The sequence below is a fragment of the Mesoplodon bidens genome, assembly GCF_964165515.1.
Source record: "Mesoplodon bidens genome assembly, chromosome: 9".
NCBI lineage: Eukaryota > Metazoa > Chordata > Mammalia > Artiodactyla > Ziphiidae > Mesoplodon > Mesoplodon bidens.
Window position 1 is genome coordinate 10,063,725 of NC_138166.1, and position 72,089 is coordinate 10,135,813.

A 72,089-nucleotide genomic window follows, 5' to 3' on the forward strand; every position below is an offset into this window, starting at 1 on the left:
AGAGGTGGACACTTCCTTTCCTCTAGATTTGCACCTCCGAGGGAGGCTTTCTCTGCTCAGCCCCCCATCTTCCTGGTGGGCATCCAGTAGGGGTCTGTGGAGATGAGCCTGTGAGTGAGTGTGAACTCCCCTTGTGTCTGTGGCTCTACGTTAGTCACAGTCGGCCTTTAACAACTTATTTAAAATTTTAGCTGAATGTTTTTACCTGCTTGTATGGCACCTATCTTACCCCCACCTCCTATTTTGCCACAGGTGAGTCAGGGCTCCCATCCCATCTCTCCTTGGAGGAGCCTGACTTTCCTGTTGCCAGGCTACTTGGTTTCCCTGTGATCTTAGCTCTCTGATGGGTTACAGAAAAATTATTTTTTTAGCTTATCCTGCTTTTTTTGTTGTTAGGGTCTTTCCATATGTTATGCTCTTTCCATAATTTTACAGTCTAGATAGTATAGTGGAACTCAACTAGTTATTTTTAAAATCCAAACTCACGTATGTTCTCTCATCTCATTTTCCTTTTAACTCACCCTTTCTGCCCTTGGTTTGAACCTTCCATCTGAAAGCACTTTCATCATTGACTTAGGCTGCGTTTTCTAGGAAACCAAATCTAACACATCTGCCTATCTTAAGTGCAAGCTATGAAACTCCCCCAATTTTCTCAACAAAATTTTCTAATCTCTCAAGTCTCACAGGATTTCTCATTTCAACCTTGTATTATGAATATTTGTGCCTATGGTTTTTCAGGCACCAATTGGATGAAAATACCCAGATTCATTTATTAATTCCTTCATTCATTAGTCTAGCATTTATTGAGGACCTATCATGCCAGAGTTCTGGGGGAATGAAGTGTGACCAAAAGAGACATTGTACCATCCTTGTGAAAATTGGAATCCAGCAGGGAAGACAGGCAGTGAAGATGTATTGATTTGGCCAAAAATTTCCTTTGGGTTTTAAGTAAAAATAAAAGACACATTTTTCATTTTCACCAAGAACTTTATTGAACAACGTATTCATGGTTTTGTTCCACTACTGCCATTTTTCAGGCAACTTCATAATTCCATCTTCCCAAAACTTTTTTCTTTAAATTAATTAATTAATTAAATTTTAGCTGCATTGGGTCTTCATTGCTGCACATGGGCTTTCTAGTTGCAGTGAGCAGGGGCTACTCTTCATTGCAGTGCACGGGCTTCTCATTGCAGTGGCTTCTCTTTGTTGTGGAGCACGGGCTCTAGGTACACAGGCTTCAGTAGTCGTGGCATGCAGGCTCAGTAGTTGTGGCACACGGGCTTAGCTGCTCTACAGCATGTGGGATCTTCCTGGACCAGGGCTCGAACCTGTGTCCCCTGCACTGGCCCATGGATTCCTAACCACTGCACCACCAGGGAAGTCCCTTCCCAAAACTTTTTATCTTTTTGAGCAAAGAACTGTTCCAGGTGCCTTTTACAGTCTTCCAGGGAATTGAAAGTTTTTCAATTAAGAGAAATTTGTAAAGACCAAAACAAATGGAAATCCGAATTCATTGTCTGGTGAATATGGAGGATGAATCAGAACTTCCCAGCAAAGCTATAAGAGTTTTTGCCTGGTCATCAAAGAAACACGTGGTCTTGCGTTCCCCTGATGGAAGATGATGCGTTTTCTGTTGACTAATTCCGGACGCTTTTTTTCAAGTGCTGCTTTCAGTTTGTCACATTGGGAGCAGTACTTTGCTCAATTGTTTGGTTTTCCGGAAGGACCTCTTAATAGAGGACTCCCTTCCAATCCCGCCATATACACAACACCACCTTCTTCGGAAGACTGGCCTTTGGTGTGGTTGGTGGTGGTTCATTTAACTCGCCCCACATTCTCTCCCGTTCCACATTATTGTACAGTATCCACTTTTCATGGCCCATCACAATTTTTTTTAAAAAAATGGAACGTTTTCATCACTTTTAAGTAGAGAATCGCATGCAGAAATACCGTCAAGAAGGTTTTTTTCGCTTAACTTATGTGGAACCCAAACATCAAAGCAATTAACATAACCAAGCTGGTGCAAATGATTTTCAGTGCTTCATTTGGATACTTTGAGTCCGTCGGCTATCTCCCGCGTGGTACAACGTTGATTGTTCTCAATTAATGTCTCAATTTGATGGCTCTCAACTTCAAGTGGTCTACCAGACCGTGGATCATCATCCAGCGAGAAATCTCCAGCAAGAAACTTTGCAAACCACTTCTGACACATTCGATCAGTCATAGCACCTTCTCCGTACACTGCACAACTCTTTTTTTTTTTGCATTTCAGTTGTGTTTTTACCTTTCTTAAAATAATAAATCATAATATGCTGAAAATGTTGCTTTTTTCTTCCATCTTCAATATTAAAATGGCTACACAAAAATTCACCAATTTTGATAAGTTTTTTTTTTAAATGCACACTGTCACATGACAGCTGTCACAATACAATCTAAGAAAATTGTTTTGAATGAAGTTAAAGACAACTAAGCGCTACTAGAGCCATCTTATGGAAAAAACCGAATGAACTTTTTGGCCAACACAATACTTAGGTTACTGCATGCTACAAATGCCATCTCATTAAATAACAATATTAATATAAATACTTACAAAATGAATAAATGAGTAGTTGAATAAATGTGTTAGTAATAACCCCTTCTCCACAATTTTTTCCCTCTTCTTTATATTACATTTAGCCTAAAATATAATGTTTCTTAAGGTCCCTGTCACATTATTGAGAATTTCACTATATATAGTCCCAGGGAATATTTTTCACAAAACTTTTTCTTTGATAAATGGTCAAAAAGTACCTCTTTTTAAGTGTTGGGTTTTCATTACAGGACCACAGTTTTCAGTGCTTCATACTCTCTGAGAGCTACTAACATACATTAGAAGTCTTTTTTAATGTTCCACTGAATAGGACAAATATTTTGAAATTCATGTTTACTAAAATTCATTTCAATGACATAATTTGAAAAAGTATGCCACAAAGGAGAAAGAAATAAGGATATGTAATGAAACTGTATTCAAAAGTAATTTATGTCATGAAATATAAGAAAATCCAATATCAGTGTGAAATTAAATCAATATTAAATTGAAAAAGCAATTCAGTTACTTTTCCATTGCAATAGCCAGATCCGTTATTTTTACATTACTTTTTCTTAAACTTTCAATATTGTATTTCTGAGGAAAATTTATTGGATAGGCTAATTTAACACTTCTGAAAAGACATTATATTCACTTTTACTAGTGAATATTCATGATTACATTCGTATTCACAAGGCAAATAATGAAGCATAGGCTCTAGAGTTAAACAGACTTGAGTTAGCATCTTGGCTCCAACACTTGTGAACTGTGACCTTAGGCATATTACTTTTCTAAGCCTTCTTTTCTCTCATCTGTAAAGTGGGGGGAAATAAAACCTACCTTACAAGGTTGACATCTCTGTATCTCCAGGATGAGTTGATCCCCACTCATTGAATTTCCCCAACAGCCTGACTGTCCTTCATTACAATGCAGGCACCACAATGTAAGGCAGAGATATTGCTGGCTTTGTTCAATACGGTGGTATCTCCAGCTCCTAGAATAATGACTAGCATGTATAAGGTGCTCAGCTAGTATTTATCAGTTAAATGCATGTGATGTGTTTAACACAGTTCCAAGCACGTGGAAAATACCCAATAAATATCATTATGACTGTAATTATTTTGTTGATTAATTAGCCTGACCAAAACCACATTTATCTTTCCCTGCTGCTCCCACAGTTGTTCCATCTCAGTAAATTGGCATTACATTTTTTTGGTTGCTTAGGCCAACAATTTTGAAGTCATATTTATTTTTCTTTTTTCTTAATACCTCACAAATCCATCATAAACCTTGGCTCTATCCTCAAAATATTGTTGGGAGTCACTCCTCCATGGGTCTCTCAAATTTCTGCATGTCTTATGAGCAAGACACTGACTGCCCTTTTTCAGGACTATCTCCTCCAGGATGTTTAGCCGGTAAACAGCTTTGGAAGACATAGTGTCTGTCTCTGGAGCAAAGGGGCAGCCAAGCTTTCTGTCCAGTATAATAAAGATAATACCTCTCTCAGGAGTAAAGTGCAGGCATGTTTACTACCCATTATAAAAGATCCAGGTTCCCCAAGCTCAGCGTTCCCTCTCATGTAACAAAACCCACTGCATGGTTCTGTGGAAATTGGGGCTTGGGCCACTCACACAAAAATGCTGTGATTAGGACATAGAATCAAAAGTGCACATCATGGAAGGCTTCCTAGAGAAAATGACATGGTATAAATGCTGAAATATAAGTAGGAGTTAGCCAGGTGGATTAGAAGAACGTGTAAAGGTCCAGTGCTAGAAAGAGCATGAAAACATTAGAAAAGCCGCAGATGTTTCAGCAGAGCCAGAGTGTTGTGTACAAGGTAGAGAAAAGGAAATGGAGGAGGAAGGCTAAGGGAGCATATAAAAAAAATTTGAAGAGGTAAGAGTGTCCTGGGTATAAAAGGTCATGTATGCCATAACATGGAGTTTAGACATAATCTTGAAGATTATAGGGAACCATTGAAGGATTTTGAGCATGGCTCTTTGCATCTTGGAAAGATCACAGTGGCAGCAATATTGAGAACATTAAACAGGCAAGATGGGAAACACAGAGACCTTTTAAATCTCTGATTTAATCACCTGGCTTAGAGTTTTTGCGAAATTCAAATAGGGAATGGCAGAAGCAGGGTCAGATAAAGATTCAAATCTTGCAGAAGTTGTGATGTTTTCAAGTTTCCCCCTGTGTACTTCAAAGAAAAGCTATATTAAACCATAAAAATATTGGCAAGGAAATTCAATTATGTTCTGATATTGTCTTATGTTGAATATAATCTTTTTTTGATATATCAAATATTCTTTTTCTCATTTTTTTCCTTTTAAAAAAATTCAGGGTGTTTTAGAGAAATTATTGGTCAAATATCAAGGGAGACTTCCTCCTACTTGTCAGGATATAAATTAATTACCTAGTTTGAAAGACTCAGAACACTGTGACAGAAATCAAAGAGTTCTTTAAAAAAGGCTTTTTTCATTTCTCTTTAACATTTTCATTAAATAATAACCATGTATTATCTACACACTGGTTTCTCAGTTCTCTACTGGTGAGATTTCTCTCTTGGAACTGTCTCATAGTTTTATTAATGAATGTCTCTCCTGTCACAGAAATAGCTGATAAAATGATGCCCATTTACAGTTAACCTCTGGACCTGATCTGGTCACTGATTCCCTGGGTTGGGGCAGGTGTATTCAAATTAAGTGCCTCTCTCTATTATATCTGAGATGATTGACAGTGAGAATGTCTGAGTACAACTTTTCCTTTCTGAATTTGGAGCACTGAAAGGTGGGCTTCCTCTATTGTTTACTAAAAATATTACAAAGTAACAAGTATGTAAAAATTCCCATGGCTGAGAAAGATAAGACTTTGAAGAGCACCTAATATTTTAATATCTTACCCTTGCAGTAACATATCAGTTGTTTCTTGGGAACAGGACAGGGCAGATCTTTGTCTTCTGGTGTCCATTCATCAAGTTCATCTTTTTCTCAGATGAGGGTAGAATTCTTAAATGACAAATAGCCAAGAGTCTTGGCTGGCAAGGTGGGAGTTTCTGAGGGCTCCCTGGGACCCCATACTCTGCTAGTGCTGTGATCCTGTGATGAAGTTAGATAATCCAACATCAGGAAGAGGATATGAAGAGAAATACAGATTAGAGAGCTATTCAGATGGTAGAATTGACAGGTTTGTTTGGTTAAAGAGAGGGAAAAGGCAACAGTGCCTATCAGGATGCAGGTAGTGGCCATCACTGAGGTGAGAAATACTGGGGGAAGGGGTTTGGGGAGGAGAGAGAACATGAGTTCTGTTCTGGGCAGGCAGAGTTTGAGGAGCCTGAAAGACATCCAAATGGTCATGCACAGTTGGCTAAATGGTTCTGGAGTTTAGAAAACCACTTGAGCGAAACACTCAGATTTGAGACTCATTAACATCTAAATGGCAGTTAAATTCACGTATTAAGTGAAGTCATTCAAGGAGCATGGATAAAGTAAGATGAAAGAAGGGGAACATGTATACCTAAAAAATATCTACATTCAGAAGTGAGCAAACAGAACAGATTAACAGATTGAGAAGGCAGGCAGAGAGAACACAGGAAAATTAGGAGTGAGGAAAGTGGTGTCATGAAACTAAGAAAGGTTCACAAAAGAGAACAATCAGCAGTGTCAAATGCTTCGGAGGTCAAATGAAATACACACTGGAATCATATCATATATGCTGCTCTGTAGACTACTTTTTTCCTTACAAGATACTGCAAAGATTTTTTTTTCATTTCAATAACTGAAGATGTGCACTGTAAATTTAAATAGCTACATGTAGCTGCTACCTAGAATTCAATTATATGGGTGCACCATAATTTAGCCAATCACCAACTGAACCTTAGAATTATTCCCAACTTTTGCTTTTATAAAAATTTTTATGAATATTTTAGATCTTGACATGCATTCACATATATCCCTAGGTTAAAATCCTAGAATTGGAATTATTATGTTGTCACCCATACCAGCCCCTGAGAGCTGATCCTTGCCTTGATTTATCTGTGTTTGTTACAAAAGCACCTGGTATTTGACAGAGATGTTTTGCAGCTGTGCTTTAAGAGATAGGCATGGTCAACCACCTGAACTGGCTCTGACTTGACCACAGGAAAGTGCTTGCGCAAAGGAGACCTAGGTGTGGCTAAAGGTTACCTATGCTTCATTACTATGCTAACATTTCTGCTCAACGGGGGGATCTGTACTCTGCTAGGCCTTAAGAAGTGTGTGCAAAGAAGCATGTAGGACTGCAAATGCCCCAGCTGCTCCTGGAAATGTCTACCCCTTTCCTAGAGCCCTTATGACATCTTCCTCCCTTAAAATTCCCTTACTCCCTTCCATCCCAGGAGAAGGTGTTTTTAGAGCACAAGCTCTCCCTTCTCCATTCCTTAATCAATGAATAAAGTTACTGCTGTGCTATACCGAACCTGGTTTCATTTGATTGGCATCTGTGACTCCAGGCAAAGAATCCATTGAGGGGTCACCGACCCCTTGGGTATCAGTAACAGTCAAAATATCTACAGATTATTTACCGAATTGCCTTCCAGTAATTTGCTCCAATTAGCTAAATTTAGGATTTCTGAATTAAACCAGGGAGACTGGAAAGGGGTGGGTGGTCACAAGCTAGTAATGCCACCTGGTTCTGGGCAAAAGAACATGAACATCCTCTCTAGAGAAAAGCGCCTATGGACAAAGTCTCCAAGGGTGAAGATTCACCAATCCTAGGGCCTGCTGCTGCAGGATAAATGGCTGCACTGGCCACATAGGAGGTGGCAGGCATGCCCTCCCCACTCTTGAAGAGTGTGCGGGAAGCCAAGGCACATGCTCCGAGCCTGAGGCTGCACCATCTGGAGGCAATTTAGGAAAATCCCTCATCTGAGCAGCTGGATTGTCAAGGAATGGTGTGTTTCTGGCTCTGGCAGGGTATTTGCAGGCAGCTGCAGCTGTAGGATAGAGAAGAAAGCCAGAAGACTGATAGAAAAACAAGTTGCCCTGGGGCTGGGTAAATGGGAAAGAGAAAAAAATAGAGCAGTTTTTAGGGAAAGAAGCCTTCCTAGAAGGTCAGCAAAGAAGGAAGAAAGCCTTGAAGAAGACAATGAGGTAGAAGGCGCTGGGGATGGGAAATTGATTCCCTCTAGGGATCAGGGCCTTTGACCTTGCCATCCAGATTCACAGCCTCCCAGTCAAAGAAGGTGAGGGTGACCGACCAACCCACACCTCTACCCAACCACCCACCCAGCTCTAGGGCCGCCCTGCAAATCCGGGCCAGTCCAGAGCCAGAGGATCACCTTGCTGGTTCGGACTGTTAGGACTACAGGAGGATGAGGGTGGGGCTTGGTCATCTCTGCCCTCCCACCCCGACCCCTGGGGCTGCTGATGCTGAGGGAAAGGAGCAGGTAGTACTCCACTTACCGCACTTCGTTTGCGTACTTTTTGCTAAACCATGAGAGTTCATCACATTGCCCCGCTGACGGCTTTTATAATGGAGGGTCAAGTCTAACCAGAATGCAGTCCGAAATGGGCAAGAGTGGGTCGGACATTAAGCGAGCAGTCTCTGCCCTTGGCCACTCTGCCCTGGCAGAAACCCTGGTTACCAGGGAAAGAGGGCCACAGAGGATGGCTGGAAGGACGATTCAGATACCAATGGCTTCAGCTAGCTCTGCAGCTACTCGCCTCTGCCTCTAGATGTCTCCCTTGGAGTCAGAATAATAACTCCTGGATTCCCTGAGAACGTAGGACTCCAACAATAGGACATGAAATCTATTGTACCTTGCTCCTCAGGGGGGATGAGAAACCCTGACTGACTGAACTTAGAGACGCATCCCACCCCGAAACTGAAGGGCTGCAAGGTGGGAGTGAGGGGCAAATAACTGCTCGCTCTCTCTTCCCGTGTCAGATATGTAGGAGACCAGAGGTTAGCAGCTGGAATTATGCTACAGCAACTGAATCATCAGAGACTGAGAATTCTGAGACTCCAGAACTCTTTGTTGCCTGGACAATAAACTAGTTTGGGTCGGGAGCTACCTCCAATCCCCAAAGGAGGTGCTGCAACTTCTGATTGACCCCAAGACCTCCAAGGTGCTGGACAGCTGAGTTTCCCAGAAAACTCTCTCTAAATAGCTGATACCTGCATCATCACTTCCTGGAAAACATATCTGTGTTTGCCCCACTGAGATTATTCTCATGCTTGCTCAATAAAAAAAGGAGAGGGGATGAAGGGGGTGTCTCTTCACTGCAACTTCGTTGTATGGCCCACAGAGATGTAGATCTCTATGGGGTGGAGGAAGAATTGAGACACTCAGGTCCTTGCTTGGTATCCTTGGCTTGTGAGTGTCCCCCCAGTAAAGCCTGTTTCTTACCATGTGATACTGCAAAATTCACCATTATCTACTTTACCACACTGTGGAAAAGCAAAAACAAACAAAAGATCATAAAAACAGCCGGAGAGAAAAGTCTAACAAGAAATCACAAATAGACTGACAGCAGACTTCCTACTCAACAATGAATACCAGGAGAGGAAGAATATTTCTGAGAGCTGAGAGGAAATATCTATCTCAAATTGTGTGCCAAGAAAACCTTCTTTCACGAATGAGAGAAAAATAAATTTCTCTTGATAAGTAGACACTTAGAGAGTTTGTCACCAATGGATCTATACTTAAATTACACATAAAAGCTGTACTTCAAAAAGAAGGAAAATTATATCAGAAGGAAGGTCTGAAAATGCAAGGAGCAATGGTGAGGAAAGAAAGTGGTAAACATAGCTGAATCTAAAACATTGTCTGCAAAAAAATAATGAGAATAGTAATAGTAATAATGTCTAATTTAAGGGTATTAGAAAAAGGCAACTAAAACATGGGGTAAGACTGGCATGCAAGGTGGCAGGGAGTTGACAGGAATCTAAGTGTTCCAAAGACCTTTTTCAGAGGGGAGTAAAGTTAACATATTAACTTTAGACTTCAACATATGTTGTTCTTTAAATATATTGCTTTGTATAAATCACGTCTTAACTAAACTTCTTTCCAAAAGGAAAAATAAAATGTACATCTGAAAACTTAGGGAGTGTATAAAGTGAAAATGTCTCCTTAATTCTGTCATTTATGCTCTCCACATGGAATTTTTTTATTACACATGCACACACACATGCACACAAGCATAATCAATTTTTTATTTTATTTTTTATTGAGGTATAGTTAACTTACAATATTATATTAGTTTCAGGTGCACAGCATAGTGATTCAAAATTTTTATAGATTATACTCCATTCATAGTTATTATAAAATATTGGCCATATCCCCTGTGCTATAAAATATAACCTTGTAGCTTATATATTGTATACATAATAGTTTACACCTCTTAATCCCCTACCCCATCTTGTCTCTTCCTCCTTCACTCTACCCACAGTAATCACTAGTTTGTTCTCTATATCTGTAAGTCTCTTTCTTTTTTGTTATATTCACTAGTTTCATTTTTTTTAGATTCCCACATATAAGTGATAACGTACAGTATTTGTCTTTATCTGACTTATTTCCCTAAGCATAATATCCTCCAGGTCTATCCATATTTTTGCAAATGGCAAAACTTCATTCATTTTTATGGCTGAGTAATATTCCACTGTGTGTGTGTGTGTGTGTGTGTGTATACACATGTTCTTATCCATTCTTCTGTTGATGGACACGGTTTGCTTCCATTTCTTGGCTGTTGTAAATAATAATGCTATGAACAATGTGGTGCATGTATCTTTTCAAATCAGTGTTTTCATTTTCTCCCCAGGAGAGGGTATATATCAAATCAGTGTATAAAGAACAGATGAGCATCATGATCAGTGACCAGTCACATCACTACTTTCAAAGGCTGTCTGTAATTTGTCACTGTGCATTTGTTACTAAGTTCAAATACAGACAGCAAAGTATGTAGTTGTGCTGCCTTCTTGTCTCTCAGTGATAACCCAACCCACATGACATGACATTTTACAAAAATGAATACTCAAAAGAGGGAATTGGTCACCAAAGATGAAAGTGCAGCAAAGAAATGAAAAGTGATAGCGTTGGAAGAGAAATTTGAATCACTATGAATGGAGTTATATAAGAAATAGCTGTGGGTATGTTGACAATGCCACCATTCAAGAAACTCTTGACATACAACAGAGGAACTTTGTGAAGGTGAATGCATTGACATAAATAAGGAAAGTGGTTGTAATGAAAAAAAAAAAAATGAAGATGTCCCAGAGAAAGTGACATTGGCAAAGATCTTCACCTTAAAGGAATGCTCAGGAATATTTCACAACATCGATAGCACAAAGGATGAACGGCAATAACATTTTTACACACTAGTAATAAACAGTATAAAATGTAATTTAAAAAATTATTTGCCAAAACAACAATAAGTTCCTAGCAATAAATCTTAAAAAATAAGCAAGGCTTTTAAGGAACTGTGAGCTTATCACTCTAAAAACATATAGTATGTGTATGAAAACTTTTATTTGGTCCCACCTGCAGTCTCTTGGGACCAACACCAGGAAAATCCTCAGGACCGCTTGCAGGAAGACCTAGGGGTTGGGGAAGCAGGATGCGAAAAAGCCTGATATGAAGCTGGATGTATGTCCAATCAGGGAAGCCCTCAGCCAGGTGTTGCTCCTCTTTCACAATGCCTTCCAGCCAGACAACGATGGAATGATATCTGAAGAGTCTACTGGTGGCTTCTTCATATGGGACATACTACGACATCTTGGGAAGCCCTTCCTAAATCCTAAACACTCTCAATATATGATTACTGAGGTTCATCCCTCACCTGTTTTTTTCTCAAAGACATAACTATTGAATGGTGCCAGTCATGGAGTATAATCACAGTTATGGAAGACTTTGTTCAAGGCACTTTGTACATATTTATACTGCTATTTGCTGTCAACCCAGCAGCAAAGAACACAGATCTACTAAGTGTTCAAAGCCTTCCCACTCCCGCATCTAGTTCCTGCTCCAACATTCCAGCCCAAGCCAAGAAGACACAGACGGGTCAAGGGTCTCAGGTAGAAACAAATGTAATTGAATGGTTTGTTTTGAGTTATATGGAGCCACACTCAGGCTCTCACCTCTACCCCGTGTCCTACCTCTATTTTTGTCCTACTGGGTCATCCCAGAATTTTCTGAGAGGAGATTCTTCCTCGTCAAGAAAAGAGGAGAATAAAATGGTTGGGTAAAGAAGAAATATGGAGAAGTGAAAAATGTAAAATATAAGACATAAAAAATATAAATCAAACCATAGGTATCAGGAGTGAGATAGCAATGATTCTAAAGAAAGCAGCCAAGAAATAAGAGAGAGAGTTATTGGAAAATTAATGATGGCAAATAAGAATCCACACCCTCATATATACAAAATATTTACCTTACTTTATTTTTAAAAATCTAATTTAGTATGAGTTTGGTCCCAAGTTCCATGACCAGGTTGACAGAAAGCTCAATCTCAATCATATTGGAACCCCCTAACCCCACCCCAGTCTTATGAAGTACTGCAGGGAACTTACCAAATATTATGAGTGGCACTTCCCATCTTCAGCCCAGCCTGGTTACTATTAATATTCATATTATCCTTGCTAGACCTTTGAAAAGCTCTTCTCCTTCTTGGGCATGTGAATATTTTTGACCTCTGATCAAAATCAGAATGCTAGGTGGTGACTGTCTTATCTTGGGCTGCTATAACAAAATACCATAGACCGGGTAGGTGAAGAACAAAAATTTATTTCTCAGAATTCTAGAAGCTGCAAAGTCCAAGATCAAGCTTGGAAGATTTGGACCCTCCTCTTGGCTTACAGATAGCTGCCTTCTTGCTGTGTCCTCACATGCAAGAGAGAGAGAGGGAGAGAGAGAGAGAGAGAGAGCGGGCTCTGGTCTCTCTTCTTCTAAGGACACCAGTCTCATCATGGGACCTCACTCTCATGACCTCATCTAAACCTGATCAGCTCCCAAAGGCTCTACCTCCAAATACCATCCCACTGGGGGTTAGGGCTTCAACATATGGGTTTGGGAGGGGGGCACAAACTTTCAGTCCACAGCGGTGACCATGCAGTCAACCTCCCACCCAAGTTCTGCCACCTTTCCCATTCAGCCTTAGGTCCCCAGTCCCTGTGGAGCCTGCTGACCTCCAAATACTTCCAAGTCTTTAGAAAATCCACTCTTTCTCTTTCTGTCTCTCACTCCTCAAAATCATTCACTTCTCTCCATTTCTTCCTAATGTCATCTCCTCTAGGATTTCAGCCTTTTGGGAAACAAATGTCAGAAAAGGAGGTTGCCTATCCAGAGGCAAAGGAACATAGAGGATCTGGGGGATTGGGGAAAATGCTGAGAGAAAAACACAAATGAATATCTCAACAAATTATCCTTTCACATTAAAAGTCAAAGAGACCTTGTGTAATCTCAGCCAGGCTCAGCACCTTGATTAGGCAACAAACAGACCACATAGGAATGGGTGCCTGCACTTCCCAGACTTAAGAGAGAAGAAGTAATGAGTGGAGACCTCTAATCAAAATCCCCAATTCACAGTGTTCACAATGCAACAACCTCAGCAGGTGACTGGCCAATCTTAGATAAATAGCCAGGTTCTGTAGTTGGTACCCAGTGCATTACATATTAGCTATTGTCTACAATACATGTCTAAAATCTAGAAAGCTTGGAAAACAAAGTTTTTTTGGTAATCATTTGGAAACAATATCTGGCCTGATATTACTTAAAACTCTTCATAGTCTTCATTTGCCTTATTTCATGTGAGTAGTTACATGTTTTGCTGGTAAGATAATAATGTGCTGGATAATAGGGTGTTGTCTTAGACTTGCAGGGGATATTAAGTAGTATATGACCCATGCACCATATTTTCTTTATCAAATCAGAAACATTCTGAATGCCAAAAGATTAAGCCACAAGGGTTTTAGAAAAATGATTGTGGAACTTGTATACTTTGATCGTACTGGCTCATGCACAGAACTGTTCCACAACAGACTCCTAAACTCACTTATTTCCAACCACAGGGACATATAACATTGAGCAGATGTGCAGGGTAATCACACTTGAGGTTGATTAACCTGAAGGCCTGGTCTGTCCTGAGGGCAGACAGGGAGCAATGAATCGTGAGGAGAGGTAGCATGTGGCCAGGGCTCCCTGGCTCTCTGTGTGGTGTGTAAGTCTGCTGGGCAAGGAAGCAATAAATCCAGGAGAGTAATAACTCCCTCTCTGTGGCTGGGCTTTATTTGCACACTGGGAACTAAATTGGAAGCTGAAGCTTTGTTCTATGTCCTTGAGATGGAAGTGAAGCGTAGGAAGAGACGGGAGTGGGCAATTGCTGTTAACCCAGCCTGAAGCTTGTTAGCAGAAAGGGAGCTTTGGGGGAACAAAAATCTACGTCTTGCGACTTATCAAGGGGTTTTACCAGGTAGAGACCACAAGCTTATTAGACCTCGGTTTTGTATGACAAAGAAGATGTAGTTGGGGAAAAGAAAGCAGTAAGGAAAATGAAATAGGAAGGCACTTCAATAGGAAATGGTTTATTCCTTTACACGAGGAGACCAGGGGTAATACACAAAGAGGTAAAGATGCAGGCAAGAATCCAAGAAAATCAAGAAGAAAAGTACTTTCAACATTCATGGGCCTCCTTGCAGCTACTTCACAGTATGAAAAGACATCCAGGAGTTATTTTCACAGTTTGAGGAAGCATTCATAATGTGAAGTCTTTTTTGTATAATAAAGCATCAATATGAGCTGGTTCAAATGCATTGGTAAACAGAAGAGGTGTAAATAAGTAAATAAACAAGTATAATTTAAAGTTATCTGCCACAGCATATAAGAATCTGGATTCACATTATTTTTGCTGACTGGCCTGAGATGAATGGTGCCATGTAAATGGCAATAATGACTAATAAAGGTGTGCTATCACTATTCCTAGTTAGCCTTATAGAGAAGTAACACTCACCAATGCATCAATCAAATTTCCTGGGTGCAGACACCCACAGTATGGTCTGCCATCATAACAGACTCTTCTTCCTGAAAAGTCAAGGCTCAAGGGGAGGAGTGTGGAAGTTTAAAAAAAAAAACATAAGTGCAAGAAAGTCAGCTGATTAAATATGCTTTGTGACATTACAAACAGTTCTGGTATCCTGAAGTGTCGCATTTCGGTTCTTTCCTGTGTCAGAGCACAGATGTAAATTAGAGATGTTAGACAAGTGATAATACAATGGCCTCAGTGATCTTTCTTAGGTAATTGTTTCTTGCCTAAAGATTTCATTATGTATAGAAAAGGCATATTTCTCTCATTAATAAAAAACCTACAGAGATAAGTCTCATTACCCCTGCAGATTTTTGTCTACCTTCCTCTTTAATATACTTCAGGATAATTCATTAGTTTGTTCATTGTTTTTCACAGGAACACTAACGAGACTAGCAGACTCGAGATCATTTGTCTAGGAGACTGATGTCTTGGTAAGTTTTCATTATGCTCCGATCACTCCCACCCTTTGGTGGAAAATGCAGTGAGTTATGGGAGAGCTGCAGAGATGTTGTATACAAGGCCTTCAAATGCATATATTCAATTCATTGTTCTGGGGGCTCCAGGGCAGTGGCCACAGAGGGGAGAAATATGCGTAGCATCTGTTCTCAAATGATTGATGGAGACCTTTGGGGAGGGATGCCTGGGTACAACCAAGTAGGCAGAATAGGGGAGGCAAAATAGTAGGCAGTTTTACACCCAAGAAAATAACTATTTTTGAAATGTTAGAGTGGCCTGTTAGTCTTGACTTTTTTTTTTTTTTTTTTTTTTTTTAGATTTGGAGGAAACTGGGGTGAGTAATTACAGGCAGTGACTGTCCTTGTCAAGATATTTCTGTAATTAGAGAAACACACAATATGTCTCATTTACAGGCACCTGAAATAGAGCCATGGGGACAGCCATCAGTTGGAAAAGGTTCATAAATTCGAAACAGTCAGACAACGGTGCTGAAGCTAAAAGCTGGCAATGTCCGGGACAGGTGAGGACATTCTGTCATCCTAAAGCATGGACCCTGCTTGAAAGCAAATCTGGACAGAGCAATCTGGAAAGAGAATGGGTCTTGGAATCTGCAGTCAAATTGAAGGGAGGGCACAGAGGAAAAGACCACTAAACTTCTGTGCATTAAATGGTCATTTTTAAATCCCATTTGCTTTCAGTTAATGGAATAAAAAGTAGTTTGGAGGAGAGGAGAAAGATTCTTTCTTTAGACTCATAACACAGTTGGAATCCATTTTTGCTCAAGTGTAAATCTAATGAAATGGTTGAAGCGAGGCAGCTCGCTGTCTAAGCAGCCAGTGCTTTTATAGGCATCAAGCTGAAATCTTAACTGCCACACAATTTGGAAAAATGAGAAAACTTCTCCCATGAAAGATTGTAGGAAACAGATATGTATGAATTAAGGTGCTAGTTGGAGGGACATAATCTTCATTGTTTAATTTCATAAATAGAGAAGCAGTTGAATGCAGCTGCCCCCTGACATCTGGTCCAGAGTTATGGGTGCCCAAATGGGCATCCTGAATTCTAATGAAGACATGTGGTCAGAATAACTGATTGCACAATCTTGTTACATGTGGTTTTTGTTTTGCTTTTTTAATTTAGAAATATCCCTCTTATTCTTACCACACCAATGAAAGGAGCTTAAGAAAAAAACATATATTTATATTTTTATGTAATCACATGCTTAAGCAGATTTTCAGAATATATGAGAAGTCTAAGGAAGTTTGTTTCCTCTAAAACCAGGTAACATAGTCTTCCTTCCTCCTTCTCTGCTTCCTTTATTCCACTCTCCTTTCCTTTGCATTTTATATTTAGGATATGAAATCTCTGTAAGTGAAATGTGAGAACTATGTGAAAAGTAGGCTAAAATGGAAAGCTTTATTTATTTTGTTTAAGAAAGCTTTATTCATCAGCCACAAATAGATGTGATTTTTAAATACTAGCACCATATCTTAGTCCAGATGTAAGAATAATTTTTTTAATTAATTAATTAATTTTTATTTTTTTGTTGCTGCACGCAGGCTTTATCTAGTTGCTGCGAGCGGGGGCTACTCTTCATTGCAGTGTGCGGGCTTCTCATTGTGGTGGCTTCCCCTATTGCAGAGTATGGACTCTAGGCACGCCGGCTTCAGTAGTTGCAGCATGTGGGCTCAGTAGTTGTGGTTCGCAGGCTCTAGAGCACAGGCTCAGTAGTTGTGGCACATGGGTTTAGTTTCTCCGTGGCATGTGGGATCTTCCCGGACCAGGGCTCAAACCCGTGTCCCCTGCATTGGCAGGCGGATTCCTAACCACTGCGCCACCAGGGAAGTCCCCGGATGTAAGAATAATTTTAAAAGTCGTGTCTAAAAAGGAAGACCAAAGTATTAAGATGTCAACTGACTACATTGGAGTGAAAGTATCTGCCCACATGTGTAAAATTTCCCCTTCTTATTTAATGTTCAGTGTAATGGAGTCCAGTTTTCATTCCAGCTTGAGCCAATGATATCGTAACCAGCACTCAGTGCTTGAGCGTGGAGAAGGTTACTTGATCACTTCTCGTGTACTGGGTTTGAAGAGGGACAGACTAGAGGCCAAGAGATCCATCAGCATCTCACTCAGTTCAGTTCTTGAAAGTCTGGCTCCCACTCCCATAGGCGATGAAAATGCACTTGAGAGCAACATTTCAGGATACAGGTGGCACATGTATTTCTGGTTTACTGTCTAGCTCCTCTCACCTATCATGCCAAAGGACTATCTTATATCAACCAGGGTGCTCATGGACAAGTACTAATCACTGAACCCCACTCTGCATGCCAGGCAATGCTTTAAGGATGGGTGGCCTTAAGAGGCTATGTTTACTGGCCTATATTTAAGCACAGTAATTAAGGAGGTCAGGGCTCAGAATTCTGGCTCTAGACAAGAGAGGTCATATTCAGCATTATACACTGTTACACACATGCTTTTCTAAAAGGTCAGACTCCACAGGGAGCCTTCCTCAGAGACTATTTGCTATACTGATAAACATCTTAGATGAGCTCACCAGAATAATTAGTACAACTTCACCCAGGCAGATAGGAGTAGACTGTAATCTCAGTTTCCTTATCTGTAGAATAAGCATCATAACCACCCTCCAGGCTGCCTGACAGTTTCTTGTGCTAGCTAAATGGAAACATATGAGTTCGCTTCATAAAAACTAAAGCAGTAAACCAGTGATCTCAGCCACGTAGCCCAGAGACATGTTTGGTTTGATAGAAGAATGTATTTCATGTTCTCTAATTTGGGTGTCTTCAGATGAATGATAGTCCCCAGCAGGTTTAACACCTGGTATAACATTAATTTATATAAACTGCCTGACCCTAAAGGCTTTTGACTTTGTAAGTTTGCTTATGCAAATCTAAGATATTATTATTAACAGTGCTTTAAGAGAAACTTCTACTATTACAATGGTGCATGCATCAATGTCTAATAAATTATAAATAAATCTCTTTCTATATCAACTGTAAATGCATCCCATCTGACTGTGAACTCACTGAGGAGAAATGTAATATCTTATTCATTATTATATCTCCAAAACCTAAGATAGTGTCTGGGCATAGTAAACGCTCATTAAGTATTTATTGGGCCTAATTGAGCCAGATGGTAGGGAAACTGGGTCATTGTAATAGGGTAGATGTTAAAGAGGAGCAGGATATGGAAATGCAAAAAAAGAAAAAATGTTCTAGAAGTATAAAAAGTGTGGAAATAAGTGGTCAAGTAGAAATTGGGGCTTCACTCCTTTAAAGAGAAAAGAACAATACTAAAACAACAAATATTGAGCACCAAGGGGACACTGGGACACATGCAGGATAGTTTAGACTCCAGAATATGAGGTTCCGAGAAGAGGAAATGGAGTAGGTATTTTAAAGACAAAAAACAGAACAGGGTCTGTCACATAGTAGGAAAGCCCATCTGAGTGTTGCTGCTTGGTGGGCAATACCTGAGCTTGTTGGCTAGGCAGGGACTAGCCTGGCTGGAGGTGGTCTGCTGCATATGTGGGGGTTAGGATTAGGATTAGGATTTAGGATTATGACGTCAGGTGCCTCTGCCACCCAAGTAAGATGCGTGTCTTTGATCTGTATTCAAAGTGCCCAAGTTGGGGTTTTGTCACACAGCTCTGTGCAGGTGGCCAGGTCATGGTTTATCAGCCTCCAATCTTTCTCCTTCCTTCAGCTTCACATCAGCAATTCACTAAGGTCTTTGCTCTCCCTGAGTGGTGTAATAAGCCACAGCCGGGACTAGAGTAGACCATAGTAGAGTGCCATACCCTGGGCCATTGGTCTAGATGCATTTTGGCTTCCAGACTGCAACTTCTTCCTGCCTCAACTCTTATTACATTGGGTCTGTCTCTCCCTTAGATCCCCTGCTTGTTTTTCAAATTGAATCAAAATTTCAACTCCAAAGATTCATGCTCATCTTCCCATGGAACCCTCCTGCTTCATTCATTCATGCCTATGCATGCCCTTTCTTCCATCAGGCTTTTCCTCATACCCTCATATTCTTAGTGAGTCGAGGCCTATTCTGTTTTTCATTTGCAATGGTTTCCCCACTTTTCTTTACTGATCATTCGTAGTTTTTTTTTTTTTTTTTTTTTGCGGCACGTGGGCCTCTCACTGTTATGGCCTCTCCCATTGTGGAGCACAGGCTCCGGATGCGCAGGCTCAGCAGCCATGGCTCACGGGCCCAGCCGCTCCGCGGCATGTGGGATCTTCCTGGACCGGGGCACGAACCTGTGTCCTCTGCATCAGCAGGCGGACTTTCAACCACCGCGCCACCAGGGAAGCCCCGTAGTTTTAATTTAAATTAAATATTTTACTTTTGCAATGTGGGCTTCTGTGTGGTTTCATGGACGTTCTGGCACAGGAATGCATTAACTCAAAAAGTCATTGCCCCAAGCATGGCCTACTTATCTGGAAACATGGCCTTGTCGTTTTGGAAAGGACACACATCCTATGGTGAGACAGGGAAGGGATTCCTCTTCTGGCCATCTGTAAGAGGGTGCAGATGTAGCAAAATTGCCCCACCTAGGGCTTCCCTGGTGGCGCAGTGGTTGAGAGTCCGCCTGCCGATGCAGGGGACGCGGGTTCGTGCCCCAGTCCGGGAAGATCCCACATGCTGCGGAGCAGCTGGGCCCGTGAGCCATGGCCGCTGAGTCTGCGCGTCCAGAGCCTGTGCTCTGCAACGGGAGAGGCCACAACAGTGAGAGGCCCGTGTACCGCAAAAAAAAAAAAAAAAAAAAAAAAAAAATTGCCCCACCTGAAGCAGAGGCCCGTGAACCAGGGCCTGCTGGTCACGTCCAGCCTGCTGGCTCGTCTTGTAAATGAGGCTGTACTGGAACACAGCCACATCCATTCCTTCACATAATGTCCGTGGCTGCTTTCGTGCTACAATGGCCGAACTGAGTAATTGTAACAGAGACCATATGGGCTGCAAAACCTAAAATGAAAATTCAGTATCCAGTCATTTACAGATTGTTTGCTGACACCTGACCTTGAGTTTTCTGGATAATCTTAGCTTGTCTGGTCCCCTCCATGACCTTGCAGCCTGCTTAAGCCCATACTTGTTTCCCTTGCTGCAACTTGTAATACATTCCACACAAGGAAAGAGTTGAATTTCTGATTGAATGACAAGCACTCATGCAAGAAATATTTTTTTAAACATCTTTATTGGAGTATAATTGCTTTACAATGGTGTGTTATTTTGGTTTCTGCTATATAACAAAGTGAATCAGCTATACGTATACATATATCCCCATATCTCCTCCCTCTTGCGTCTCCCTCCCACCCTCCCTATCCCACCCCTCTAGGTGGTGACAAAGCACCAAGCTGATCTCCCTGTGCTATGCAGCTGCTTCCCACTAGCTATCTATTTTACATTTGGTAGTGTATATATGTCCATGCCACTCTCTCACTTCATCCCAGCTTATACTTCCCCCTCCCTGTGTCAAGTCCATTCTCTACGTCTGCGTCTTTATTCCTGTCCTGGCCTAAGTTCTTCAGAACCTTTTTTTTTTTTTTTTTTAGATTCTATATATATGTGTTAGCATACGGTATTTGTTTTTCTCTTTCTGACTTACTTCACTCTATATGACAGTCTCTAGGTCCATCCACCTCACTACAAATAACTCAATTTCGTTTCTTTTTATGGCTGACATCTAAGAAACATTTTTAAGTGCACCAAATGAGCAGGAAAATCCAGAGATGATTTATATTTTATGTGGTGGAAAGGCTATTCCCATGCCTTTTCTTCTCAATATATTGATTCTTTTAAGTTTTACTCCACAGGGACACCGTGATAAAATCATCTCAAACTCTGTTGAAAAGTTTTCAGGAGACATAGCCTCTTTGAGGAAGGGGACTCTGGTTCACTGCACCAGCCACTGCCCTACTGCAGTGTTTGGCACAGAGGAGATGCTTGACAGATATTAGTCAAATGAGTGATGAATAAATGAGCTTCCTCTTCTGCAAATAACTTTATTTAAAATATGTTGTTTGAAAACATATGTAAACTTGAATTTCACAATGTTCATAGTTAGACAGTTAATTAACTAACACGCAGGCATCTGTTTGTTTGGAGAATGCCAACATATTTTACAGGGAGATCATCTAAAAAGCAAGCACTGGTAAAAGAAGCCCATCAGGCCAATTCTCTGTGTTATGAAGAACACTTCAAATAACAGTATGATGATCAAAATGAACACTGGCAGCCTCCATTTAAAAAACAGATTGTGTTTCAGAATTACATTTGTAAGTCAAGACTTTGACTTACATTTCCTCATAGAAACAATCTTATAAGAAATGGCTAGATCCTAGTCCAAAGAAACCATTGTGGCAAGCAGGCTTTGCTTGAGGGAAAACAAACCTGGTTTCAATCAATCCTGGCCATGTCACTAAACAGCTGACTTGGGCAAGTTATTCTCCGTTGCTGAGCTCCTGGGGTTTGTTTTTGCTTTTGCTTTTGTTTTTAAATCTGTTAAGTGGGAAAAAAATAACACAAGGATTTGGGGGAGAATTAAGTGTCATAATAATATACATGAGTTGACTTTCACAATTCCTGGCACGTATTAAATATTTTTAAAATTTAGTTTCTCTTTTGCTAGGTAGTAGTGAAATTTATATTTGAAACCCTTCCTTCCTTTCGGCACTCCTCTTTCACCTCTAGTACCCTCACCCCCCTAGAGATCAGTGATTTAAATCCTTTTCCAGGTCTATCTCAGTTCCCAAAGTACTCCAAGCTCCAGAATAATTAAAAGTCTCGTTTCTCTAATGCATCTGATCTTGCGCAGGGGTTAGAAAGAAAGCAATCTGAGTGAATTTCCTTACACTCCAGGGTTAATGGCTCACCATTCTTTTACTCTCCCAAGATTGTTAATGTTTTCGAAAGGGACTACTAGATCACCCAAATGAATCTCTAGCAGTCAAATTAAAATGCAGCCAGAGGAGAAGTGCCATTCCGTTTCACCTCTTAAAATGATCTCCCCACTTTTCACCCTAGTGGTGAGGTGGGAGGCTGCTGCCGGGGTCAGTTCTTCTAAGTCTGGGTTTCTGTGGATAAAGAGGTCTGGAAACACCCTGAAATTGTACATGAGTAAACAGAGGTACATTGTTCTGGGGAGAAGGTCTTCAGCTTTCATCAGATCCCAAAAGTGATACCTCGTTCCTCCAGAATGGTTAAGGATCTCTGCTCTAAACTGTACCTGATTTCACAGTTTCTCCCCTGCCTGTACTTCTGAACCCTTAGATACTCTAAACACTCAAGTTCTGATTGTCTTCACCACAGGAATCTGAGAACTCTTAGTGACTGAGCAAGGGGATGGCAGGCAGGATATGAATAGCACTGGCTATTTTCTCCATAGGAATTTTTTAAGACATTATTTTTCCTTATAAAAGTGAATTCTCACTAAAGACAATTTAGAAATTAAGGAAAAATGGAAAGAAAAAACAGGAGAAAAGCACTTGTTCTAAGCATATGTGCAAATTGCTAGCTGTGTGATTAGCTTAGTTTCTTCACTTATTATTCTAGAATTTTTACTTAGTTTATTTTTTCAGAACTCATAAAGCATTTATTTATTGAATGCAGAAGAACATCGCATTAGTAAAACATGATGTGGTAGAGATTTCATATACTATTCAGAATTAGTGTATTTTTTCCAGCTTTATTGACATATTATTGACAAGTAAAAATTGTGTATATTTAAGGTGTACAACATAATGATTTGATATACATATACATTGTGAAATGATTACCACAAACAAGCTGATTAACACATCCCTCACCTCACATAATACCAACATCATATGGTTGTCATTTATGGATAAAATACAGTTCTGGCACATGGTTGGCACCAATAAATATTAGTTATTTTGTTATTCTCATGCCTGGGTTTCATTATAAGATCGAGATAGGGACTTCCTTCCCTGGTGGTCCAGTGGTTAAGACTCCGTGCTTCCACTGCAAGAGTCACAGGTTCTATCCCTGGTCAGGGAACTAAGATCCTACATGCTGCGTGACACAGACAAAATAAATAAATAAATAAAATTTTAAAAATTAAAAAGAAATCTAGTTAATGATAACTACATTTTAGCTATTGTGGAGATTAAAGATACACCTATATAACACTTGACACATAGCTATTATTATTTTGGTTATTAGTATCATTATTATAACTCTTTATAACTATAACTTTAATACCAGCGCAATATCCCATTGATATGAAGGCACCGTCTTTCACTTAACCATTCCTCCATAGCCGGCATGTAGGTCTGGAAACATCCTTGGTCCTTTTGCAGGGAGAGGGGGCAGCAGCTATATATAATTTTGTATTTAGGCTTATTTTCTTAGTATATAGTCCTAGAAGTGAAAAGTAGTGTTCAAAGTACTTTATTTTTAAAGGTGATCTTATTTAAAGTTATTTTAAAATATATTCATATTTTAATGATTTACTATATGTTGCCAAATTAGTTTTCAAAATTGTATGATATCACTTATATGTGAAATCTAAAAAATAATACAAATGAATGTATATGCAAAGTAGACGCAGACTCACAGATATAGAAAACAAACTAGTGGTTACCAAAGGGAAGAGGGAAGGGGGGAGGGGGAAATTAGGGGTATAGATTAAGAGGGTCAAAAACCCCAAAACTGTTGCAACAATTTGCCACTGCCAGCAATGTATAAAAGGTCTATTTCACATCATCTCACCAGCAACAAATACTGCTTTTAAGAATAATTTCTCTTAATCTGATAGGAAAAATGATATCTTGTAGTTATTTTAATTTGTAATTGCCACTTATTGATAACAGAATTTTTTTCCTACCCATTTGTTGACCACCTTCAGTTATTCTTTTGTAAATTGTTTAAATGCTTTGTTCACACATTTAATATGGTCTTAATGTTTTTATTATCAACCTCTACATCAATTTTCTTTTTTTTTAGAGATTTGTCAGTTTAATAGATTAACCCAAAGAAAATAATAATGTAATCACACTTCTGTAGGTGCAGAAAGAGCATTTGCTAATAATTAGTACCCAGTCGTAGTTTTTGTTTTTATTTTTAATTTTTTACCATATTTACATAGTAAGAATTAGGCGTTTGTTTTGTTTGGTTAATATTTTACCCCTACTTCTTATTTATCTTTTAAGTCTAATGGAGTGGATTTTTAAAAATAAATTTATTTATTTTATTTTATTATTTTTGGCTGTGTTAGGTCTTCATTGCTGTGCGCAGGTTTTTCCCTAGTTGTGGCGAGCGGGGGCTACTCTTCGGTGCAGTGTGCATGCTTCTCGTTGCGGTAGCCTCTCTTGTTGCGGTAGCCTCTCTTGTTGCGGAGCACCGGCTCTAGGCATGTGGGCTTCAGTAGTTGTGGCTCATGGGCTTAGTTGCTTCGCGACATGTGGGATCTTCCCTGACCAGGGCTCGAACTTGTGTCCCCTGCATTGGCAGGCGGATTCTTAACCACTGTACCACCAGGGAAGCCCTAGAGTGGATTTTTTAATGGCCAAAGTAATTTTTTAAATGTAGTTAAATAATCCCATTTTTTCCATCCATGTTTTAAATTTAGTATTCCTCCTCCTTCCAGAAATATCCCATTCCCAGTTCTAGTTTTTTATTTTTAATGGTTTGAAATTTGTATGCGTGGCTCTAAATGTACCTTAAACTTATTTTGATATATATCTGAGAAGTAAAAGCCTAAATTGTGGTTTAAATTACTAACTCACCATCTCAGACCATTTATTAAATAATTCTCCCTTTTCTCAATTAGATGTATCATTTATAAAATGGATGCCTAAAAGCAAGGACCAGTGGTAGAGTTTAAAATATGGAGGGTTCTGAGAATAAATTTTATTTCTAGAGATCCCAAATGCAACTACCTGCAGGGATAGGCAGGTAACATGAAACATAAAGTGACTCTGACTATGGGGTCTGGAGCAAAGCACAGACTTCCTGCCCTTCCTAAAGACATTCAAATTCAAAATGCTGGATTTGTCACTTTCCTTTTCAAGTGAAAAATGAGAAGAGAGAACCTTCCTATCTCACTTGCAATGTTTAGGCATATTTTATACTGAAAAGTAAAGAAACCTATATGTTTAGAGATAATGAGTTGAAATTAAGGGTTTTCTTAGACTCTTAGTCTTAGAGATGTTCAGGATTTTACCTTCTACAAGGTCACAAAAATGTTCTACCTGAGAACCTGAGCTGACTGAAGAGTCTTCAGGCCTCTGGGACTTGCCACCCCTATCTGACACCCCCCAATCCACCAAATTGTCTGGAGTCTGTGATCGGGAAGCCAAGAAGACTGGGTATGAAGTTATCCATTTTCCATGTGGCCAGCCCTGAGCCACATTTCTCCTGGGCCTGTGTCACCTGGCAAGCTGTGCTCAGTCACAAAGGGCAAATCTCCATCCTGATTAAATTGGCCTGTGTATCAGACCTGAGATAAAAGAGAGGGGCTTGCCATGGCTTTACAAAGGACAAGTCATTCTACGTTGCATAAAATGTGGAGAGTGCCAGGGGAAACCTCCAGAGGAAAAACAACTTCAAACGGAAAGACCAAAAGCTAGAAGGAAAACCACATGAAAAAATAGCTCTGTTGTCTTGCTGATATTGGAGGATTAGGGGAAGGAACATATTTACCTGATTGGAATGCTTAAGCAAGTTCCTTTATTCATTCATTCATTCATTCATTCAACAATTATTTCTTGAGCTGCAACAACTGTCCTTGCCTGTGGTATGGGAGATAACAGGAGAGAGTGTCTAAATTTTTTTCTTTAAGTGGTAAAAATGTAACTGGAAGATTGACAGTTCACAATATAGTGATTGTTTTATAGGGAGTATCTCAAGGTTTGATGCGAGTTAGAAGAGGAACGTCTAAGTCTGGCTGGGAAATAATGGAAGCTTTTTCAGAGGATGATGCTTCTGTGCTAATACTTGAATAGAAAAGAGATTGTCATCACTGACCTTCCAGGGCTTTATCTATTTGAAACTAGGTGCCAATTATTAGCATGGAAGGACTACTTCCTCTCCCAAACCCCATTTAATCAATATTTTAGTGAATTTCTTTTTGCTTATGTATTATTTTCTTTGGACTGTTTTATTTTAAATCAGAATGAGTATCATATAGGAGTCACTTAAGCTGCATATAACAACCAAACCAAATTAGCAACATATCAAATTTTAAAAATCATATGGGGGAGGGATGGATTGGGAGTTTGGGATTAGCAGATACAAACTATTGTATATATATTCTTTTTCATATTCTTTTCCACTATGGCTTATTATAGGATAATGAATATAGTTCCCTGTACTATACAGTAGGATTTTGTTATTTATCCATTCTATATAATATATATAGAATGGATAAACATATATATATATATACACACACACATCACTTTGCTGTACAGCAGAAATGAATACAACATTGTAAATCAACTTCAACTATACTTCAATAAAATAAATTTTTAAAAATCATAAAAGTGGCTTAAACAAAATAGGAGTATATATCTTTGTACTTCTTTCTCTTGTAAGGAAGTCTGGAGGTAGGAAGGCTAGGGTTGATATGGCAGCTACATGGTTGTCAGAGGTCTTGGTTTCTTCTGTGTTGCTGCTATATCATCGTTGGTGTGCTGTTTCATGGTTCAAGATAGCTGTCAGAGTTCCAGCTCTCACACTTCAGCCAGCAGGAAGAAAGAAGGGAGATGGAAGGAGAGCTCTCTCTCCCTTTTAAGGATATTTGGTTAAATTGCATAGATAATGCAGTTTACATCTCATTGGCCAGAACTTCGTCACAAGCTTAGAACACGTGGCAAGGGAGGCTGGGAAATGTTGTCTTTTATCTAGCTAACAATGTGTCAAACTACAAATTGAGCTTGTTACTAAGTAAGAAGGGGTGAGTTGATATTGGGAGGCAACCAGCAGTATCTGCCACAGATTGTCAATTCATCTGGACTCGAACACATACTACCTGAAGACCACATCACAGTCTCCCATAGCCCCAGAGGGGCAGCCTGGTGGAGCAAGGCCAGTAGAGTAAAGGTTTTGTGAAAAGTGGATTCTGTAGAAAATAACTTTGGGAAAAACTATGTTACAAAGTTAAACAGGTTTCTTTATTGCAGGATTTCTCAGAATCATTTATTTGCGAACGTCCATTAGGCATCTCTAAAGGGTCCCAGGGGAGCTCTATAACAAATTTCCCAAATATATTTAACAAGTAAATAATTTATTTTAAAAAATCATTTCTTCCCAGGAGTTTTTAATGGGTTTAATGTTCCACAGGACATATTTTGAGTAATGCTGATCTAGTGGAAAGATTAGGGTTTTGCAGCCAAACTAAGATATAGTAAATTCCTGCTCTTTTGCTTACTAGTAGTGTATCTCTTGCAGGTTGCTTTTGAATATAAAATAAAGTAACATTAGAATTAATCCAAGTTTAGTGCTGGCAAATAGCATGCATGGATTTTTTTTTATAAATAGACTAATTTTTAGAACGGTTTTATTTTTTTTTATTTATTAATTTTGTGTGTGTGTGTGTGTTACGCAGGCCTCTCACTGTTGTGGCCTCTCCCATTGCGGAGCACAGGCTCTGGACGCACAGGCTCAGCGGCCATGGCTCATGGGCTCAGCCGCTCCATGGCATGTGGGATCCTCCCGGACCGGGGCATGAACCCGCGTCCCCTGCATCGGCAGGCAGACTCCCAAACACTGTGCCACCAGAGAAGCCCTGTTGTCTCTATATTTTTACCTTTTCCAGAACATCATATAATTGGAATATAATTACAGAAAATCATATAATTAGAATCATAAGATCTGTTCATACTCACATCTTTCACTTAGAAATATGCCTTTAAAATTCCTCCACATCTTTCTGTGGCTTGATAGCTCATTTCTTTTTATTGCTGAGTAATATTCCATTGCTTGGATGTGCCACAGTCTGTTTACACATCACCTATTGAAGGACCTCTTAGTTGCTTCTACGTTTCGGCAATTATGAATAAAGCTGCTATAAATATCCCTGTGTGGGTTTTTGTGTGGACATATGTTTTCAACATGATTGGGTAAATACCTAGGAACACAATTACTGGATCATATGCCAAGACTATGTTTAGCTTTGTAAGAAACTGCCAAACTGTCTTCCAAAGTTTTTATTCCATTTTGCATTCCTACCAATGATGAGTGAGTGTTCCTGTTGCTTCACATCTTTGCCAGTTTAGGGTTGTTTAGTATTGTCATTTTCTTTTAAAATTTCACCCATGCTAATAGATGTGTAGTGGTATTTCATTGTTGTTTTAATCTGCAATTCTCTAATGACAAATGATGTTGAGCATCTTTTCATATGCTTATGTGCCATATGTATACATTCTCAGGTGAAGTGTCTGTTTACATCTTTTGCCCAATTTTTTATTGGGTGGTTAGTTTCCTTACTGTCGAGCTTTAAGAGTTCTTATTATACTTTTTTAAAAATTTTTATTTTATGTTGGAGTAGAGTTGATTAACAATGTTGTGTTAGTTTCAGGTGTACAGCAAAGTGATTCAGTTATACATATTCATGTATCTATTCTTTAAGAGTTCTTAGTATACTTTCGACAAAAGTTTTTTGCCAAAAGAGTATAGTCATAGTTGGAATGTATTCTTTTTATACACAGTTAATACTGTAAAGAATTCTCACTAAGTATTGTTGACTAGTATTGTTCAAGCAGATCATACATAGCTATTGACTTTTAACATAATTATTTTATTCTGAAATTTATCTAATTATCCAGACTTTTCTGATTAATTTCTTCTAAGTATTAACTCTTCCATTCACTAGAGTTTTTTTTTCTTCCTGTAGAACAGCTAGAAAATAATATAATCTATGTGTAAGGATAAAGACTGACTGAAATTGTATGAGTAATAGAAGGGTAAAATCAGACCTCCATCTCCAAAATAATCTACTTCTACAATATTCGGTCATTAAAAATAGGAAGATAGAATTAGAGTAATCCAAAAGGTTCAAAAAGGCATTTAAAAAAATTGCTTTGGGCTTCCCTGGTGGCGCAGTGGTTGAGAGTCCGCCTGCCGATGCAGGGGACACGGGTTCGTGCCCCTATCCCGGAAGATCCCACATGCCGCGGAGCGGCTGGGCCCGCGAGCCATGGCCGCGGAGCCTGTGTGTCCGGAGCCTGTGCTCCGCAACGGGAGAGGCCGCGGCAGTGAGAGGCCCGCGTACAGCAAAAAAAAAAAAAAAAAAATTTAAAAAAAAAAAAAAAAAAAAAAAAATTGCTTTGCACAGATAATAATAATTTCACTATAGAGCCTTCATTGTAAAGTCAAAGGAATAGAGAATAAATGGTAAAAGTCCAGGAACAGTTGAGAGTGGCAATTAATATTCATAACAACCATCATATAGCTATAAAATATTACTGGTTGTTATAGCTAGTATATGAAATCCAATTGACTTCCTCAGAATTAGTGTAGTAATGTCATTATAGTCTGAAATCATGTTATAAAACTGTAATCATGCTGGCCTAAATAAAATGAGAATTTGCACCAGAAAAATTCATCCATTTACTTACATTTTGCATTTGACTTAACTCAAATGCCTCCTATCTAAATTGTACATCACATAGTCCTATCAGTACAAGCTTAGTAAGAAATGGAAGCATCAGCCAAGGTGCCATCTACAGGATATCATAGAAAATGCAAAGATTATCTATTGTGGGACTATCTGGTTAACAAGAAACAACCCTATAGGCTACCTTCTGGGATGGGGGACATGTAGGATCAAGGTCTCATAAGGCAAAGCAAAATACAGAATCAAAGGAGTTAGTTAATTACTTTTTTGAGTTGACTGGATGGAGTACACTGTATGGTTCAAGTAATGCATTAGCATTCTCATTTGTACATGACTTTATAGTTTTCTATGCACCAAATCAAATGAAAAAAAATGTTGAAATAAAGGCTCTCAAAACAAGGAATTAAGAGATTTGGCTCCAAATCCAAATGCCACTTACTAGTTGTGTAAACTTGGATTATAATGTTTAAAATTGTGGGCTCTGGAGGCCAGCTCTCGGATTTGAATATTCTACATTTCTTTCTCCCCCAGTTCTTCTCCCTTCCCTCAAGTCTACCTGCCTTCTAGTTTCTTTCTTATCAACATGTCTTTTAACTTCTTTCCTCTCCTTCCTGTTTCTCTCTCTTTCATCTCTGCCTTTCTTTTTTCTCCTTTTTTTCCCTCTTACTCACTGTTCTCCTCTGTCTTTCTCCTTTCATTTCTGAAATATATTCACAAGTTGCCCTTTTCAGCATTCACCAAATGTTAATAAAATAGTTAAGTATACACGTTTCAGGTCTTTCGTTAATGTTTTTGTTTTTCTTCCTTACCGCTAAAAACTCATGTTACACAAGTCAATTATGGAAGTGGCTACAGGCAACAGAATCTCTGAAAAATGGAGAAAATCTGGAATGGGTTATCTGAACTCATTGGACCTGGTGGCTCCTAAAATCCAGCTAATAACACTAGGTAGATTCTGGCATCACACAGCACTCACATAGTGGCAAAAGAGCTAATTAAGTTAGGTAATAACAATTAACACCTACAGCAACATGGAATAAAATGCCCATTGAAGGCAATACTTTGAGTGACCATGTAGCTGCTACCATAGAAAAAAATAGGAAGGTTGTGAAGGCCTTAAGGGCTGTAGGATAAGCTGTTTGCTTCTAATTGCACTGGGTAGCTTAAAGAAAGAGAATAAAAGCCTCAACTTATTTTTTTATTTTTTTCGGTACACGGGCCTCTCACTGTTGTGGCCTCTCCCATTGTGGAGCACAGGCTCCGGACGCACAGGCCCAGCAGCCATGGCCCACGGGCCCAGGCGCTTCGCGGCACATGGGATCCTCCCGGACCGGGGCACGAACCCGTGCCCCCTGCATCGGCAGGTGGACCCTCAACCACTGCGCCACCAGGGAAGCCCTAGCCTCAACTTATTAAATTCCCAGCTCACAGAAAACCATGGAATGTCCATAGTTAAGACATAAAATTCTCTAACCAAAAGTAATTACAGATTATTCAACGTAGTACTGGAAGTCCTAGCTACGGCAATCAATCAGAAGAAAAAGAAATAAAAGGAATACAAGTTTGAAAAGAAGTAGTAAAACTCTGTTTGCTGATGACATGATACTATACATAGAAAACTGTAAAGATGCCATCAGAAAACTACTAGAACTAATCAATGAATTTGGTAAGGTTGCAGGATACAAAATTAATGCACAGAAATCTGTTGTATTCCTATACACAAACAGTGAAAGATCAGAAAGAGAAATTAAGGAAACAATCCCATTTACCCCATTGCAACAAAAAGCATAAAATAGCTGGAATAAACCTACCTAAGGAGGCAAAAGGCCTGTACTCAGAAAACTATAAAACACTGATGAAAGAAATCAAAGATGACATAAACAGATGGAGAGGTATACCATGCTCCTGGATTGAAAGAATCAATATTGTGGAAATGACTATACTACCCAAAGCAATCTACAGGTTCAATGCAATCCCTATCAAATTACCAATGGCATTTTTCACAGAATTAGAACAAAAAGTTTCACAATTTGTATGGAAACACAAAAGACTATGAATAGCCAAAACAATATTGAGAAAGAAAAATGGAGCTGGTGGAATCAGGCTCCCCAGCTTCAGACTATACTACAAAGCTACAGTAATCAAGATAGTATGGTACTGGCACAAAAACAGAAATATAGATCAAAGGATAGAAAGCCCAGAGATAAACCCACACACCTGTGGTCACCTAATCTATTACAAAGGAGGCAAGAATATACAGTGGAGACAAGACAGCCTCTTCAGTAAATGGTGCTGGGAAAACTGGACAGCTACATGTAAAAGAATGAAATTAGAACACTACCTAACACCATACACAAAAATAAACTCAAAATAGATTAAAGGCCTAAATTTAAGCTGGGACACTATAAAACTCTTAGAGGAAAACATAGGAAAAACGCTCTTTGGCATAAATCACAGCAAGATCTTTCATGACCCACCTCCTAGAGTAATGAATATAAAAACAAATATAAGCGAATGGGACCTAACTAACTTAAAAGTTTTTGCATAGCAAAGGAAACCATAAACAAAACGAAAAGACAACCCTCAGAATGGGAGAAACTATTTGCAAACGAAACAACAGACAAAGGATTAATCTCCAAAATATACAAACTGGGGCTTCCCTGGTGGCACAGTGGTTGAGAGTCCGCCTGCCGATGCAGGGGACACGGGTTCGTGCCCCGGTCCGGGAGGATCCCACGTGCCGTGGAGTGGCTGGGCCCGTGAGCTATGGCTGCTGAGCCTGCACGTCCGGAGCCTGTGCTCCGCAAGGGGAGAGGCCACAACAGTGAGAGGCCCGCGTACCGCAAAATATACAAACAGCTCATGCAGCTCAATACCAAAAAAAAAACAAACAACCCAATCAAAAAATGGGCAGAAGACCTAAATAGATATTTCTCCAAAGAAGATATACGGATGGTCAAGAGGCACATGAAAAGATGCTCAACATCAGTAATTATCAGATAAATGCAGATCAAAACTACAATGAGGTATCACCTTACACTGGTCAGAATGGCCATCATCAGAAAATCTACAAACAATAAATGCTGGAGAGGGTGTGGAGAAAAGGGAACCCTCTTGCACTGTTGGTGGGAATGTAAATTGGTACAGCCACTGTGGAGAACAATATGGAGGTTTCTTAAAAAACTAGAAACAGAACTACCATATGACCCAGCAGTCCCACTACTGAACATATACCCAGAGAAAACACATGTACCCCAACGTTCATTGCAGCACTATTTACAATAGCCAGGATATGGAAACAACCTAAATGTCCATAGATAGATGAATGGATAAAGAAGATGTGGTGCATATATATATAATGGAATATGACTCAACCATAAAAAGAAATGAAATTGGGTCATTTGTAGAGATGTGAATGGACCTAGAGTCTGTCATACAGAGTGAAGTAAGTCAGAAAGAGAAAAACAAATATTGTATATTAATGCATATATATGGAATCTAGAAAAATGTTATAGATGAACCTATTTGCAAGGCAGGAATAGAAAGGCAGATGTAGAGAATGGACGTGTGGACACAGTGGGGTAAGAGGAGGGTGGGATGAACTGGGAGATTAAGTTTGACATAAATCTACTACCATGTGTGAAATAAATAGCTAGTAGGAACCTGCTATATAGCACAGGAAGCTCAGCTCGGTGCTATGTGATGGCCTAGTTGGGTAGGATGGAGAGGGGAGAAAGGTCCAAGAGGGAGGGGATGTATGTATACGTTAGGCTGATTCACTTTGCTATGCGGCAGAAACTAACACAACATTGTAAAGCAATTATACTCCAATTAAAAAAAAAAAAAAGATTATCCAAAGCAGAAAATAAATAAATAAATAAATCTTGTGACTTTCCAAAAAAAACAGTAATTACAGGATCACATACCAGAAAAATCAAACTCAAAATTTGATTCTCTGGATTATTTTTTTATAACAGTTGAATTCATGACCAAGCCTATTCTCTTATAAGAACATTAAGGGAAAGAATGAGACCCCAAGAATGGGAATTTATGGGAAGATTTGAGTGACTCAGAGTCCTCCAGAATCCCAGACTGCCCCAAGGCTCCTCAGGGAGAAGCACCACCTGCTCCTCTGCCTGAGGCTCCTCCTGCCTCATGTGAAGATCCTGCGATTATCTCACCTCAGTTTCCTTGCAAGGGGAAGGTGATTCTCCTCCTGCCACTTGTACCATCTCTCATTGTCTCCAGACCTTTTACCTGTTCCCAGTGAGCCCAAAAATAAAGTCAAACCCAAGAGTCAGACTCACACATCAAAAGAATTGCCAGGGTTTGCTAATTTGTGTTGATGAATGAAAGGAAGAAAGGAAGGAAGGATGGACGGAGGGGGGAAGAGAATATGCATAGTAATAGATTCTAAGAGATAGAAAAAAGGAGAGGGGATAAATAGTTCTAGATTGGGCTAAATTGATCAATATGAGTGCACTTAACAGAGCTTCTGGATTAATGTTTGAGAGAATTACATGGGTATTATTTGCTTGGTTGGTTGACTAACACCTAGGCTCAGCAGTGGCTACTGTGAATGCTCACCAAATCCCCCTGTGATGGCCCCTGGACCAGCAGGTAGACAAGATGACCAACCTGAGGCTGTCAGCCAACTTACTTCCTCTATCAATCCAAGGCTTACTCAGTGGGCTCATGGAAAACATAACTAACTCAGCCAGGGTCAGATTATGTTGCTTGCAAAGGAAAAATCTAATATGACATTCATCTTTAATTAAAAAAATTAAACACCAGGTGTATTAGTGAGGGTTGTCTAGAAATCAGAACCATTAGGATATCATACTATTATGGAGGATGGCAAGTCCAAAATCCGCAGGGTGGGCTGAGAAGCCAGAGACTCGGGAAAAGCCAATGATAGCTTTCAATTTCAAAAGCTATCTGCCACAGAATTCCTTCTTGCTCAGGGAGGTCAGTCTTGTTTTATTCAGGATTTCAACTGATTGGGTGAATCCCACCCAATGGAGGCCACTCTGCTTTACTCAAAGTCCACTGTCATAAATAAAAAGTTTAAAAAAATGTTAATCTCATCCAAAACATTCTCACAGAAATATCCAGAATAACGTTTAACCACAAACATGGGTACTGTGGTCCAGCCAAACGGACACAAAATTAACCATCACACCAGAAAAATAAAACTCTTTATCAGAATACTGAGAATCTGTATTTTAAATTAAGAATTATTTCTTAATTCTTAGATGTAACCCAAGAAGTGAATGACTAAGGGCAATGTAATTTGAATCCAGTTTAAAATGTTGAATTTAAATGCACCAGAATTCCCTACTATACACTTTTCTAAATTGCTTGTTCTAATGATTAGTGGTTAGAATTGGAGGGCACCAGTCTATTATGCTTACTCCCAATTCTTTTTTCTCGGTCAGTATGCTTTATTCAGAGATTGCAAGCAGGTAAACTTGGTATTCATGGCACACACCTAAATAGAAGCCTGTGAACGATAATGGGTAAACATTAAGATTCCAAAGTTGTGATCCACAGGGTCATCAGGCTATTGATCTTGCTTGTTTATATTTGTCTTGCCAATTGAAATCCTACGATATGTCACCTCATTGTGTATTATTAGACAATAACTGCAAAATCACAGAATAAATCATCTACTTCAGTGAAAGGCAAACAGATAAAAATGATTGAGATTTAGAGAACGTTTTGTTCCCCTGACAAATGGAGACTTAACAGTGAAAGCATATTCTTTTTATTTAATTCAGTCAAGATTACTTTTTCATGATATTAGGGTGATAGAGTCTCCACAGATAATACTCTCATAAAATTTCTCTGTCAAATATATACACTCAAATGAGATATAAAAAGAATCAGTGAATTATTCTGTTGAAAGCAACTTTTTTATAATAAAAATCTGCAGAAAAAGATAAATTAACTCTACGCATTATTATGTAATTATTTCACCTCCCTTGAACTGAGAATTTCAAGGACTCTGAGAGCTGGACAAAAAGCTATTTAGTTTCACTGAAGGTTTTATAAGTCTCCCCTTTAAATCAAGCATGGATTTCATGGTCAAGGTGGTTATTACTTAGTGACTCACAACAGGAGGTTCTGAGCCACTAACAGAAGTGGTATACTAAACACTAGTTACATACCAGGCTTCCCATGTCAGAACCTACAAATGCTCCCCAATCCTGCCTTTCCACAAGCCTGACTATTCTAGAAAGTGTCATAGAAGTGCATATATAAATTTATCTTTCCTGGTACAACACATAAGAAAACCAGTAACTTGTTTATTATTTCAAATCATCTCAACAGTTAAATGATAGAGCTGGGTAAGGCACAGCCAAACATCTGTATCTACTTTCGGTTTGTAAAACGCCTGTGCAATTTGTGGCTCATGCAGTAGATGGCAGTGTTTTAAAACTTCCTTCATTTGCAAATCAGGACGATTGGATGATTACCTTTAATCAGGCTATTTATATTATATGTAGATGAGGCTCTGCAAAACAGTCATGCTTTGATTCTCACATTTATTATTTCCTGGGGAAATGCTAAAAGGCAATGAAACTTGAATTAACAAACATTTTCTGTATACTTTAGAGGTGCCAGGTGCTGTATACTTGAGGAGTGCATGGAATTCCCTGTACCTCAGGAACAGGAAAAGTCAGGGTTAACTTATGTTAATAACGGTCATCAGCAGAGACTAATCGAGCCCAGATAACATTAAATGTGTTTTTAAAAGAACCTAATACTGAAATAAGAGTTTATATCTTAAATATTGGGCATTCAATAACCCCAGGAGAGGAGATATTATTCTTTCCATTGAAAAATATTTCTGACACTCAGATTTGCATTGGAAATCTTTAGAAAATGCTTTTGGCTGAGTATTGTGCAGCATCAGTAATATGTCTGTTATGTATTTTCATTGACTATTATAGACTTGTATGTCCCTGGCTTAAAACTTCACCTAGAAACAGTTATTTAAGCTTTGCTTTCTTTTTTTTTTAATCACTCTGTTTACCATATAGCTACAATGGAAATAAAATTTTCTCCATTTTCCCCCAAAATAGGTGGAGGTTCCTATACTTGGAGGAAAATAGTTTCTGAAAGGCTAGTAATAAACCAAAATATCTCCTGATAAACGAAGCATTTTGTGGAATCCACTCTTTTCCAACTTCATATTTTATTGTCCTATAATACTTCCTGAATGCAGAATATTCAACACTTCAACAGCCAATTATGGGGAGTGATTCTGGAAACCCTGCTTCATATACACCCAGTATGTGTGTTTCCCATTTTAGATCAATCCCTGTGTCATGCTCTTGTCTCCACTTCCTCCTGCTTTCTGAGAAGTTTTGCTCCATTAATTATCTATTTTATCTTCTGTATCCTCAACCTTTCCTTTTTCACTGGCTTCCTCCCCTAAGCCTAGAAACATGCTCAACCTTGTCCATCCTAAAAAAAATTAAAATTAAAAGTCTTTCCCTGGATCCAGAACCTCATTTTGGTTATTGCCTGTATTAGTCAGCTCAGGATGCCATAACAAAATACCATAGACTGGGTGGCTTAAGCAACAGAAATATATTTTCTCACAATTCTGGAGGCTGGAAGTCGAAGATCAGGGTGCCAGCAGGGTTAGGTTCTGGTGAGAGCCCTCTTTCTGGTGGCTTGCAGTGGCTGCCTTCTCTCTGTGTCCTCACATGGCAGAGAGAGGTACCTCTTCTTATAAGGCCACTAATCCCATGATGAGGGCTCTGCTCTCATGGTCTCGTCCAACCCTCATTACCTCCCAAAGACCTCACCTCCATATACCATCGCATTGGGGTTTGGTCTTTGACATATGAATTGGGCATGGGGGGACACGAACATTTAGTCCATACCGTTGTCCCATGGTCCTTCCTCTGCGACTTTTCAGATAGCATTTTGGAGAGAACAACGTTGGCTCTCTGCTGCTCTTCCTCGTCTCTCGTTTCCCCACAACTCTCCACAATTTGGCTTCTGTCCTCATAATGTGACTGAAATCACTTAGATCACCAGTGACCTGCCTATTAAATCCAAAGATCCCTCTTCAGTTCTTATCTTATTTGATCTCTCTTGAGTTGTTCAATGCTGGTGATCATTTTATTTCTTCTTGGCTTCTTCCTCTGGTTTCTATAAAATGATGCTGTTTTGGGCTTCCCTGGTGGTGCAGTGGTTGAGAGTCCGCCTGCCGATGCAGGGGACATGGGTTCGTGCCCCGGTCCGAGCAGATCCCACATGCCGCGGAGCGGCTGGGCCCGTGAGCCATGGCTGCTGGGCCTGCGCGTCTGGAGCCTGTGCTCCGCAACGGGAGAGGCCACAACAGTGAGAGGCCCGGGTCCCGCAAAAAAAAAAAATGATGCTGTTTTCTGTCTCCTAACACTCGAGTGTCTTCTACTCAGTCTCCTGTGGATTCCCTATAGGAACCCCCAATGTCAGGGTTCCATCCCTGGTGTGCTCCCCTTCATAATCTATATCTCTCCTTCTACTTACCCCCGTGTCTTAAATACTGCCTCTGCGGACCTCTCTGCCATGATGCAAAGGGAGCTCCTTGCCTTGCCAGGCCACATGTATCATTGACCTAGTTCATTAAATAAGTATTTTCTCAGGAATTGAAATCTGCCTCCTTACCGATTCTGGGGGGTTTTGTTGTTGTTGTAGTTGTTGTTGCAGCAGCAATATAAAACAAATGTGTCCTCTCACTTGTCCAGGAAAACTCTTAAAATATATTTCAAAAGCTTTATGATGGACTTCCTTAGTTTTCTCTTATCAACACTAAGTAGTATATTACCTTCCATTGTTCCTCAATAGGTATGGTTTCCAGGATGCTCCAGTCACCTCTGGATACTTCACTGTTTGTCAACGTCTTTCTTGAAATGTGCCACCAAAAAAAATCAAATATAAATAAATAAACTCCATAAGTTAAGGAACTGATAGCCTCATGATCTGGACACGATTCTTTTTGAGATAGGATGATGTTCTACGAGATGTTTTCATGAAAAACAACCCGTCTCCAAACCACACTGCCAAAGCAAATGTTGTTTTTAAATGAAAAATACATGAATGATCACTTATTGCTATTAAATTTCACTCTACAGATTTTTAATCCAATACTCTAGCTACTAGAAATAATAAATTGTAAATATGGAATCTATTGTGTAGTTTCTTTCTGTTCAATAAATCATCATTCCTAATTTTACATTCTGAAATTTGGATAATTTTGCTTTCTGGGAATTTATCCAAGTCACTGAGATTGTTGAACAGGATGAAGTCAAGGAAGAGCTTCTAACACGTTATTGAAGACGCTGCCTCACTGGTGGAGCTGAGTGCTTTACTCAGGATTTGCTCTGCAAGAGGGCTGACCCACACGCTGTCATTCATAAGCACCAGCTGTGTTTGTGCAAGCCGCCATAACTCACCAACCATGGTGTCATGTCAACAACCCATCCATGAAGCTGTTGTGGAAATCTTCATCAAATGTGTATTAAAACTTGAGATATGTTAAATGTCTACGATGTTTCTGTGTTCCACCAAACCGTAAGTCTTATGTAAAAAGGAAAAGATTAGTTTAATAGTACTGTTTCACTGAACTCATTTTTATAGCCAATGATCACTACACTTTCCATTAAATACTCTTTTATCATATATCCAAAACTTTTCCCTTGTTCTTAATTTTTGTTTCAATTTTCAAACAAATTTTAATTTCCCTTTCCTTTCCCATTTGTATACTTGCCTTGCGTAGTCAGGACAGGTCACTGGCCAGAGAGAATTCCTCTGTTAGAAATTGCTTCATTGTTCTGGGTATCTTGCTGACACATTCCGCATCATGGTTCATTACAGTGATGGGAAACTCTCTATAGCCTAAAAAATATAGATTTCTCCTCTGAAGTAAGTCTTACCATTGTGTCACTGGAGAGTCTCTGAAGGTATTAAAAAACTATGCTTTTCTATCGTCCCTTGCATATGAGAGCCTCCCAAGTATGTTAGTGAGATTCAAAATGTGATTTTCATTCAGTATCTTAATCCCAGACACATGAATATAACATATTTCAGGAAACTCTGATTAGCTATATCATGAGTTTATTTCGCACTCTGTTACAAACATACCAGACACTTTGATTGGAGTATAAATCCTTAGCCTCAAGATTTTTCCACATTCCAAAATATTGCCTCAAAATTGATGGTTGAGGAGTCATTCCTCTCAATTGTCACAGCTTTCCAGAAACATCTTAGCCAAGCATATGCACGTATATAAATGCCATCACCTTTCCATTTTGCCTCTTCTTGACTTCCCCTGATCTACTTGTCATTAGGGCCTTACCCAGCAGGGCAAAACTACTCTAGCCTCTCTCTCTCAGCCTTCTGAACACCTACTACCAGGCTACATTTCCCCTGGAGTTTCTCTTTTACTGTCTCTTGCTCATCACTAACAACCTCCCATCCTCACTGTTGCTGGTCCATCTTTTATCTTCCCAAGCCTACATAATCAAACGCCATAGGCAGCATTTGCAGTTAGATTGAACCTCATCTACTCTGAAGTTTAAATCTTCCAGGTGTTTGCCCTTGATTTCTAGCTGTGAAATGAGACACTTTGATTCCTGTGAAAAGAATTTCAGGTCAGCAAGTAGAAGTAGGTTTTGCTTTGGGTGGGGGAGTTATTTTCTTCTGCTTCTGAATCAGATTATGTCTAAGGTTGGCCCCGAAGTCATTTATTTAGGGTGCCTGAGATAAAGGAGAGCTTTGTCAGAATGGGCAGTAAGTCTAGGCCAATCCCTTAAGACAATGATTTCAAGAAAACTACAAAGCAGAAGTTTAGGGAAGAAAAATAAACACATTATCCCCCCTCCCCAAATCTGGTCATATGTAGCAATTAAATTGACCAGTTATGTGATTCTTAGATTGACAGTTACCTTAATCTACAGAGAGGTCCAACACAAGGAATCACAAAAGATCTCTAGGGTAGGGTGAAAACTGAAGTTACCATTCAACATCTAGAATATCCCAAAGGGAATCAAACAACACATACTTCTTTTAGAATTTGGGGGACTGTGATTAAGTCCCTTAAGAACACAATAACTGCATTGAATTATACATTTGTTTCACAAATCTCAGGAATTATGAGTTATTCAATAGCATAGTGAGCAACACTTGACTACAGTTGATTCTATATGTCTGATGGAAGCACAAGTCCCACAGGAGGTCAATGGTAATTTCTGATAAAATGATTAAGTTATAGCTCTCAGCAAGATTGGCTGAGAGAGAAAAATATTGGTCCCTCTGACAGGTAGCCATGTTGAAGATCAAAACATGACTCTTCCAACCAAAAATTAGGGTTCTACTGTAGCAGTCGATATAATGAGAAACCATTGGTGATTCCCCATACAAGACCGATCTTATTCAGGAAAGAGAAAGGCCAGGAACTATGAAAACAATCTTTCTTTTATAAAAAATTAGTCTACCTCTCAAATTGATTCATCATGAAAAATGCAGTATCTCATCTGGAAAAATCAAATCTGAACTTTCAGCATTTTAAAGAGGTGGTACATCAGTCAGGCTGACATTAGTGGAAGCAGAATTAGTTGGCTGCTCAGAAGTAAAACCAAAGGAAAGAAGGCCATATAAAGTATTAATATAGATTTTCATAGGCCCAGTGAGGATCCATGATTATTACATATAATGTACGGGGAAGGTTAGTAGCTTGAAGTACACTCCACTATTATGATATAGGAATAACTAGGAACTTCATATTTGTTTGGTTTATTCATTTTTGGAAAAGGAAATAAAACCTAGATTGCTGGAATTTCTGTAGATCTCACAAAAATTTTCTGCTTAGACATTTTGAGCAAATATCTCTAGAAAGAGCCTTCCCTAGAATGGTAATGAGGAGCTGCACCCGTAGATATATTTATCTTCATTCATTGACATTGGCATATTTTCAAGGAAATTGCAACTGGAAAAAAGTATGAAATCCATTATATAAATACACAAGTCCAGTTTCAGTGAAACTGGTATTCTGTGGTAGGAAATTGTCTAGTGATCAAATAGAAATGCACGGATCAGTTGTGGACATATCTAATTCCACTTACTTAAAGGAGATGGCCTTCTCAGCTCCCCCACGATCACTCAGCATCTTCCTCCTCCCCAACTAGGGTTAACATCCATAGGTTTTAAAAGGTGATGGCCTACTTAAACTGTTTCTGTTGCTATGGTGTTAACGTTTGCACTGTCTTTTTCAGAAGTGGTCCAGGAGTTGGAATGTAGAGGTTCTTTAGACCTAAACCTCATGGGAACTTCAGGATAAGTAACTTGGCAACTCCAACCTAGCATTAAGATCAGACAGTGCTGGGCTTCCCTGGTGGCACAGTGGTTGAGAGTCCGCCTGCCGATGCAGGGGACACGGGTTCGTGCCCCAGTCCGGGAAGATCCCACATGCCGGGGAGCGGCTGGGCCCGTGAGCCATGGCCGCTGAGCCTGCGCTTCTGGAGCCTGTGCTCTGCAACGGGAGGGGCCGCAGCGGTGAGAGGCCCGCGTACCGCAAAAAAAAAAAAAAAATCAGACAGTGCTGATCTTACTTAAGAATTTACATTGTCTTCAAACCAAAGCTGTGGCTTATTGGGAAACAGCAGCAGGGACCACAAATTGAGTGGCAATCAGAAGGCTGTTGAAAGTTTTTAGTAAAGGAAGACCATGAGTCAAGGAGCACATATTTTATAAGATTCAAACTCTGCAAATGGCAGTCTTCCCTAGGGTGTTCCTCTGTCCTGTGGGGAAAGAAGAGCTGATCACAAACGGACGTTTTGTGTCCATTTGTGATCACAAAAATCAGATGGGCTCATGCACTCAGAAAGTAGCGATAGCAGAAGCAGTAGCAGCAGCGGTAACATGAATGTACGGATTTGAATGCTGGTACTTTACGTAAACTTACTAAAGAGGTACATCTCAAGTTGTGTGTGAAGTTTATTCATTTAAGAAAGTGGCATCACAGGAGTATTTTATCTTTCAATAATCTGTGCTCTCCTCCGATTTTAAAACAACCTAATATTCTCAGTAAAAATCCTGTATTTGCCTAGGAAAAAGCCCTATTTGCATTGGGTAAGTGTTCAAATATGGAATATCATGGAAGATGACGAGCAGAATAGACAAGGTTGATCCATAATTCCCATAGGCATGGAATCAACATTTTCACCTCTTGAAAGGATAAAAGGAAAAGGAAAAAATATATTTAGCAATGTCCTGGCATTTGCCATTAATTGTAACAACCCAGTTGCATTTTTAAGAGCAGTTACAGTCCTTCAAGATTTATGTAACACAGCACTATGATTTATTTACAAAGAGCTCCTTTGATGTGCTCTTTGAAACAGTCCAGTAAAGTCATATCTCTTCCATCCAAATAACGTTTGATTTGAATTCCAAATTCAGTCCTGGAAAGGAATGCAGGGAGTCAGGTGCATTTGCTTTGGACACGAGCCATGTGCAGATCCCAGGCCGCTCAGAACTGATGTCAGCTCCTCCGTTCCCTCTGGGCCCAGCAGGTCTCCTGAGGCTGCCTTCTCTATCAGCATGGTGCCCTGCATGGTGTGTACACTGTGATTTTCCACTGTCCAGCATCCAATCCCTATCCTGTCATTTGTGTCCCAGTTTGGCTCCGTAGAATTATAGTCTCACCTTCCCTGGATATAGACTTGATGGGTATAACAATCAAGACATACTGCCATCCCCTGGTCAAGGGCTAAGACTGTGACCCAAATTAGGTCATCAGAAGTTTTCTTCTGGGATTTTGACTCTTTTTTTTTTTTTTAACATCTTTATTGGAGTATACTTGCTTTACAATGGTGTGTTAGTTTCCGCTGTATAACAAAGTGAATCAGCTATACATATACATATATCCCCATATCTCCTCCTTCTTGCGTCTCCCTCCCATCCTCCCTATCCCACCCCTCTAGGTGGTCACAAAGCACCGAGCTGATCTCCCTGTGCTATGCGGCTGCTTCCCACTAGGTATTTTACGTTTGGTAGTGTATATATGTCCATGCCACTCTCTCACTTCGACACAGCTTACCCTTCCCCCTCCCCGTGTCCTCAAGTCCATTCTCTAGTAGGTCTGTGTCTTTATTCTTGTCCTGCCCCTAGGTTCTTCGTAACCACTTTTTTTCTTTATTCCATATATATGTGTTAGCATACAGTATTTATTTTTCTCTTTCTGACTTACTTCACTCTGTATGACACACTCTAGGTCCATCTACCTCACTACAAATAACTCAATTTCGTTTCTTTTTATGGCTGAGTAATATTCCACTGTATATATTTGCCACATCTTCTTTATCCATTCATCTGTCGATGGACACTCAGGTTACTTCCATGTCCTGGCGATTGTAAATAGTGCTGCAGTTAATATTGTGGTACATGTCTCTTTTTTAATTATGGTTTTCTCAGGTATATGCCCAGTAGTGGGCTTGCTGGGTCATATGGTAGTTCTATTTGTAGTTTTTTAAGGAACCTCCATACTGTTCTCCATAGTGGCTGTATCAATTTACATTCCCACCAACAGTGCAAGAGGGTTCCCTCTTCTCGACACCCTCTCCAGCATTTATTTTTTGTAGATTTTTTTATGATGGCCATTCTGACTGCTGTGAGGTGATATCTCACTGTAGTTTTAATCTGCACTTCTCTGATGATTACTGATGTTGAGTATCTTTTCATGTGCCTCTTGACAATATGTATGTCTTCTTTGGAGAAATGTCTATTTAGACCTTCTGCCCATTTTTGGATTGGGTTGTTTGTTTTTTTGTTATTGAGCTGCATGAGCTGCTTGTATATTCTGGAGATTAATCCTTTGTCAGTTGCTTCGTTTGCAAATATTTTCTCCCATTCTGAGGGTTGTCTTTTCATCTTGTTTATGATTTCATTTGCTGTGCAAAAGCTTTTAAGTTTCATTAGGCCCCATTTGTTTATTTTTGTTTTTATTGCCATTTCTCTAGGAGGTGGGTCAAGAAGGATCTTGCTGTGATTTATGTCATAGAGTGTTCTGCCTATGTTTTCCTCTAAGAGTTTGATAGTGTCTGGCCTTACATTTAGGTCTTTAATCCATTTTGAGCTTATTTTTGTGTATGTTGTTAGGGAATGTTCTGATTTCATTCTTTTACATGTAGCTGTCCAGTTTTCCCAGCACCGCTTATTGAAGAGGCTGTCTTTTCTCCATTGTATATTCTTGCCTCCTTTACCAAAAATAAGGTGACCATATGTGTGTGGGTTTATCTCTGGGCTTTCTATCCTGTTCCATTGATCTATATTTCTGTTTTTGTGCCAGTACCAGACTGTCTTGATTACTTTAGCTTTGTAGTATAGTCTGTAGTCTGGGAGCCTGATTCCTCCAGCTTCATTTTTCTTTCTCAAGATTGCTTTGGCTATTTGGGGTCTTTTGTGTTTCCATCCAAATTGTGCAATTTTTTGTTCTAGCTCTGTGAAAAATGCCATTGGTAGTTTGATAGGGATTGCATTGAATCTGTAGATTGCTTTAGGTAGTATAGTCATTTTCACAACGTTGTTTCTTCCAATCCAAGAACATGGTATATCTCTCCATCTGTTTGTGTCATCTTTAATTTCTTTCATCAGTGTCTTATAGTTTTCTGCATACAGGTCTTTTGTCTCCTTAGGTAGGATTATTCCTAGGTATTTTATTCTTTTTGTTGCAATGGTAAATGGGAGTGTTTCTTTAATTTCACTTTCAGATTTTTCATCATTAGTGTATAGGAATGCCAGAGATTTCTGTGCATTAATTTTGTATCCTGCTACTTTACCAAATTCATTGATTAGCTCTAGTAGTTTTCCAGTAGAGTCTTTAGGATCCTCTATGTATAGTATAATGTCATCTGCAAACAGTGACAGCTTTACTTCTTCTTTTCTGATTTGGATTCCTTTTATTTCTTTTTCTTCTCTGATTGCTGTGTCTAAAACTTCCAAAACTATGTTGAATAATAGTGGTGAGAGTGTGCAACATTGTCTTGTTCCTGATCTTAGTGGAAATGGTTTCTGTTTTTCACCATCGAGAACGATGTTGGCTGTGGGTTTGTCATATATGGCCTTTATTATGTTGAGATAATTTCCCTCTATGCCTACTTTCTGGCGGGCTTTTATCACAAACGGGTGTTAAATTTTGTCAAAAGCTTTTTCTGCATCTATTGAGATGATCATATGGTTTTTATTCTTCAATTTGTTAATATGGTGTATCACATTGATTCGTTTGCATATATTGAAGAATCCTTGCATTCCAGGGATAAACCCCACTTGATCATGGTGTATGCTCCTTTTAATGTGCTGTTGGATTCTGTTTGCTAGTATTTTGTTGAGGATTTTTGCATCTATGTTCATCAGTGATATTAGCCTATAGTTTTCTTTCTTTGTGACATCTTTTTCTGGTTTTGGTATCAGGGTGATAGTGGCCTTTGGGATTTTGACTCTTGAACTGAGACTGATACAAGGAACTGGCCCATTCCAGTGATGACACTTTGAAAAGATTATCCATTGGCTCTTGTTACTGCGGTCCCCAGACTGCTCTGGCCCCTGTCCTCACTGCATATTTGCTGACTTGAATTTGCAAGTCACCCCAACAACACTCTTTCTTTTCTTTTTTCTTTCTTTCTTGCTTGCTTGCTTAAATTAGCTTTTCTTTTTCTTTTTTTTTTTTTTTTTTTTTTTGCCTCTAGCCTGCAAACAAAGACCCCTACTCACTGAGCTATGCCTCTCAGCCTGTAAAATCTTTCTCTTTGGAATATCTGTCCCCAAGGCCAATCTTCTCCATTTACTCCATTCTCCTCACAATCTCTAATTGACACCTGGTGAGTGTCCCAAGGACTGCAAAGTGGAGATTCTTCAAGAGAATATAGTAAGGAGAGGAAATGAGATGAATAAGAATTTTAGTTACAAATATTTAGTATTTTAGATGTCAGATTCCTTTTTTTCTAAGATTGGAGGTACTTCCTTACACATCTGAACCACTGATATACCAAAATTGGATCCTACTTCATCAGCAATTCAAATAAAGATGTTCATTATCAACCATCAGCAATTCAAATAAGCACCTGGTACCCCTCCAGAGAACTCTGCACATCCTACTGTTCTCAGGAATGGTTCCTGCTTATTTCTCTCTAGCAAATTGTGTAAAAGGAGGCTTAGGTGGGAGACTTCCTTCAGGTATTTTCTGGAAACCACCTTGGTGAGAGCCAACTGTACCCCCTCAAAGCCTTCTTTTTTCCCACCCTTTGTCCTATACTTTCTTTTTTTTTTTTTTTTGCTTTATGCGGGCCTCTCACTGTTGTAGCCTCTCCCGTTGCGGAGCACAGGCTCCAGACGTGCAGGCTCAGTGGCCATGGCTCACGGGCCCAGCCGCTCCGCGGCATGTGGGATCTTCCTGGACCGCGGCACGAACCCATGTCCCCTGCATCGGCAGGCGGACTCTCAACCACTGCGCCACCAGGGAAGCCCTGTCCTATACTTTCTTGTCCTTCAAAGTCTTCCAGCTCCAATTCCATATTATTAACTTTTCTTAACATCAAGACTTCTGATTTAGGGTACAGAGGGCTCTTGGAGTCTCTTTCTCCAGAGACGTTGTTTTCCATTAATTTCTAAGTTCACTTCTTTTTCTTTGTCTTCTTCATCAACCTCTTTGACATTCCAATGCATTTTCCAATGATGTTGGAACATAGTAAAACTTCTCTATCATATTGAAAATAAAGAATGTGTAAGTCCTCATTACAAATCTTAAAGAAATATTATTTAAACTATTGAGCAAAATTCATTTGTAGGTTATAAAATCAATTTAGTAGATTGTGTCCAAGATTTTTTTTAAATAAAATTGTATAGAATAAAGTAGAACTGAACAGAAAATATCACAGTACTTCACTCATAATAATACTTTTTTAAATGAAAGTTTTATTTCCACAATGCATAATTCATAGTCTGGTCTCTTTGTACTAGGTCAGGACCCAGCTGGGATGTCTGATTGACACTATCTCCTCTCCTCTTCCACTCTTTGAGAAGACTAGCATCTCTGCCACAACCTCCACCTTACCTTGAAGCCTATTGAAGGACGCAGTATGTCACTTACAAGATGGTATAACATTATGAGCTTTGTCCTCCAAGCTCAGTAAAAAATTTGCCAATATAGGGGATGAGGGGACTTGGGAAATCCTCTTTCAAGACAAAAATCTGGTTAGCAAAGGTATAGTCTTGCTGCCTAATCCTATTTTGCATGTCAGAAGCTGAATCTCACAGTGTTATCATGTTCTTACTCTGCATTCTTTCTTGAAGTTCCTAATTTCTCAAACATACTCTTTCGCCCACATTTGGATATCCAGGCTCAATGGAGTGAAGGTTAAGTATCCAGGAAGACAAAAGAGAAAAACACATTCATTTAAGAACTATTATTATTATTAGGTTATACATATAAATGCTTTATGCAGTACCAAGCTCATAATAAGTGTTACCATGCATCTCTGAATGACAGTTTTGACTTGATGGCCTCTAAGTTCCTATATAACACAAGATTCTCTCATTCTAAGAACATCTGTACCATTTCCTCTTTGAACTCCCCCACCTATCACCCTCTCCACATTCCCAAGTGCCATGTGCCCTTCTGGTGTTTTTTCTATTGAGGTTTCTTTCTTTGGTCAATGTCCCATCTACTGCTCTTTGGGAAAATTGTTCTAAATAACTTTCCCTCTGTGCATTGATCTCTGCTTCCAAAGGCCTCAGCAGCTAATGGGATAAACTCATCTATGCTAACCTCACCTCAGTTTTCCTGCTTTGGTGATTCCCCTTAGCTATTCTTCACTCTCTTTCCCTAACCCTTACCCAACCCTCAGTCTCCCTAAGTTCATTAGGAAACCTTTCCTCGTACTTCATTGAGGTTCCTCCCTTCTAACTCAAATCATTGAAATAGCCAAGGTCCTTCTGGCTCCTAAAGGCTGAGCCCTCTACCTAGACTCAAAGTCTCCTGCCACCACTCTCCTCTGTATGCTCATTTTCTTCCTCTCTAGTCATTTCTTTCTCTGTAGACATACTAATAATGACTTTCTAGAAAACTGTCCTCTACAACTACCCTCTCTTTCCTCCACTTGCAAATTTCTTGGCATTCTGCATTTTATGTTTTCTTCCCTATCAATTCCTTCTCAATTTGTCTATTTTTTAAAAATTTAAATAAAAAGTATATATTTTAAGGTGTACAACATGATGATTTGTTATACATAGACATAGCGAAATTATTACTACAGTCAAGCTAATTAACATTTCCTCACATAGTTACTATTTGTTTTTTTTGAAATGGGAACACTTGAAATCTACTCTAGTAACAAATTTCCAGTATTCAGTACAGAATTATTAACTATAGTTATCATGCTATGCATTAGAGCTCTAGACTTATTAATCCTACATAACCTCAACTTTGTATCCTTTGGCCAACATCTCCCCACTTCCCCCACTGCCCATACCTGGTAACCACTGTTGTACTCTTTTCTTCTGTGTATTCCACTGTTGTAGATTCCACATATAAGTGAGATCATTCAGGTTTTTTCTGTCTGTGTTTGGCTTATTTCACTTAGCATCATATTCTTCAGGTTTATGTATGTTGTAAATGGCAGAATTTCCTTTTTAAAGGCTGAATAATATTCCGTCGTATGTATATGTGTATGTATATATATATATATATATATATATATATATATATATATATGTAACACAGTTTCTTTATCCATTCTTCTGTCACTAGACGCTTAAGTTGTTTTCATATCTTAGCTATTGTGAATAATGCTGCAATGAAAATGGGAGTGTAGGTATTTCCTTGAGGTATTGATTTCATTCCTTTTGGGCATATACCCAGAAGACAGGTTGTTAGATAATATAGTAGTTCATTTTTTGTTTTTTGAGGGAATTCCATACTATTTTCCATTTAGATTATAACCCACTGAAATATGAACACTGTATACTGAAAGGTCTCGTATGACTTTTATTTTTTTATTTTTATTTTTTTTGCAGTACGCGGGCCTCTCACTGTTGTGGCCTCTCCCATTGCGGAGCGCAGGCTCCGGACGCGCAGGCTCAGCGGCCATGGCTCACGGGCCCAGCCGCTCCATGGCATGTGGGATCTTCCGGGACCGGGGCACGAACCTGTGTCCCCTGCATTGGCAGGCGGACTGTCAACCACTGCGCCACCAGGGAAGCCCTCGTATGAGTTTTTAATTGCTGATCTTTTCAGTTCTCATTCTACCTGATCTCTTTATAGCATTTGATGCTGTTGACCGCTCTTTCTTGAAACTTCCTTCTTCCCTAACATGTTAATTAACACTTATTCATTCAGTGAATTTATTGAGTACCTACTACATGCCAGGCACTGTTCCAAAGCTGGGATAGACATCGGTGAAACACAACAACAGCAAAAACCTCTGCCCTCATGGAACTTACTTACTTACTTCTTAGTAGTGGCAGAAATTTTGGCTTCCTGGCTTGTATAAGTCTCATCCAAGTTCTTTCACAGTTCTTCAGACTTTTTTTCAGCTTCACATTCTCTGTTCCTTCTTTACATGTTTATGCTCTCCCATGGTTCCTCCCATGGACCTCTTCTCTTAATGCTATGTCTGCTCTCCCAGTGTGATTTTGCCTCATCTCATAACTTCAATTTCCACGTACATAACGTTAACAATCATGTTAATATCTCTATCTTGAGCATCAGGTCAAACTTCTAACTACATTGGAAATGTCTACTGGTATGTCCTACATGATCCTCAAATTCTAGTATATAAAATAAGATTAATAATCCTTCCTCCCAAAACATTTTCACTCCCCTGAACTGGTTAGTAGCAACACCATCTACATGGACCCATTAATTGAAATTTTCAAGTCAGCTTTAATTTCTTTTCAATCAAAAATTTCCATCAATTTCATTTACTGAGGGTCATTCTCTATCTTTACTTTCACTATCTGGATTTTGGGTCTCAAATCTTGTCAGTTGTCCTACTGTAACAGCTTTCTAACTGGCCTCCTTGTCACTCTAATGTCCGATTTTTCACACTGAAATCACAGTTCTGTTGAGACAGAAATCTGATCATGACATCCTTTGGCTTAAAAATGGCTAATGGAGGGCTTCCCTGGTGGCGCAGCGGTTGAGAGTCCGCCTGCCGCTGCAGGGGACACGGGTTTGTGCCCCAGTCCGGGAAGATCCCACATGCCGCGGAGCGGCTGGGCCCGTGAGCCATGGCCACTGAGCCTGCGCGTCCGGAGCCTGTGCTCCGCAACGGGAGAGGCCACAACAGTTAGAGGCCCGCATACCGCAAAAAAAAAGAAAAAGAAAAAAAAATGGCTAATGGCTCCTGACTTCCTATAGGATAAAATCCAAACTCCTCACAGAATACTTAAGGTCTTTCAGAATCTGTATAAACCTTGTTTCCCACCAAGATGCCCCACCCTTCTACTGGAGCCACACCAACTTTCTGGCTCTCACATCAGCCAGTTTTGGTGCATGCCACTCTCTCTGACTGAGAAAGGAGAAGATAAATGATCATCACCGAATGTCCACTATGTGCCAGGCATTGTGCTATCTACTTCCTCCTCCTGTACTCCTAGAAATTTGTTATTTTTCCAATTTTGAAAATGAGAAAAATCATGCTTAGAAAAATTTAAAAACCTTGCTCAAGTTCATGGAATGTTTAAGAGCTAGAACCAGGATTCAGACTCTAGTCCTTGATTCTAAAGCCCAAGTACTTTTCACAAAATCAGGCTGTGCTCTGGAACTCACCCTTTCTCTGTCCTTCAAAATCCGGTCTAAAATGCTCTCTCCTGGGATTTCCCTGGTGGTCTGGTGGTTAGGTTTTGGTGCTTTCATTGCTGGTTTCTATCCCTGGTCAGGGAAGTGAGATCCCGCAAGCCACGTGGCGAGACCAAAAAAACAAAAGCTACCTCCTCCATGAAAATGTTTCTGATTCCCAGGCAGAGTTAGTCATTCCCTCCTCTGAGTTCGGGGGCCAGAGTGTACACCTCTCTGTGGCAGTTCTCGTGACACTGTATTGTAGTTATGTACACATCTGCCTTCCCTTCAGCCTGTGGGAAAAAGGCCACATCCAGTTCAGCAGGGAGGCCAGCTGGGGAGGCAGAAACAGCAACTTGCCAAAGGAGTTGAATCCCATTTCTGTTAGTTATTAACCATGCAACTTTGGCCAATTTAATACACCTCTCAGAATTTCTTCACCTGCCCAGTGGTGATCATAATACTGTAGGCAAGGTTTCTGGAACATAGTGGGCTCTCAGTAAATGTTGAAAAAAAAAAAAACTTGTAAGAATATTTGTAGTCCTGTCAAGACATAAATTCGCATTTCATGGGATCTTCCACAGAACTTTAAAACTGGGGTTTTGGGTATTTGTGGGAGACTGGAGGGAAGGGTGGTTTTTTGGGGGCAGAGCATACCGTTTCCCCCTCACATTCCCACCCCCATATTTTGGTATCCCCAGTGCTTGCTTTAGTGGGATAGGCCTGACCTCTTGTGGAAACTACTTATTCTTGGATCTGTTTAGCACCTCTTCGTGAGAGCCAGAACCCAGCCCTGTGCTAAGCAGGTGTTGAGAACATACCCACTGACTGACTAATTTTTTAATCGAAAACCCTTAGCTTTATAAAGAAAAAATAATGTGTCTTTTATCGTACATTCATGGAAAACACTCAGTAATAGACTTTAACAAAATGTCTTTTAACAAATGTATCCCCCAAATCTCTTTCATAAAGCTAATTATTGTGTTTTAATATTTATGGGAATCTTTCTAAGTAGATTGGAAAGGATTTTGCAAACACATTTATAGCCTATATAGTGTGTTCAAGTCAATTAAAGTAAAATTCAATTAAAATGCAACCACCTCCGAAGTAGGGTGCAGCAGATGTTTAACAGCTCACAGTGACACCTCGCAGCAGTGTAAGTTAAGCAGCAGTTGACGAATGAAAATGAAGAATTCCATTTTCTATTTAAGCTACAGGAGCAACAGAGAGAAGCAGAATGTAATTATCCAAATTAGAGATTTTCTGTGACACTGAGGTCACCAGCTCTGCTATTCACAGAAGGGCCAAGGGATATTTATTGATCACATGCAGCCAAGAACACTGCTTTACGTCTCTGCTGATGGACAGCCCCTCAGGCACATGGTCTCCAAACACTCCAGCGATGAAAATTAATGACAAAGATGGGGAGGTGCTTCAATACTTCAAAAAGGCAGTCCCTCACTCCTGATTCTCTTACCCTTGGGCTCAAAATAGGGCTTGACCACCAGCTTGTCTACTGAGTGACACAAGCAGAATACAATATTAGTGATGAAGCCATGGTGTATCTTTTTATCCAGTGCAGTATGGATGTTACTGCTATTCAACTCGATCCTGAGTCTGGGTGCAGTGGAAACATTCTGACCTCTTCATGCTGTGATTTTCACATTCCCTGTTGCTGAAGACTAAGGGATACTGAGGTGGGTCAGGATTTCATCTAGATGTAGAGATGTGATTTGAAGAGAGTGACTACACAATATCAAAGCAACCTTACAGAGAGTAAAAAATATCAACCATGATACTGAAACATGCCTGGCCAGAGAAATGAATATGTTTTCCTTTCTTCTGGTTGTGGGTTTGTTCTGCATCTGCAAGCTAGCTTAATTGTCCTGCACGTACCAACCATACGCCTATTATATTGCATTTAATTTAAACACGGGATGGAATAAGTTTCCAGATAGAAATGAAAAAGAACAGCCTCTTGACTTCAGTTTATGTGGAACTGAATGATAATTTGACTCAGTTTTGCCTTAATCTGATAGAATTCTAAAATTAGAAACAAGCAGAAACATGTTAATGGATTTGTTGCTGGGTCAAATTTCTATATCAACTAGCCACCGTAATGCTATTATTTAATTCATTCATTTTGGTAATGGCTGCTTACAAACCACTTACTGATACATATAGAATTCACAATTACTCTGTCCCTACGTGCTGCAGAAAGGACATCTCCACGGTCTGAAGGAGAGGGAGCCAGCAGTTTCTGGTTTACCTCTAAATCACAGTCTATTTAGATGTTGTTATAACAATTTTATCTAATAAGAAATATAACAAAGGCTGCTTAGGTATTATCCTATGACCTCACCTCTAGCCTATGGATTGCAGGGATTAAATACTGAGATATTTTCCACCTGTGTAAGAAAGATGGAGGTCCTCCAAGAGGTTTATATGCACCTGATTTTCTGAGGATTAAGCAGATACAAATCAACGTGTTTATTACACACTCACTGTGTGCACAAAACTGTGCTGAGTACTAGGCAGATATAAGAGGAACACAATGATCTCTTGAATCTTTACAATATCTCAGGGATCTAAGGAGATAAGAAGGAAAACTAAGAAACAAGGGTCACACATAATATGTATGGTATAACCAGAAATCATGTTAGAACTTCTTTTAGTCTGGGGCTGCCCCTCAGAAGCAGAGTTTTGAATTAGTTCTTAAAGGTCTCAAATGGTTTTCAAGAAGCGACATAAACAATAATGGGCTAGTGGGAAGCAGACGCATAGCACAGGGAGATCAGCTCGGTGCTTTGTGACCACCTAGAGGGGTGGGATAGGGAGGGTGGGAGGGAGACGCAAGAGGGAAGAGATATGGGGATATATGTATATGTATAGCTGATTCACCTTGTTATAAAGCAGAAACTAACACACCATTGTAAAGCAATTATACTTCAATAAAGATGTTAAAAAAAAAGAAAAGAAAAGAATAATGGAACCATGAAGGTCACCTTCAAGACAGCAGAGGAAGAATCATTCCTGGTCACACGGAGGGGAGACCAAATTTGGAGACCAAGGTGGAGGCTGTCATCTGTCTCCAGACTGAGATTTCTCATGTCAGCTGACAAACTTGATTCCATCAACAACCTCCCTCTCCTGTAACTGCCAATCCTCTCCCTAACCACTGGGTCTTTCTCAGCACAGAATCTGATCCACTCCCGATGTCTAACCTGATCCTATAAACAAGCAAAATCTTACCTAAAACCTGAGCAGCCTCTACCTATTTCTGTATCTCTCAATCTTTCTCCTACCCTTCACAGCCAGCCTCAGAGAAGGAATTGTCTGCATTGATTGCCCCTGCTGGTTTATCTAAGTCTTGCCCCAGGCACTGGCAACCTGGCATCGAGCTACTGAGATTGTCCTTTTAAGACCACTAATAACCACTTTCCTGTCATTCAGCTCAGTGCTGCCATGATCCTGGGGACAGTGTCCTCATCTTGAATCTCTCTCTTACCGCTGCCCCGTGACACCGCCCCTTCTAATGTTCTCCCCCACCTCAGACCACCTATTTGTGGTCCGCTTCCCAGGCTCCTCTTCTTCACCCACCTCTTCAATATCAGTCTTTCCCCCACACTCTCTTCTCGGTCCCGTCGCTTTGTCAGTCTTCCAGAGCACCATGGAAAACAGAAATTATCTGGAACTCTGAGACAGTCACGTGGGATGGAACACTGATTCTTTCACTTATTAGCTACGTGGTCTTGACCTCTCTGACCCTCGGGTTCCTTGTCCTCCGTAAAATGGAGCTAATCATGCCTAACTCACCAAGTACTTGTAAGCAATAAATGTGAAACCATAAGTAATGAGAGAATCTCAGATCTGCCACAGGGTATGTGCTCATTAAATGTTCATCCTCTGTCTACCACCTCTGCACTGATAATGTCTTGATTTACGTCTCCAGCTCAGACCCTCTCTCAGTGAAGGTATGTACCCCATCGGGGCCTACAAGTCACCTTAGATCCTATCTTCTACCTCACTCCTAGGTGGGGTCGCATTACCCTGAAAGGTCTTGAATCAATTATCCTCTCATTTCCCCACTATGACTCCAGTCTCACTCTGGAGCATCTTCACCCTCTGTCTGGACTCCTGCAGTAGTCTTCCAGCTGGCCTCCTTCCACTCACCCCCATCACTACCCCGCAACTCCATCTCCCTCCATAGCTACCATCGGAAGCATCTTCCCTACTGGAAAGGCTTCGCTGGCTCCCCATGGCCTAGAGGACAAAGCTCACATCTTTGCATGACGTACTGCAAAGCCTCGGAGTATTCATCTTACTAAAACTTTCACCTTTATCTCCAGCTCCTTTCCGCAGACATCCTGCCCTCCATTCTAAGGATCTACTAGTAAGTTTCCTAACTCAACTCTCCTTACACTCTCTCTGCCATTTACACGCCCATCCCCCTGTTGGATGTACTCCATTCCCTCTTGTTCATCCATCGAACCTCAGCTTAGTTATCACCTTCTCTATGGAAGAATTATTCCCTAATATTTCCCATACTTCCACCCATTTTGCATTGTTCAACTCAACAAATGTTTATTGCTTTATTCAATGAATACTTTTTGGACACTGAATTAGTTACCTATCACTCTATAGCAAATTACTCCCAAATTTAGTGGTCTAAACAACAACATTTATTAAACAATATTTCCTGTGGGTCAGGAGTTTGGGCACAGCTTAGCTGGGTTCTCTGACTCAGTCAGGATCTCTCACAAGGCTTCAGTTAAAGTGTCATCTAGTGCTGCAGTCATTTTTTTTTAACATATTTATTGGAGTATAACTGCTTTACATTGTTGTGTTAGTTTCTGCTGTATAACAAAGTGAATCAGCTATACGTATACATATATCCCCATATCCCCTCCCTCTTGCGTCTCCCTCCTACCCTCCCTATCCCACCCATATTAGGGAAGTTTTCAACTATAATCTCCTCAAATATTTTCTCAGTCCCTTTCTTTTTCTCTTCTTCTTCTGGGACCCCTATAATTCAAATGTTGGTGCATTTAGTATTGTCCCAGAGGTCTCTGAGACTGTCCTCAATTCTTTTCATTCTTTTTTCTTTATTCTGCTCTGTGGTAGTTATTTCCACTATTTTATCTTCCAGGTCACTTATCTGTTCTTCTGCCTCAGTTATTCTGCTACTGATTCCTTCTAGAGAATTTTTAATTTCATTTATTGTGTTGTTCATTATTGTTTGTTTGCTCTTTAGTTCTCTAGGTCCTTGTTAAACGTTTCTTGTATTTTCTCCATTCTGTTTCCAAGATTTTGGATCATCTTTACTATCACTACTCTGAATTCTTTTTCAGGTAGACTCCCTATTTCCTCTTCATTTGTTAGGTCTGGTGGGTTTTTACCTTGCTCCTTCATCTGCTGTGTGTTTCTCTGTCTTTTCATTTTGCTTAACTTACTATGTTTGGGGTCTCCTTTTCACAGGCTGCAGGTTCGTAGTTCCTGTTGTTTTTGGTGTCTGCCCCCAGTGGGTAAGGTTGGTTCAGTGGCTTGTGTAGGCTTCCTGGTGGAGGGGACTGGTGCCTGTGTTCTGGTGGATGAGGCTGGATTTTGTTTTTCTGGTGGGCAGGACTGCTTCCGGTGGTGTGTTTTGGGGTATTTGTGAACTTAGTATGATTTTAGGCAGGCTCTCTGCTAATGGGTGGGATTGTGTTCCTGTTTTGCTAGTTGTTTGGCATGGGGTGTCCAGCACTGTAGTTTGCTGGTCGTTGAGTGGAGCTGGGTCTTAGCGTTGAGATGGAGATCTCTGGGAGAGCTCTCGCCGATTGATATTACGTGGGGCCGGGAGGTCTCTGGTGGTCCAATGTCCTGAACTCATCTCTCCCACCTCAGAGGCTCAGGCCTGACACCCGGACGGAGCACCAAGACCCTGTTAGCCACATGGCTTCTAACATGGGTCCTTCTGGCGGGTGTGGCTTGTGACAAAAGGCGACCAAGTTTGGTTCAGAAGCAAAGGAAAGCTTTATTCTCAGATTAAAGAATGGAGAGGTGTGAGCTCAAGGTCTAGAGCACACGCTCTCCCGACAGGTGGTCTGCAGTCATTTTAAGATTCAACTGGTGAAGAATTAGCTTCCAAGCTCACTCATGATAGCAGGATTGGGTTCCTGGAGAGCTATTGGACCAAGAGCCTCCGTTTCTTGCTGGCTGTTGGTCTAAGTTTACCCTTAGTTCCTTGCCTCTCCATATGCCACACCACAGTATGGCAGCCTCCTCCGTCAGAAAAAAGCAAGTGAGAGAAAGAGAGAGAGGGAAGGTACAGTCTTCTATAACCTGATCTCGGAAGTGACACCCTCATCACATTTACCATAAATTGTTCATTAGAAGCAGGCCACTAGCTCTAGCCCACATTCAAGGAAAGGAAATTGCACAAGGGCATGAATCCAGGAGTGGGAATCATTGAGAGCCATCTATGAGAGGCACTGATTACTGGACTAGGTTTCTCCTGCCATTAAGGAACACCCAGTCTGATAAGGGAGGGAGATGTGGGTCCAAATCGTTGCAGCAGTTTGGAAAGTGCTGTGATAGAGGAGTACATAAGTGCATCAGTTAGAAAGGTGCTTGGCTGCAATTTACAGTGACTTAAACATACAGGTTGTAGTTTTCTCACCTTATATGAAATCCAGAGGGAGGTTATTACTTCCATTGGTTCAGTGGCCCTCAACAGAAAGGGGGAGATCATTGTAATTTTCTCCATCGTTAATTCATGCTTTTCTTGCTTCTGCATGACTCCATAATGGCTACTGCACCTCCAGGTATCATGTCTAGTTTTAAGGCAAGAAGAAAGGGATGGGGTATTAGGCTTTCTCCTCCTAGAGCTTTGTGTTTGTATTTGGGAAGGATGCTCTCCTGAGAAGATTTTCCCTTGGAGGCAATGAAGTGTCTATTAAGAACATGGATTTTGGAGCCAGACTTACTAGGTTCAAACCCCACCTCAGTCGTTTATAAGTTGTTTGACTTTGTTCATGTTACCTAGCTGATCTGTATCTCACTTTTCTCATCTGTAAAATGGCTTTACCAATTTACTTCATAGGATTATTGTGTGGATTAAAGTTTTAAACTTGTATAAAGATCTTAGCACCTGTGTACACTTCATGTATCTTGTTGTATTATTAATTTTGTACCTTTATCCATTAGCCAGAACTAGGTCACATGCCTGCCCTTAGAAGGGTCACTGACTAACAGGAATGAGATTATATGACTGTTTTGGACCAGTGATTCATACCCTAGGGCTGGACAGGGACCTACCTACCTACATCAAGGAATTCCACCTGCCAGCTGAACAAATTGGGCTCTATTACCAGGGAGCAAGGTGGCAGGAGGTAAAAAGGCTGTTGAAAAGGCACAGGTGCCTTGGAAACTGTGGTAGGCAGAATAATATTTTCCGAAAAGTATCGATGTGCAAATCCCTGAAACCTGTGTGCATATCACCTTATATGGTAAAAGAGACTTTGCAGATGTGATTGAATTAAGGATTTTGAAATGGGAAGATTTTCCTCGATTATTGGGGTGGGCCTCAGGGAAAAACAAAGGTTCTTATAAATGAAAGAGAGAAGCAGGAGAGGCAGAGGCAAAGGATGAGGTGTGAAGCCGGAAGTGGATGCCACAGTGATGTGATTGCTGTCTTTGAAGATGAGAGGCCAAGGAATGTGGGCAGCCTCTAGAAGCTGGAAAAAACCAAGGAAACAGACCCTCCCCTGGAGCCTCCAGAAAAAGTACAGCTCTGCCAACAATGTGGTTTTAGCTTAGTGAGACTCACTTTGGATTTCTGAACTTCAGAACCATAAGAAAATTAATTCGCGTTGTGTTAGTCACTGAGTTTGTAGTAGTTTATTACAGCAGCAATAGAAAACTAGTGGAGAACAGCAAGGTGGAACCTCAACTCTCTCTCTTTTCTACTTGCATCTTGGCCTCATCTTCACCATTCATCCCTCTCACGAGACCAGGAAGTCTTTAAGGGCAAGAATGGTCTTGTTTCTTCCTGTATCCTCAAGGCCAAATACATTTTATGACACATAGTAGCTGACACTTAATTGAATGTTTTTAAACAAGCAAATGGATGAATTATTAAAGAAGTCTCTCACCCACTAACAATTTGTTAAGGATTATAATAAAGGAGGTAAATTAAAATCAACTTCTAAACTCAATCAGCAAAGATAACTGGATCCACAGCAATACAGAATACATAGGACAGGATTTTAGGACACCAGAAAAGAAACATGAAGTGTCCTAACACTATGCGGTGTGTGTGTTTGTGTGTATAAACTGCTAACACCTTCCTTCCTATGGTGGGATAAAATTACTGGAAAATAGAGAGTGAGAGGGAGACAATGCCAAAAGCCAAGAAGGAAAGGGAAAATAGACTCTTCAGATCTCAAATAACATTTTACCACAGTAATTAATAAAATAAGAAGCATTCCAATTAGGTACGGTTCCCCAAACTGAACCCATATGTAAGTAAGAATTTAAGCTATTGAATATGTTACCAATATTGCTGCTAGGTTACAATATAGGTGGTTTTATGAGTTGATATCTTAGCATATTAATCACTCGCAATTTGAAACGACCATTTCTTCCATGAAAATCACAAAATGGAAAGTTTGTTCACTTCAACCGCCAGGCTGCTTAAAAACTACTGGTGTTCTACCAACTGATGCTCCAGCGGATGTCCAACCTCTTCAATACGGAGGACAGCCGTGCTGCCTGGCACAACACCCTCCTCCGTAAACTTCCCTCTAGCCTCGATCTGAGGCTGCATCGACTGGAGCAGGTGTAAACAGACAATCTGGATTTTGCTGCCATTTGGGACTGGCTGCCTGGGAGTATTTCTGCGGAATCCATCTCTACCTGAAGGAAAAGGAATACAGTCCCTGTGCCTGGGAGGTTGTCAGAGTGGAAATTGAAAGGTGCCTTTCCCTCGAGTAAGACTCCTCGAAAAAATGTCCACAAATAAAGAATATATTTTTTAAACATCTTTATTGGAGTATAATTGCTTTACAATGGTGTGTTAGTTTCTGCTTTATAACAAAGTGAATCAGCTATACATATACCTGTATCCCCATATCTCCTCCCTCTTGCGTCTCCCTCCCACCCTCCCTATCCCACCCCTCTAGGTGGTCACAAAGCACCGAGCTGATCTCCCTGTGTTACACGGCTGTTTCCCACTAGCTATTTATTTTACATTCGGTATATATGTCCATGCCACTCTCTCACTTCATCCCAGCTTACCCTTCCCCCTCCCCGTGTCCTCAAGTCCATTCTCTACGTCTGTGTCTTTATTCCTGTACTGCCCCTAGGTTTTTAAGAACCTTTTTTTTTTAGATTCCACATATCTGTGATAGCATACGGTATTTGTTTTTCCCTTTCTGACTTACTTCACTCTGTATGACAGACTCTAGGTCTGTCCACCTCACTACAAATAACTCAATTTCGTTTCTTTTTAGGGCCGAGTAATATTCCATTATATATATATGTGCCACATCTTCCTTATCCATTCATCTGTCGATAGACACTTAAGTTGGTTCCATGTCCTGGCTATTGTAAATAATGCTGCAATGAACATTGTGGTACATGACTCTTTTTGAATTATGGTTTTCTCAGGGTATATGCCCAGTAGTGGGATTGCTGGTTCATATGGTGGTTCTATTTTTAGTTTTTTAAGAAACCTCCATGCTGTTCTCCATAGTGGCTGTATTAAAAGAATATTTTTTATACTCATGGGAGGAAGAAAATACTGGTTTTCTTAAACTGTTACTAATAGGAATTTTAGACAAGAACTGCAACACTTTCAGCTACCAAACCTGGAATATCAAAGTTACTTCCCATCTGTTGTGCATTTAATTCATTTATTTAACTCAAGCCTGGTGGCGCAGTGGTTGAGAGTCCGCCTGCCGATGCAGGGGACACGGGTTCGTGCCCCGGTCCGGGAAGATCCCACATGCCGCGGAGCGGCTAGGCCCGCGAGCCATGGCCGCTGAGCCTGTGCGTCCGGAGCCTGTGCTCGGCAATGGGAGAGGCCACAACAGTGAGAGGCCTGCGTACCAGAAAAAAAAAAAAAGAAAAAAAGCCACTTTAAATTCAGTTGAAAATCAGGAATAGTTACACTCAGCTGAAGGAAAAATCAACATCTCTAATTATTTATAAAGGTCATATTCATAGTCTTATATTGCTTCTTACACTTTTCTTTCTCTAATTTTATTACTCAAAAAGAGGAGGTATTTGGTTAACCAATTTAAGTTTGGTGGTGGTGGAATTGGGGAAAAGATTCTATGAAAGCTAGAAACCTTTTTATTTATGAAAGACAAAGTTGATTTCTGAGCCCAGACATTGAGGAAATCAGCTTGGTTTTATTACTGCTTTCCCATCGGAGTGCATCCCAAATTTGGGTACAGATTATAGATTTGTCACTCCTAGTCACAACAGAAGATCCCTTCTCATTTCATTTGGGAAATGCTTCCTGTAGGACTAGAGATTTCTGAATAATGGGAAGTGGAGTAGTCAGTATATTTGCATTCCAAGGTAAAGCCTGGGCACTGAAATCTGATACAAATGTAGATTTGCCACTTACTGATGATCCTCACTGCGTCTCAGTTTCCTTCTCTGTAAAGTGGGACAATGATAATAATAATAAAACATGTATCATAGCGTTGTTGTGGGTTTTTAATTTATTGATTCATATAAAATGCTTAAATAGATCCTGATTTACAGAAGGGCTATAGTAAGTGTTAGTCCTTATTATAATCTGTGGCAATTCTGTATGACCTAGTGAGTACTCACAGAAGTTCTATATAATTTACTTAAACAAATCATGGAATGTTTGAGGTGAAAAAAAGTCTTAAAACCCCCCTGGTCCAATCCCATCCAGCCCTCTCGACAATCCATCTTTTTCACACAGTACTCAGAGTGATCTTTCTAAAATGCCGAGGTGATCAAAGACTCACCCTCCCCAATATAAAGACCAAATAGTTTTACCTGGTTTAATGCTCTAGCTGCTCCCCTCCCCACATCACTCATCGACAATTCCAGTCTGTTTTGCCAAGACCTCCTCTACGTTGGGCCTTCTCAGGAGATGCTGACTTGCCTTAAACACCCTTCTAGTCCTCTCACTATTCTAACTCCTGCTGAAATCAAGGTGGGGCCCCTCCTAAGTGCTCACAGAGGACTCCTGTACTTTTGTCACCAGCACTTACCACACTATCTTGCTGTTGCCTCTGTCTGTATCCAGCTATGAACCCCACTTCTATGATGGGAAGGATCGTCTCCATCTTCTCCATAACTTTATCTTCAAGCATAAGTTCGGTGCCTGGCAAATATTTGTTTTGTGAATGAATCAATAAATCAATGACTTTTTCACCAAGTTACTCAGGGCAAAAATGGGCTTACAATTAGAGTCTTTCTTCCATAGGCATTTAATCAATCTTTTGGACAAATTGGAAAGGCTTTGTTCAGCAGTTATTGAAGTTATCAGAAGAAATATTTCTCCAAATACCAAACTTAAACATTCTTATCAAAGAAAAAAGCCCCAGGATTATATTTTAAATTCACTCTATTTTTTTCTGCCTATTCTTCACCTCAGCTTCTCATAAACATGAACGTGTTTTCATTTCTGGATGATTTTATTCTTCCCACTTGACAGATAACCATTTTTTTTCTTTCTGTGTGTATGTTTAATGGAGCTTAGATTAACACAGATATTTTTGCTTGACAGCTTCAATTTCTGAAGCTTCTTATTATAACCAAACATCTTTAATTTAATGCTATATCAGCCATTAGGAAGGAAAAATTTTTATGATGGGGGAGTGTATGTCTCATAGTTACTATTGTGAGAAAGAGAATAAAAATAATTCACCTGATCTCACAAATGTGCTGAAAGTTTTACTTTAGGCAAAGACTGCCTCTCTCCTGTGCAAGGATTGAAGGGAGAGCCTCAAAGGGTCTGATGCTATGTATAAGCCATTCCATTCAGCCTTCACATCAACTCTGGTGGAGGGAAATGGGACCCCGACCCTCTGCATTGCCAACAACGCCCTTACCTGTCCTCTTCATCCACAGGCACAGACTGTCCTGCCCGCTCTGCTTTAATAATCCCGAGACTAATTTCATTATGTTCATCTCTGTTTACTTTAATTATTGGTAGAAGCCCAGGATGCCTCTCCTCCCACCCACTCTAATTCCCAAGCAATTCTGCACATCTTCCTTTTAGATTCTACTTCACGCCTTTCCTTTCCACCAGCAACCTAAAACTCATGTTCCGCTATAAGAAACTCTCCTCAGTCTTCTCTGAACATTTCCTTCACCTTCTTGCCCTCAGTAAAAGGTGGTAATCCCCTCAGGCCTCTGCTTCTGCTTTGGTCTTCTCAAATGGAGGCTGTTTTCTCTCCCACACTCCTGTGCAAGTGGGATTGCAGATCGTCCGAGCTTCTCATTGTCTTTTGTAGATGATAGACCATTCTTGCTCTTCCCTCCCTCCCACAGAATACCAGCTTAGAACTTTGAGTCATCAGAATCTACTACCCACTACCTCACTGGTTGATATCACCCACCAACTCCCCCTCATTATTTAAAGACTTTACCTCAGGCTTTATTTAAGGTTCAGGTTGCCCATGAAACAGACTCTCAGTGAGATATTTGTATACAGGAGACCTATTGGGAACTGCACTATGAAACAACTCTTGTAAAGCAGTGAAAGAAGCAGGATTTGACTGAGGAGAAATTGATCCATGATGTAGCTGCAAGAGAAGCTTCAGCTCATTTCAGGAGAAGCAGTGGAGTTGAGATGTTCCTTCAGATTGTCCCCTGTTGATGGAAGGGGGGCAGGACTTTGTGCTTCATCATCACTTTCATGCTGGAGTTTGTGTTCTCAACCAAGGCTTCCAATATACTTAGCATTTCTTGTTCATCCAGTCTGATGAACATGATCTCACTGATACATGGATACAGTGGACTTATGTGATATTCTACAGAATGTCCAGATGCTCTAGGTCCTTTAGAGTATGACAGAGAAAAAGAGAGTTACTATAGCCCTGGATGAAGGCATAAATTGTACTGTGGTCTATGCCACATTTATATAAATTACTCCTGATTCTTCTTCCTGATAGGGATGAAAAAGAATGCATTTACCAGATCAGTGGCTGCATACCACATACCTAGGCTGCATTAATCTGCCCCAGCAAAGATGCAACATCTAATACTGCAATTCCTACTTGGTTGAGTTTGCAGTAATCTACCTTCATCCTCCACAATATATATTTGATTTCATAGGGACCAAACTGCTGAATGACATGAGAATAAGATGGGAACCACCACCCCTGTATCCTTTATGTTTTTAAGAGTAGGAGTAATCTTGGCCATTCCCTCTGGGAGGGACAGTATTTTTTATTTATTCTCTTGGCTGGGGGAGAAGGACTCCTGAAAGCTCAGTCCTTCTGTTACTGTTGAATGCTCTCACCTCCAGAAAACTCACCTCTGATCTCTATGTGGGGGACTGACTGAAAATTTTGTCTCCAGAGGGGCAGGCAGCCCAGTGCAGGGGCAGAAATTGCAGCCCCACCTGCATGTCAGACTATCTGCAATATCAGTTCTAGAACTGGCCATGGTATGTATCCATTACTGTTAGGTCGTAGCCTGGCTGGATTAGAAGATTTATGGATTTAGAGAGGGTAGGTAGATGAAAGAGCCAACTTGTGGAGGACTTGAAAGCAACATAAAGGAAGTTGCAATTGATCCAACTCACAGTGAGGAAACCCTTGAAATTTCATATGCAGAACAATGAGATGATGAAAGCAGGGCTCAATGACATCAATATCCTGGCTGCAAAAGGAATGGAACATGGCACTCAACTGGGCCAAGTATGATGGAAAATATTACAGTAACAGAGGCATGAAGTGATAGGGTCATGAACTAAGGTGGTAGCTGTAGGAATTGGAAGAATGAAATAGGAATAAGATACATTTGAAAAAATATTTAAAAGATCTTGATAATGTAATAGGATCAGTGGATGGAGGAAAGATAGTTATTACAAAGCGATTCCACCTTTTCACCCTGAGTGATGGAGGAATGCTATTTTCTTTAAGGTAATTCAGAAATGAAGGAGGGGGTGGAGAAGAAAAGGGGGACATTCAAAATAGAGGAGGAGGAGCTTGCTTTGGAAATGTTGAGTGTGAGTTGATGGTAGAATATCCTGTTGGAATTGTCCCTTAACAATTGTAAATCTGAAGTTATGGATTCAGATAAGCATTCAACAAAACTAGAAACGTTTAAACCTATAAGAGAACTCTTTTACTGAGATCAATTAGAATATATTCAGGTGCTATAGTGAGGAATGACAGTGGTAGTTTTTAAGAAGTTATAGAATGTTTGTGAAGTTTACACCTGGATACTATTTGGAAACATTATCTCATATCCCCCCAAACCTCGGTCCCCACCCCAAACACACACACGCAGCATTTTCCTGTTCATTTCCTCCCATTAATTCAGCAGTAGACTATGTACTTCATTGCCTAAGGGAGAGTAAGGGGCAGGTAGGAAGTACAGAAATGGTTTATAGGACCTAGTCATCTAAAAGCATAAATCCATTAGAAGTGGTATAAGCAAGAAAAGTGGGCTGAAAGAAACAGAAGGGAGGGAGGGTCTCCCTCAGGTTAAAAGAAGACGCTCTTAGGGTGATGGAGAGCTGAGAGGCCTATAGGTTTCTTTATGCTTTATTTCCTGATAGCACACAGGGACTGCTAGACCCCAGAGACAAATAACTGGATGGATTGTCCAAGGCAGTGGTGCTCAACCATGGCTGCACATCAGGTAAAATCTGGACAGAATTTTTTGTTTTTTAGTTTTTATACCAATAGCGAAGTCCACCTCCAAAGATTCTGATTTAAATGGTCTAATTTGGGCCCAGGAATAGGTATTTTTCAAAATCTCTCCAGCTAACTTTTATGGGCAAAGTTGCTGGTCTAGAGCAGAGTTTCTTAGCCTCTGCACTATTAACATTTTGGCTGGATAATTCTTAGGTGGTGGGAGGGGTGGGAGACTGTCCTTGCATTGTAGGATGTTCAGCAGCATCCCTGGCCTCTACTCACTACATTTAATTAGCCCCCACCCATTCTAGGTTGTGACAGTCAAAAATGTTTCCAGATATTGCCAAATGTTCCTTGGGGAAAAAATTGCCCCAGTTGAGAACCATTGGTTTAGGAAAACCATAAACTCTGAGGTTCCTGGCCTCATCCATGAGTGGCGTGAAACTGCAGAGAGCTTGTGGACCTGGAGGACACGGTGGCCAACTCAGGGGAGATGACTGAAGACGTGAGCATTGCGAACCAATGACTGATGATCAGAGTATCCTCTTGCTCCTTCTCAAGCCTAGTGCTACTCATTGTGAAAGCTTCTGAGGTCTTGGCACAACTTAGAGGTGGGGATGGAGGATGGGGGACTTGAAGGAGAACTCCAAAGGAACTAATGTGGAATTTCCTCCCAACTTGGTAGTATGGGGGATAGAATTAAAAATGAAATATTAAAAGAAAGAGAGGGAAGAATAATACTCATCATGTACCTGAGTTTGTGAGCTGATTTTTATGTCTTGTACAAGTTCATGTCATTCTGTCCTGTTAGTTATCAGAAATATATCACACAAAGCTCTACTATACATGCACCTCCATGAAAATCCTGCAGTAGACTGGAAAGCCAAAGCAAACTGGCTAAAATGGAAGCAGAGCTGTTGCAGTGACTGGCTAAAAAGTCCATAGGAGACATCTAACCTTATCCAAAAGATATATTAATGACATTGAAAAATAATTCTTGGAAAACAAAGACCTTTGGGGGCATTTTCAGCAGCTAGAGCAATCTAGCATGTCTTGCTGGGGTCCTCCAAACTCTCTTGCTGCCTGGAAGCTCAGTGATCTCGGTTGAACAGCTCAGAACTCAGGTAGACAACTGAATGAGGCATCCTCTTCCCTAAGGAAGAGAGATTATTATTCCCTCAATAATCCAAGAAATTCATCTGACCCAGACAGCCTATGCCCTCTTTCAAAGAATAGAGTAGTTTCTGTGGTGGTTTACTATACCCAGGGCACCATGTGGTGACTCTGCAAGCTGTGTCCCCTGAATCCCTTCAAGGACCTGCTTCTTTTGAAGTGAAGTTTCTGAGGTTTGAAGGTTTGGTGCCTCTTGGTTTCCAGAGACAAATGACCTGAGATTGAAAGTGTGGAAAAGATGGGAACAGAGCTAGTTGGTGGAGCTGTGACCAGAGCAGAAGTGGAGCCAGAGTGGAGTCAACAGGTAGCCTCAGGCACTAAAGTTATGTTGGAGTCAAAGCAAGTGGGTCATGGGACAGTAGCAATACCTCCTCCTTCTTCCAGTAGAAGTTGGAGCTGGTGTGGCGTGGGAGGTAAGCCACTTCCATGATCTGTCCTCCTTACTAGGACCACAGCCTTTGTCCCATCAGTCTTACCTAGCTCAGTTCTGGAATATACTAGGAAAACAATGAACTTAAATGAATCAATCGGGTATTCAAAGAGTTTACCTCCCAAGTACATTTGCATTTTATAGAGGACTCTTTGTGGAATTAAATATTTATTCAGACCTACCTTCCTTGGACTTTAAAACAAATGAAAATGCAGACTTGAAAAGAAGCAAAAAACAATTTAAAAATTTTTAATTTATGTTTAAACATTGACAAGTTGACAAAATTGTAGGGAACTGTCAGACACATTCTGAGAGAAAGCCTGGTCCCAAAGAGTTAAGGAAAGTCACTGAGCCCCAATGCTGCTTGAGGGCATTTGCCAGAGTTAGAAAAGATATCAGGAAGCTTGAGCTTTGATTCAGCAGCCTCAGGGGTAGGGAGACAGAAATCAAGTTCTTTACCAGAAAATTCTGCTAAACGTTCAATAATGAAATATTTCAATGATGAAATAAAGCAGATACAAACTCTTCTAGAGAATAGAAAGAGGAAACATTTTCCGACTCCTTTTGTGAAGTTAGTATATCCTTGATTCCAAAACTCAACAAGGATTGTAAGCAAAAGGAAAAATAGAGGCGAATCTCAACACATGATAATAGTTGCCCAGGAACTAAAAACCCAGGAATGTGAGATTGGGTTAACATTAAAATCAATCAATGTAATTTATCACAACAAAAGATTAAAGTAGAAAAATCATGTGATCAACCCAAAAGATGAAGAAAATACAGCCCAAATGTCCATCAACAGTAGAGTACAATGGAATACTATACACTAATGGTAGTGAGTTAACTATAGTTAATTATTACAACATAAATGAATCTTAGGGCTTCCCTGGTGGCGCAGTGGTTGAGAGTCCGCCTGCCGATGCAGGGGACACGGGTTCGTGCCCCGATCCCGGAAGATCCCACATGCCGCGGAGCGGCTGGGCCCGCGAGCCATGGCCGCGGAGCCTGTGTGTCCGGAGCCTGTGCTCCGCAACGGGAGAGGCCACAGCAGTGAGAGGCCCACGTACCGCAAAAAAAAAAAAAAAAAAAAAAAAAAAAAAAATGAATCTTACATATAATGTTAGCAAAAGAAGGAAAACGTTAAATAATACCTATAATTCCATTTATATAAAGTCTTTTAAAATAGACAACATGTAATTATATGTTTAGGAATGCATACACAGCTGATAAAACTATAAAGAAAAGAAATCGTTACTGTAAATATCAAGAATGCTGTTACCTCTGGGAAAGAGAGAAGGGGCTGTTAATTCGATAAGATACATAGAGGATTTGGGGGAGTGCTGTCAGGGTGTTATTTCTTGATTTCAGTGATGGTTTCTTAGGTGTTTACTTAGTAATTACTGTAACTGTTAAACTTTATTTATGGCTTATGCACTTCTAAATATGTATCTTGTATTTCACCCCCCCAAATTTTTTTTTCTAAGAAAACCTTTCATGACCCACAGAAATAAAGCTCTAATAGTGGCATTTCAAGCACCATGTCTGACAAGTATCAGAAGAGATATTTTTGTGTAAAGTAGGCAGACTCATCATCCCTTCAAACACATTAGACACCCAATTTATCTATTCTGCTGCTCAGACAGGCAACCTTGCCCTCCACAATCTACCACACTAGCCTGGAAAGCCTAGTCCTGGTCATTTATGCAGCAGTTTATTGATTTAACCATAATATTTCAGCACCAGCCAAACCTGTTGTTTTATGATTTTATATTTTATGGTTAGTTCAACCATAACACATCATAAATTTAAATTGAAAGCACAGTAATTATTTTCATGTCTTTTAAAAAATTTGAATTACACAAACCAGTGAACATGATCCCAAAGCAACTAAGATGATTATCCATGCCTTGTAGTTTTTCTGGTTATGGGTCATAAGAAATAAGAAATAAAATACATCAAAAAAAGTCAATAATAGAAAATAAAAACACAAAACTTATTTTTTTTTTGAATGATAGCAACAGCTCATCAGTGAAGAGCCTGGGTGTTGTCATGGCAACAGTAATACAGGAACGTGAACCTCTAGCCTCCAAGTCTTCTTTTTCTTTTTTCTAGTACTGGCACTAAATAATAAAGAATGGTCCCAGACGATGTGTAAAACCCATAATGTTTATAAATTAGTCTCAGTAAACAGATACAACAACCTTGAGTTTCTAAACAAAAAGCATGCTGATGAATGTTAAGAGAGTAGAGACATCTTTGATGAAGGTACAATGCATCCAGGTCCCATAAAATAAAATAATAAGCATATGGTTGGGTTTACTGGTGGCCTCTCCATATCGGGCCTGATTAGCATGATGTGTACTTTCCATTTCTGAATTTTGCTCTATCCTTATGACACTTTACTGTAATATCTCTCATTTCAGCCCTCCTATATAGACTTTCATCCATGATCTCCAATCAGCATACACTATCTGTTGTACAATAAATATGTAGTAGAGGATACTGGTTAAGATAGAGTTTGGGACCAAATAGACCCCAGTTCAAATTCTAACACTCTCACTCATTTATTGGGCAGTCTGGGGTAAGTTACTTAACACTTCTAAATTCCAAATTCCTCATCTGTAAAATGGAGATAACTATAATTATAATCCCTCTTATAGGGTAGTTGTGAGACTTAAATGAGATAATGTGTGTAAAAGGACTTAGCGCAGAACCTGGCATACATTAAACACTCTAAATACTAATTTTTTATTATTATACATGAAATACTGTCTATAGCCTATAATCATAGATATTTCAAGCAGTTTTTTAAAGTCACAGAAAAAATTTTCAGCCACATTTTTTCTACTTCTGTTTCTGTTCCTGATTTAGTATGATTTTTTTCTCAGTTAATACTTGGGAGCACTATTCAAAGACCACTCGGCCAGGTTTCCTCTGTAGCTCTCACTGCTCTCTGATGTTTCTGCTTGAGCCCAGTCTCGATCATAATTAAGAGTGGCAAGTTCTGAGAGACAAGGCTTAGTTTAACTCCTGTTTTGGCTGTAGTTTGGTAAGTGAGATAAATAGAGGGTATAAGCATGTCACGTCTATGAGTATAAAAAAAATAGGAGATCGGGCAACAGCTGGCAAAAAGCGCAAACCAATAACGATAATGTGAGATGACAATCCCACAGCAAGAATTAGTCCAAAATGTGCAGAAAAAGCTTGGTAAGGTCTAACGAGTAGAAGCAGAATTACAGTAAGGCTTAGAGCATCCACTCATTCTCCTGTAGAAGGCTAAGAAAGGTCATAACCAGTCAACTAAGGTCACAGTCATTTGGCTGCAGAGCTTTTAAAAGTATAACAGAGTAGGATTTGGAGAACAAAGGGTGTGTCTTGATCTCAAAATAAAACCTTTACCATCAGCTAACAGCTATGGATTCGGGGTATAGACTTGAGCCAAGTTGCTTGCCGTAAAAAAAAAAAAAAAAAAAAAAAAAAAATTGAAGTATAATGTACCTACAGAAGCAAAGTATTCTGTGCACAACGTAATGAATTTTCACAAAGTGAGCACACTCATATAACCAGATTTAGAAATAGAACATTATCTACCTTAGGCCACTTCCCAGTCATTACTGCTTTCAGCAGTAACAATTTTCCTATCCCTGTCCATTAGATCTGCCTATCTTTTAACACTGTAAACAGAATCACACAATATATACTTCCATCTTTGGTTTCCTTTCATCAACAATATTCTTGTGAGACTGTGATATTGTGATTTACAATAAGAAATATATATTTGGTCTTCAACCCATTCCTGACACACAGCTCCTAAAACTCTTGGAAATGCCTGGTAAGAGCCCAAAAGATGTCTTTTGTTATGTTAATGAGGTGACTTCTGGAAAGTTCTTTGGTAATCTAAGGATGGGAGCTGGCTGCCAGGGGAACCAACCTTGTGATTAGAGGGTTGGAACTTTCAGTCCCACATCCCCAATCTCAAGGGAGAGGAGAGAGGCTGGAGGTTGACTCAGTCGCCAATGGCCAATGATTTAATCAATCAGGACTACAGAATGAAGCCTCCATAAAACCCCAAAAAGACAGGGCTCATAGATTTTCTGGGTTGGTGAACACACAGAGCTTCTGGGAAAGCAA